Raw genomic sequence first — 72,089 nt, 5'->3', positions numbered from 1 at the left:
TAAGTAAACAAATTACATTACAGAGGGAGAGAATGCCATTGAGGGTATTTTTATTGCTGTCAAATGTCAAAACGGGTCAAATTTGACCCCAACAGTATGTAAGGGTTAAAAAAAATCTGTCATGCGTGGAGGCTGTCGCAAAGTGAAGTGGCACATGTGCGGACATGATGGACTGTCACGCCGCAAAGTAGATCCTCATTATAGCGTTTCCCCGAGGGCCGGCGGCGGCTAGCGCGGCCTCGCCGCAACAACGAGGCATGCGATTTCCTGCCGGAGACAAGATGGCAGCGGCGTCCAAAAGTGTCAGCATCAGTGCGCCGCTGATTGCCAGCCCCCACTCACCCACCCCCACTGCATCGCACGCGCCTGCCCCCCCTCCTTCGCCATCCTGCCGGCGGCACTGTTTAGCGAGTAGCGGCGTGCCAGGCTGCTACCATTAGCAACATGAAAGGTGCTCCGTGTATTTTTAAAATTGTTGACTTTCCGCGTAATGATAGCTCGCGCAATTAAGCGCTAGCTGCGGGCCAAGCTCGTCCTTCAAGAGGAAAAGATGCTCTCGCTCTTGTCTGTGTGTGCGTACTCCATTTTAATTGGTATAATACGTGTGTTTTCGTTGAATTAGTCATGATCTATTATGTCGTTAGCTGATTAAAAGGGAGAAATGACACATAATTAGATGTTTAAAAAGAACCACTTGATTAGAGCGCTCGCACTTTGTCAGCCAGTCGCAAAACAAGAATATAATAGCATTTGATGTCAAATATTCAGCTTGTTGACTGATTTTATGGATGTAAACACCAATCCCCCAACTCGGGCGATATAATGAGCTTTAGGTAACATTACGCCTTTAAAAAAAGAAACATTTTGATTGACATGTTGTTGAGGTACTATTTATTCAACAATATGTTCATTATTGGACTTTGTTGCAAGTTGTCATTTTGCCAAAACCCGTCCAAATGAAGTCAAACTTTTTTTTGTGTAGTTTTCCCAAATATTTTATAAGTCAAAACTAAACAAAGGAGAAAGTTCAACTGTGCCATCTTTTTCCACCGAATGATTCTCCAATAACGAGTGACCTGATGTCGTTCTTGTAGATACCGCCCCTCCCCTTGTCAAAATCGAGTATATCGAGTAAATATTGCTGGTCAGCCATGCATTCTGTATTGTCTCACGAATAGCTTAGTGACGGTGTCACTGGCAAGCAGGATGCGCCAGAGGGGGTGGGCGGGCGTGCGCTGGGCTAAATTGTGCTGGATGCGTTGTGACATTCACGTGTGCTAAATGTGACCACTTGAAGTCCCGTCAGCCACATTCTGTGAGCTCGCTGCTCTCTGCAATAAAAGCCTCCATGTAGGGCAGCCATCCCAGTGTGTGATGTCTCCCGCTCGTCTTCGCTTTTCAACACACGTCAACCGCCGGGGGCAAGCGAGGGTGAGGAGGGAGGGGGTCGTGTCACTGTGTGGGGTAAATAGGACAAGAGTAAACAACAATTCAAGCACATTTTACCGATAGACAATAATCATCTCGTCCTGGACACCGTGGGTCACAATCGTTGTACAGTCAAGCCTTCGTGAAGGTCTCGATGTCTGTTAAGATTTTATTTTCGGGGGGACATGTTTTCCTCATTCTTTCGATTAATAAAAATTAAATAATAAATAAATAATAACATAATAAATAAATACAGTTTTTTTCCATGTATAATGCGCCCCCATGTATAATACGCACCCTAAAAATAGCATGTTGATGCTGGAAAAAAGCCTGTACCCATGTATAATACGCACCCAAATTTTGACTCCTACTTACGTAAAATTATTTCAGAAAAACGATCATCTTTGGGAACAACCGGATGTTATTCTGCCGGTCAGTATCACTGCGCATGCGCTAGCAAACTCAATAGCGAAGAAATGTTTCGGATTTCGGTACATTGTGACAGCAAACGAGCAGGTGATCGAGCAAGCGTCTGATACGAGAGCATTGTGTTCGTATGGAGCGTGTTTGAAGTGAACAGTAGAGAAGAAAGCGCATCGGTAATGGCGGCCTCCGTATTATATCCGGATTAAAGAAAAATTAAATTAAATTTGTACCCATGTATAATGCGCACCCCAGATTTTAGGACAATAAATTAGTTAAATTTTGCGCATTATACATGCAAAAAAACGGTAATAATGAATAAATAATAAAAATACATAAATAATAATGAATAAATAAATACATCAATTTGAACAAAAATAAAAAGTGTATCATAACTTTTAGAAGATGTTTAATTAAAGATGCTACATTGCAGCTGTAGTTTATGTATTTATGTATTTATTTATTTATTTATTTATTTATTTATTTATTTATTTATTTATTTATTTATTTATTTATTTATTTATTTATTTATTTATTTATTTATTTATTTATTTATTTATTTATTTTACTGTTAGATAGCAATCGGAAGGCTCTCATGCCTTGTAACTTGTAATTTATTCATTTATTTATTTATTCTTCTGTTGGATAGCAATCGGGTGGGCCTCATGACTTGTAACAGTAATAAAGATTTTGTTCTGGCTCTTATCCTCCACATTTGTCAGTCTGGATCAATAAAAGCGATCAAATTAGCCCCCCTGCCCAGAAAAAGCTTAGCCTGCCTGACAAGTGACGCGCCAGGTCAAAGTTCAAGTCGCGTCGGGGCAGAGTGCCGCCAATTTTCTCATCCTGGACGCCTCTCACTATCGACAAACGCATGAGAGCACTGTCAATGCGGCATCGGCGTCGTGACTTCCCACCGACAGACAAATAGAGAACACCCTGCTGAAGATGCGGGCCCAGAGTGCGCAACCCCACCTCTTCCCAGTGCACTGCTTCTCAAAATGGGGTCCCACAATTTCTATTGAAGTTGAACAATTGAACTGAAAATGTAAATACTATATTATTGACGCTTGAAGTTAGAATGGTTTTAATTGTTAAAGAACTATGGAAGGAGGAGCTACTTATGTCTTTATTTTAAAAATATGAACATTTGGTCAGTGGGAATCATGCTCAAACATTGCTGAATGAGCGAAACAGTTTGAGATTGGTAGTTACGTTTAATTGGCATTGGCATTATTACACCGTAAGAAATCTCTGGATCCAAACAGTTTAAGAACCTCTGCACTAGTCTACCACCTAAAAAAAGAGAAAAATCCAAATCGCAGAAGATCCAAACAAAGGCGTCGCCCCCCCCCCCCCTCTCCTTCTTTCTTGCTTCCTCTTCCTCCTCCCGTTGTGATCCGCAGAGTCAACATTGATTATGATAACCATTAAATTCCCGCCCGCTCTCTGCCGTGCCATGGGTGCGAATATTGGACATGATGGGAACACAGGCGCGCCTGGGAAGTGGTGCGTGTGTGCCAACATGGCGCACCTTTCATATTCCAATTTGCAGACAAACTTCACATCCCGCTTTTTTCCCCTAATCCAGTTCCTTGTTTAAAATGGGAATGCGTCACAGAAACACGACGCACATGTCTCTGTTGTTATTTCTTTGCTGCTGTCATGGCAACAAGACTCCAAGAAGTGTTCACAGTCACTTATTTCTCGATAGCTGCCACTTTTGTTTTCTTAGTAGAGTGTCTGAATTGTTTGGATTTACAAATGAATGAACTTTTTTTCAATGTAAAAAATGACTTTTGTAGAGCCTATTTTAGCCTCTAAGTGTGCTAATGCTCATTAATCATAACTTTTTTGCCCCTTTTTTTTTTAGTTGAACAATTAGCATTAGCATTTGCATCTGATTTGTTGCTAATTGTGCAAATTGTTGCTGTGTGCCGACCCCTGGTGGGGAGTTGCTTTTAAAAATAGAAAATTGAAGTTGCTCATTTCCAAATTATCCTGTGGCTGTAGCCCAGAATCTTGTTAGAAACCATCCCACCTACACAAGTCGCTCACCAACAGGCTCCGATTAGCTGCGTTTATCTCTAATTAATTACCTTTGCCTAATTAGCCGCTCCGTTTCCAGTGGACATGGAGTCAAGTCGCCACAATTATTAGCGTGCTCATCGGGCCTTTTAGGAGTAAAATTAATGCTGCGCTACGCTAGGGACGGAAAGAACGGGGGACGATTTAATTGTGCAGGTGTTGGCGGATGGTGGTGGCACTTCATCATTTGCCAGCTCGCCGGGATGATTAGCCGGGATTCGTGCAGAGGGAGCTATCTCGTTAGCGAGGCTTGTTATTGTTTTATTTATGACAACTCGACCTTCCTCCCCCGTTTGGCCCATTTTGTTCACGGACTCTCGTTGTTACCGCTTTTATCGCACACGCTAGCCTTTTAAAATCGGCCTCGAAAAAAAAAAAGAAAAAATCCAGCCAAGTGGACCAATGTGCTTGTTTTGCTCTGCCAGCAGTAATTACACAGAAAAAAAACCCAGAGTGATACAATCAGCTGTTTATCGTAGGATCACATGTTGTAATTTTGAGAGGTAATGTGTTAATGCTCACTAATGAATCTGTCCTTACACAGCTCTTTAGCTTTGCATAATTTAGCATAACTTAACATAACGTACTTGGACGGTAATGCGCACTAATAATTTGCTCTTTAATTTAGCTTCCCGTAGTTAAGCATAGCTTTGCGTAATTTAACAAAATGTACCTGCGACAGGAATAATGTAAAAGCTCCATGTAAATATCTATGGCGCTTACGAACATTTTGCATTATATTTATTGTCTATATGCCAAACGTACTATATTTACAGCATTTTTAATATCGGTGTTGTATTCAATACCTATAGAATAATCTTGAGTGTTTATTCCAGCTGTTTTTTTCCTGACCTCACATTGCATAGTCTTGGCAGTGTTTTTGGGAGAGGGGGTTGGGCCTTCACAGCTCGAGGTGGTCCAGCGTCCACCGAGGTGGAGGAGAAGGCGCCCGGGGGTGTCGGCGCGGTGGTGCAGTGGACATGCATATGGCTCACTGGCCGTCTCGTGGCACCTTTTGCCAAACGAGGCGCTCAAGGCCGCTGACCTGGAAACCAGCGAGCCCACTCACTTTGCCCCCCGACTGGGTTTTGTATGGCCGGGAGAGACCATCACGAAGCCCCCCCCCTCCCACCACCCAACCCCATTCGTCTCCCGCATAGCGCTTCCTTCCTTTCTCCTCCCACTTCCTCAGCTAGCCGGCGGCGTCGTTAGCATCTGAGCAGACATGTGCGAATGCTCACTCGGAATATGTCCCGGCATGACATGGCACATTTTGTCACGTTAAGCCAAGTGAACGCTTCAAACGCTTTGCTCCTAAGTGACTGTAATGGTCTTTGCGCGAAAAGAAGAGATGTGTCACTGGATATTAGCTTATCTTAGATTATTTTAGCATGAATAACGAATATCCTTGGACAGGTAACATGTTAATGCACATCATAAAATTCTGTAGTCACTTCAACTGAACCCGACTTATCATACATCTGTTTCCTGTCCTTACGCTAAAATAAGATAATTTCACAAAAATGCGATTAGCACGGCTTACTTGAGAGGTTTTGGACAAGACAAGACACCTCAGTGGCCATGAGTTTAGTTTAGTGTAACTTAGCTTGACACTGTTTAGGTTAGCATAAAAAAACGTAAATTGCAACTTACTTAGGGGGGGAGAAGGCCAAGGCCACCACGTAGCTCCGCCCCTGGTCACAATGTCTTTCGATGCCCAGTGGTGATCCAAGACTGACCCAAACCCACCATAACACCCGCTGACGTTATATAAAACCCGGATGTGAAGTGTGCTGCGTTGATTTATCCCGATGCGAAACTCATCGAAAAGCCCTCTGCCACTTAAAGGTCACCCCGAGAACATTCTCCCACTTTCTTGTCCCGACGTCGCCGCGATGCCACCACACTGCTGTCCTCAGCATCTCGGCGGGGCGGTTGCCTAATTGCCCCCGTAAATCACTGGCGGGTCCGTGTCGTCCCGCGTTTACTTTTTCTCGACAGTAATTTACTGCTTGCTCTTTTGCACACTTGTCACGCCGTGTTTTCTCTCGCTCACATTAGAGGCGGGCATGCAGGGGGAAAAAAGGAGGACGGTAATTAACGGTGCACCGCCGCCGGTTGCCACCGCTCCTTCATCACGCCATGATAATTGTGCTCCTTGTCTGTCACCGTAACCCCGCTCGCTCCCCACTCCCCCAACGCTTCCTCTATGGCGATTTGTCTATACGGGCCGGGCCGGGGGAAAAAAAAAGGCCTCGCCCCCCTCCTTCGTCGCCATCCTGGGCCTGCTCGCATCCAGGCCGGCTCGTTTGTATTCCATGTGGAAAGTTGTCAGGTATTAGCCAGATCCCGACAAAAGATTTATGATAAACGCCTTGAGTGCCTCCTTGGTCCGGCTCTTTTTTTTCCCCTGCCTTCTAGAGTGGGTGCGCCGTCAGATCCCGTCAAGCAAACTTTTTAAGCCATCTTCTTCATCCTTACTGTTCAGTACACCACCTCACTTCCCCCAAAATTTTAAATCTATAATAATATAGATTTGAAATTTCATAATCATGGAAACACTCTGAAAGGCAGCACCAGGTGTGTGCGCACCAGAATTTGGCCAATCTCTGAGTGAATGTATTTATGATGAAAGTGTGTGTGTGCGCGTGTGTTTTGTCTTTGGGAATGTTGGAGCATGTCAAGCGGCTATTTTTACCTGCTGCGTGCCAATGATTCACCGCCTGCCTTGTTATCCTGCTGCTTCACATGGCTTGGGTAGGGTGCGAGGGGGGTGCACCAAATCCATCAGCCACGTGCCGCACCCCCCGAGGTGAAGTCATCAATAACTTTGCTTCTGGAAATATTGCGGAGGACTCGCAAGGTTTTGCGCCTTTGACTGCTTGTGAAACCCTCCTCCACCCAACTTGCTGTCTTTTTGGGGGGGGAGGGAGGGGGGGGTTATAAAATATCTTTATCCCACTGTCACGGGACGGGCTAATGGGATGTGTGGTCAAGATTTGAGGATCCATCACTCTAGGGAGGGGGCTGAAGGAATTAGCATGGGCCCCATGCATCACCTGCCACAGCTGTCATGGCCGCTGTCTGGACCCGCTTCATTATAGCGCCGCCCCAGTGCTGCACTCGCCGCACCACCCCAACACCCCCTCCACCCCAAACACGTGTCAGGCGGCTAAATGAGGAAACTGCTTTTTTTGCCGTTCTGAGAAAGCCCTCCTTTCTCCCGCCCTAGATAATCTTGAAAACTATTAACGCTAATTAAGCGGCATTTGGCCCCTGTTGCACCGAAGGAAGAGCGTCCAACATACAAGTACTAAACGACAACACTGACAGCCCCTGACATCACTCACCAGGCCATGGCCCTTAAAAGCAACCCACAAAAAATACACTAAGTACAGTAATATCAATTTAGAACAGTTTATTTGTCAACAACATATAAAATATCACATGATCAGAGACAGCCAATCAGAATTGGTCATTCATAAACATCAGAAGCCAAGGCGGGAGGAAAAATATCCAAGTTTTTATGGCCAATTTTTTCCATGTAACTAGAATTGTGATGAGCAACATTTCCAAACTCAAATGTAATTAAATTACTGTGCCTATTTGCTCACGGGACAAAATAAACTTTATTTTATTAGATTTGGATGCCAATCACCTCCGTTGGTATTTGTGGCAGGCCCTTCTTTGCGTCTTTGGGAGCGGGCGAAGGTCACGGCCAAGCGGCGGGCCACAGCTGGCGACCGCTCCCCTCGCTCGCCCTCTTATTAGCAAACCAAAGGCGCCGGCAGGAAAAAGCCGCTCGCTCACCTGATTTCCTGGCCGACCGCTAATCACGCCAGCGTCGCCTCGCCGTGACTGACACTTTTCTTTTATAATTGGCCCCATCATCTGGCAGCCATCTAATAACCGCAAAATCCCCTCAGAGGGCGCGCCGCGCCGGGGATGACCTAGCTGCCTGATACGCCTGCATTCGCGCCCGCCCCCACTTCAGTTCCGCCGCCATCTGCAAGGGTCTACGCTAATCTCGGTGTGGATATTGCGCCATGGCGGAGCAGGATAATTACTGTTCATTTGCCAGCGAATCAAACCTTAGTTACTGTTACTGCAGTCCTGAGGGGGCGCTCCCCCCACTTTTGTCGAAACCCTTACGCCCACTGCCATTTTGTGAGTATGCTCAATATCACTGAGAGAAATGAAAACAATCATAGCCGTGAGAACTGTTAAACCAGTTTTCTTTGTATTTTATAAGTTATAGTTAGTTTATAGTTAGTGCACCCCCGCACACACACTCAAAAAGTCCAAACATTTTAAGATGGTAAACTTTTGGACTCGTCCAATATCCTTCAAACTTTTAAAGCCATACACCCCCTTCTGCCTCCTTACAAAGTTGGCGCACCCCCCCCCCAACCAAATCACCCTTTTTCCACACAGCCTCTCAAGAAGGCATTATATATATATATATATATGACTGATTTTGTTAAACCAGACGTCTTGGACCAATCAATTTTTTTGCCTACTTTTTAAGGCACATACGGCCTTCTATATTCCACCCGTTCTCGCCCCCCCCCTCCCCTGACACACACACGCTCTGAAAAATCAAAGCAAAGCTTGATTACTGTTCATTTGCCAGCAAATCAAAGCCTCGTAGCTGCTGCTGAGATACAGAAGGGGTGCACCCCCCCCCCACCTTTTTGCTTGCGCCTACTTTGGCAAGTACAAGAATCAATGACAGAAATGGAGACAAAGGGCCCGTAATCCAGCACTCGCTGTTCTGCTCCTTTTTCTGTTTCATGTCTTGACCCAAAAAGTGAAAATCTGTAATCGTTATCACAGACCCTTTTAATCTCCCGCACCCCTAGGGATGCACGCGCACAGTTTGGCGAGCTCCGGACTAATCTGTTTGTGAGGGAACTCTTATTTTATTTAATTCAGTCTTTCGCTTACTTTGTGATCCACAGACCGTGGTCTAGATTGTGACAGTGAGTGAAAATAACCTCCAAAAAAATCCAGATCTAGTGGAGAACTCTCATACACACACTCGAACTGCACACACTACAGTTCACACTTTATAATCTAATCACATCGTCCAATTTTAACACAGTTTAATTTAATCACAGAATCCACAAATAGTTGAATCCATTCTTTGCGCACCCCTTTTTATAACAGGATAGAGTCTTCACCCGCCTATATGACCCCAAAACATTACAACAAATAAGTGAATGGATCTATTCACTAGGCAAATTTTGAACCAATTAATTTTTTTTGCTAACAATGTGAGCACCCCCACCCCACCTGGAAAATTGCAGTCTTCCCCAAAGCCACCCACCCCCGTTTACAACCTGGTTTAGCGCACCCCCTTCCAGCGCTTGCCTTGCCTTGTGTGTGGGTAAACACGGCGAGCATCTTCAAACAAGCACGGGACTCAGTGACAGAAACGGAGACAAAAGAGCGTGACGGGCCCGTAATCCCGCACTCATTGTTCCGGTGCTCTCGCGTTTCATGTCTTGTGGGTAAATATCCCGCACGGGATGCGGGGAGGGGGCTGCCAGCCCGCCGTCGCATTGTCTCTCCTCCGGCAGAAGAAAGCCGTTTTGTGTTTTTGCCGTCTAAACAGCGTAACCCTGACAGAAGAATGAGCCGGCGTCTTGACAGCTTCTGTCAGCAATTAGCAGCTAAAGCGGCTAAATCTCCCCCCAAACAAGCGCTTTCCACGCGTCGACGGCGTGGCGCTACAAAGCTGACGATGCCACACGGGGGGCCCTGGCGGAATAAAACTCCCGCTTCCTTCGCCGGGAAGTTTGTCTGCGACATTTGTTTTAATGACACCGTCGTGTTGTTGTTTTATCGCCGTCGACCGCAACCGGGTCGTCACCCGGTCGTTAGCGGCAACTGATTTAACGTTGGCACCTGGTAAATTAACATCCCCGTGATCCGACTCGCCGGTTTATTAGGCCGAGATATTTATTTCCCGCTTAATGTTGCGTTTGCTGACGCTTAAGTACAGGAACTGCATTATTGTGTAAAAAAAGGGGGCTTTGCTAGCAGTTGCCCCTTTCACACAATTATCCTGTCAAAGTTCACACGGCAATTCTTGTACACCTCAGATATATTCTCTGATTATGTCTTTCCAAAACATTTTAAGGTATGCAACCTTTGCCCCAAGTTGACAGTTAGCGCGCCGCCCTTCCCGGGCACTTTTTTCTTGTTGGTCGTCTAGCAGAAAGCGGCGCCCTGGGCTTGGAGTGCCCTCATCTCATTTAAAGCTATGGACTCAATCAATAGAGGCAACAATGTCTGCTCGCTCTTTTGGCTTCCTTCTCGCTCTTTAAGCACCCCCCCACTACCCTCCAGGTAGGCCGCTCCAGCCGAGGTGCAGCCACCCCCCCGCCACCCCGTACCATCGTGTATATCCTCCATGTTGCCTCGCCCTCAGCAAGGCCAAATGCTAGTTGCTAACAAACTCAACAACAAAAATACAGAATTCGCTAAAATGCAACATCTGCGACTTGAGCGGGATGAATACATCTCAAGATATGTTTTAACGAACATTGTTTGTAACATGTTTGCTTCCTTGAGTGTCTTTCTGAATTTCCAAACAGATCTGTTGTAAATATGTGCTTGTCATGCTAAAGTAGTTGGCTAAAGTTTGTTAGCAACAGCATAGCCTCTGCTGCCCGCACGTGCCTCATACAGGAAGTAAGTGCGGCCTTCAAAGGATGACGTGGTCAATGTTCATGTGTGCGCTTCACATTTTTAAAATGTGTTTATATTCTTGAATATAATTTGGCCGGTGTCGTTATCATATGCATCGAGATTATTTTGAGATGAGTGCAAAGAAATGCAAATAACCTTGTTTGGGAAAACGTTCTACTTTTTCATAACCTTCAAAAGTGGGTCAGTTGCCATGACGATACTCAACATCATCCACAGTATTGATGCCGTGTGTTGTAATAAGTGTGTTTCTTTGAGGTGTGAAGGATGTTGATGTGGGGGGTAAAGCTTGTGAGGTCAAATCTTTGGCTTCATGGACCCCGAGGAGGGAAATTGATTGTTAGGAGGCTTTGGTGGGGGAGCAGCAAGCATTTGACTCCTGCAGGGAAGGAAAGAGAGCCTTGCTTGACATCACTTCCCACAATCCTCCTCTGCTCCACCAGGCCAATAACACCAATTAACCTATTAGGAGACATCTTTCAGAGCTGCATCTTTCAATGCGCTCACACACACACACACCGCATAACAACAACACGCACACACTCAGGAACTTTGACTGCTCTCCTTCCCTGACATTTGTACAAGTAGCCTAGCTATGATTAGGATAGCAGATTGGAAAAGTAAATCTTCAACGTCTGCTAGAAAGCTTTTTTCGTTGTTTTTTTTTTGCCGGTTAATGCCTACCGGATAACATCTCTGACTTTGTGACATTTTGCGCGATTGTGCGCCTCCCTGCGTGTTTGTGGCGCGCGTTGGCTACAATACAAACAAATGACGGGCCGACCGCGCTGAAAAACATCAAAGTGTTCAAAAATGGACCCCCGGGGTGTTCTTTGTCCGCGGCTGCCGGCGTTATTGGACCCCGGTTGTCACAAAGTGGCCCCTCAGGTCATTACTCGCCACCATCGCGGCGGCCATGTTGAGGAGCGAAAGGACGCACTGGACGCACATCAGACATTCGGGCCCCCGAACCCCCTCCGTCACCGCCCCCAGCCCATCGACACGAATCCCTGGCGCAGAAACACTTGAAGCAATTGATTTTTCATTTTGATGCATAAATTCTCTTTATTCACCTTGGGTTGGATTCTGCAATGCCAATCACAAGCTTTTTAGTGGCAAAACATCAAAGAAAAAAAACGACAATAGTGGAAAATACAAAACTTTTATGTTAGTTCACAACAAACAACTAACTAGGACAAAAGAAGTACGGCATAGAAAGTTAGGCGAGTGGACTAGCATACACATACGTAGCTATATATGCAATATACCAACTATTAAATATTTGAACATTTCTGACATTTTTCCTATGAAACTATGAAAATGTTTTTGTTGTAAGATTATCTTTTGTGTAAATGTCTGACTTTTTGTTTGTTTTTCCACCTCCCTGTGAAATTCAATTTTTACGTATAAAAAGTATATTTTCCAGTATTTAAATTCTGCCTTTTGTAAAATTCTTTTTTTTTTCTTTTTAATCAAAGCATTTCTTAATGTGTGCCAATTCCTTGTCAAATTTCAGCCTTTGCCTCTTTTACAGGTTTGACTTTTTCTTTGTACAGTCCAATTTTTTTCCCCTTCAAAATTCAAACTTCTCTGACTTTCCTCTTAATTCCTTCGCATGCGGTGCGTTCCCACCGGAAAACACGAACGACTTTGCGCATGTCGTAAATTGCCGTCGCTGGCGCTGAAATAAATGTGACAATGATTGTCTGCGGGGAAACCTTTCAAAGAAGGATCTTGATGGTAAGTCACTGCGCTCGGCACTCTATCACCAGCGAGGCCGGTGGATGCTTCCGAAACGCGGGCATATTTACGAGCACGCAACAGATGGCGAGCGCGCCTCGCTTCCCGCCGGAATGGGCCTTTTGGTGGCCGTATAAAGATGATGAAGCGGCCGCCGTAACGGGCCTCGGGACGCCGCGCCGCGGCAGAAAACGTCCAAATGAGCCTCCCAAGATTGATGAACGGCGAGAAACGACAACACTAATTTAGGCGAAAGCAAACAAGGCCCGAGAGCCCCTCGCGCCGCCCGCTCTTCTGGCTCCATCCGTCCCCCGACGGCATCGGCCATTAACCGGGCAGCCGCTTGGCAATATGCTGCAGTCAGCGCCAGCAGGCGGGTGGAACAATAAAGGGACGCGACGGCAGCGAGCGTTGAGCCGGCACTCGAGTTTCCCGACCTTTATTGCGCCAAGGCACATCGTTTCCATTAGAAAAATCTCTTGGCCCAAAACCAAATAAATAGCACAAAATCTACTGTACAAATGCTGACATTAGGAAAAGTTCATCTGAATTTTGAAAGATATTTGAAAATTGACCTTTTTCCCTGTGAAATTTCACATTTTTGTTTTGAAAATGTAAATTTTTTTGGGTACTTTTTTTATTTATTTGGTTTTATTTGTTTCCCCTTCTTTAGCTTAGCTTTTTTCCCTCATATTTTTATGAGCCGGCCAAGATGAGCTGAATATCCTTTCCAGAGCTGATATGAAGCGACTTTACCAGGGTGTAACGTGAGCTTTAGCGCCACCCAGCTGCGAATTGCGCCAAAGAGTCTTCCATTGTCCCGGAGGCCGAGGTGCGCCTCTTCCGGTCGGCTGGCCGACTTGATGAGGTTTAAATGAAGCGAAGTGGCGGGCGGGGCGGAAAGCGAGGAAGCGGCAGTGAAGCTACATTTGCTAAACGTGCTAAGCTTCAATCCCGTCCAACATACAAAGTTTGCTAATGAGAGATTCAATCAAGCGTGCGGGGAAAGCTGGATTAATCCCCCCCCGGGCATACCCTGTCCCTCTGCGAGACCCCCCCCCCCTCCTCGCAGAAAAGTGAATTGAACTTTGAAGGTGCAGACGCTAATCTAAATGCTAAGTGAGACACCTTTCTTTAGCAGCACGCTAATCATGCTAATCATGGCTTTGTTCTCCTCGCGCCTCGACGGCACGTCAACCTTCAATGTCGACATTTCAGGACTGACCAAGCGAACGCTGATCAAACCTTCATTTCAAATCTTCACCGTTGCTTGAAACGCATTTAAAACCCCAACCGAGCGTTCTCCTTGACCGGGCCGTGATTCCATTTTCAAATGTCTCATAGGACGAATACAGCATGTGTTGTCGCCGCGGCGCAGGTGTCAAACTCGGGTCCTCGAGGGCCGCGTGTCTTTGACATTTCCTTCCTCCAACACACCTGATTCAAATGATCAGGATCATTTTCAGGCTACTGCGGAGCTTGCTGATGAGCCGATTGTTTGAATCGGGTGTGTCGGATCAGGGAAACATCTCCAACGTGCAGCATAGCGGCCCTCGATGATACGAGTTTGACACCTATGCTAGCAGTTTATTGTTCTGGCTCTCTCGCCCTCTCTTTATCTTATGATCTGCCTCTCTATCTCTTCATTGCTCTTTCTATCCGTCCCATCTCTGTCTCTCTATCTACAAACAAATTTTCGAGCACACGGGCTGTAATTTTGTTTTGTGTTTGCTTTCCAACATGACAACAAAACCAAAGCGTTTGCGCTCACAGCACGTGTTTTTGTTTTTGTCTGTTTTCAGGGAAAGCGCAAATATTTGTTTTGTGCTCCAAATGCGTCACGTTGACGTTTATCACATTAAGACACATTTCAGGCTTTTTGCGTCTAAATAAAGAAACGCGGGCGGTGACGGGTGGCGCCCACCCGTGGGCTGGCTCGTCATTTGCATTTATTGGGTAAACGTCGCCTTGTCGTGTCACGCCGCCGTCACGTCTGCTCCCTTTTTCTAGGGGCCGTGTTCCCTGCTAACCTTCGCATACACCTTTCTTTTTTTCTTTCTCTTCTTTCCCGCCGCTAAACAAAAAACAGACAGAAGACGCTTCCCAGCAAAACAAAGTATGCTTTGCTCCCCTACAGGCGCCTGCGTCCCTATTGCCTGTTTCATTTAAAAATTTGATTCTTTGTTTATGAATCATTTTGCTGTATCAGGACTCGCAAGTTTTTCCTCTGAAATTATGATTTTAGTTTTTTTTTTATTACAATTTCAATCTTATTTTGCTTGAATTTTGTTCTTGTAATCTGATCATTTCACAGCTGCAATATTGTAACTGTGCAACTTTAACCTACAACTTAGATTCATTTCTGATTTTATGACAATAAAATGGCGTGAGGGGCATTTTGTGAACGACACTTTTGTCCTCAAAACCACTTTCCAACTCAACGTCGCTCTTTTACTTTTATGACTCAATACGGCAACCAATCAGTGGGGCCGCTAAGTCAGCCAAAGACCCTTCATTATAAACTCAAGTCACCGTAAGAGGATGAGCGGACAATTTGAAAATAACGACTCAACAACTTTTGAATCTGTTCCAAAGAGTGGTCATTTGATCAGCAATGGCCGTCCATTGTGTTCCCTTCGAATGACGTAGGCAAAAAAAAAAGGAGGTCAGCTCGCGCCCGCGGGATGCAGGCCAGCTGCTTCCTGACCACCTGACCACCACATGGACCCTCCCCCTTCGGAACCCCCCCACGCTCCTCCACGTCCTTTTCCTACAGTATCTCATTAGGGGGCGAACAAGCACATCGCGTAGCCTGAGGAGACTGGACGTCCTCTTGCTTAGCCCCCCCTCCCTTTACATGCCCTTAAACTCACTGTTTTTTATGATGAAAACACTGTCTTGTTTTCTACAGCAAACTGTATTTGTATTATGAAAACAATCATTAATTTAATTTGTAAGTCACTTAAACCTATTTTATTGTTGTTTGATCTATTTTTGTTTCTCTTTTCCGACTCTGACAGAGTGTAATTCTTGCATTGTGCGCAATTGTCATGAGACGTGTCCCTAATAAAGTGCCTCAATAGAACTGTCGTGTGTGTTGTTTGTGAATGACAGCAGCTCATGTAAGCGAGCTGTGTCATCCCAATTAGCCCAAACAATTAGAGCGACTTTGAGTGTCATCATGGTGTTCTCATTTCAGGCTGATGATGATTTAAAAAAAAAAAAAGGAAGAAATCAGTGTGTGGCGCCTGGAGGCCGCCAGCGTGTGATTAGAACCTGTCAGCTGCTCAAGTGAACGCGAGCGACCATGCGTGTCGTGCGACATGACCCGCTGTGCTCAAACCTTGTCAACGCATTAACCTGAATTCCCCCAAGTCGTTACAAACGCCGCCGCCACCGCAGCCTGCAGGATGGGGAAAATAAAAACATCTGACATCAATTTAATCATGTAATTAAATCGACAACAAAAGAATCTGTCCATAATGTGGCCTTCAGAGACGAGTGGCCCGACTTACGAGTCTTTCGAGATTTGAGCTGTCGTTTGGTAATTTTGTGTAAAACAAAAGTCCACACACAAAAAAAATGCTAAGATACTTAATGGCACTCCCAGTTAGGATTTCTGGCAAACTAAATATAAAACAACCCAATTAGACATTGCATAATTTGTTTGTTAGCTTCATGCTAACGCACAACGATAACGTCCATACAAGGGCCGATGAATCACATCGGTCTCTGTGTTATGTAACCGATATTTGAATACAAAGAGTGGAGCAACAAATCTAGACTGAAAATATGACTATACTCACATGCATACATTCTTTGTCTTCCGTAAAGAGCAACCAATATTACTGCAGCTTAAGACAATTTTAAGTCTTGTACGTGAGTGTCCCTGTCTCTGTTGTACTGATCGCAGGCAGCCAGGCAGTTTTTTTTTTTTTTTTTACTCTAATTTAACTCTGTTTTTTTCTATTGTCAGCCAATTATTTATAATGGTGTACATTTTTAATACTCTATCATATATATCCTCTTTCTTTAAAAATAAAAACAAAAAAAAGGTGGGTTTTTTTGTCTTCTTATGTTTCAGATATGATCCCAAGGGCTTTGGCGTCCAAATAAAAATAAGCAGTGTGTGACAAACTGTGCGTATTAAAACAAATGCGCTTGCCTGCTGCTGGAAGCTGTCCAATAAGAGGAGAACAGATGACATCACAGGGTGAGTCATGAGACAGCTGATCATTAAACACACACCACACGCTCGCATCAATAAAAATAAAGAGTAGTGACAGGAGGGGAACAATAGTTGTTGCAGGAGGCCAAAAGGTTGTCTTTCCCGTATTCATGTCCAAATGTATCGATTTCTTGACGACTTCATTACCCAGCGCTCAATCCCCAAACGCTCATTTTGAGAGGTCACGTTAAGTTTGAAGGGCCCCTTTGTTGCTTAATTTTTGGGGGGCATCCTGTTCAGAGGTTTTGATGCCAGGGCGCCAAAATCAGTTGCAGGCTCAAGCCCTGATTGCCTGTTGAGGTGTGTGTGCATTGAAATGCGTCTTTGCTTGTCTGGCTGCAATCACCGCCAAGGTGAATAATTGATGTAGGGGTGAAAGCATCGGTGGTGGCCAGGGAGCGGGCCCCCCAACTCTCCCAGATACCCTCTGCCCCCTTTGTGGGTCATGTGACGCCTCCTGGAAGTGCAAAGGCGTGTAGCGTCTTGTTCCCGCCGCCTGACACCGCGTCTCCCTCGGTGTCACGGCCCCTGTCTCACCCGTGTAACGCCGCCATCCGCACCATGCTGACACTGGCCAACAACATAATGGAAACATATTGATTGCCACCCTCACACACACACAAAAACAGACTTTTCACACACACACACATATTTCTCTCTCTCTGTCACACACTTTAATCGCAGCCTGTTTCTGACACACATGGAAAACGTCATGTCACACAAACACGCACAGACATACGTCACACAGTTGTCATACACAAACCCACACACACACACTCGCGCACTGGCTGGTGTCACAGCGTGTAAGCAACAGGCCCGAAAGGACGTGTGCTGATCAATGCTCATCATTCCTGCATCAGTGGCACTCAATGCCACCAGTGCAACATCCATCCAGTCGCAACGCCGCTGCCCGGTCCTGCAGCACGGACAACATTTAAATATCTACAAATTGAATGGCTGTTGTTCATTTCGCTCTTAAGTCCTTAGGATGGATGTGTTGTGCTTCACATTTACTTCTATATGCTTCATCTATCCACACAATCAATGACATCATCCAGATACGGGCCCTCATCATCATTTTTGGTGACCAAGAAAGCACGGAAACATTTGTGTCCTTATTGTTTTTTAAACACACAAATACACAAATCTGTTTCCAAGAGCAGAAATATCAATACAAGTGTACATAATGAAGCGGCTGCAGTGTTATTTTTTTTCTGCCCCCAGTAAGGAAAGCAATTCCTCAATTTGTCATTGTTTTTGCTTTCTTTGGTTGTTTTTGTGTAAACATTCTCCGAAATGTTCCATTCCTAGCCCATGTTAAGCCTCCAGCAAAATTTGGACAAACAAACAAGTCCACCACAACAGCACTTTGACACACTGCGAACTTAAACCCAAAGAAGTACAAAAACTTTTCTCGCAATGTTTGAATATCTCCTATCCCCCTACCAATTGATAACAAAAAAGGTCACAAAATTTTATTAAAAACTCTTAATTGTTACCTCATTGAAGTTTTGGAAATTAATTAACAAAGGACAGTTTGTTAAGATGACGACAACGACATCATCATCAACATCAGGAGACAAATGAATGGCAGTGCTACTTGTATTTGATGTCTATTAGTTTGGGGAGCGGGACCCCCACAGCAGATGGCGAGTGTGGTTCTGGCCGCAAAACATTTTTTCATGTCGCCCCTCTTTATCCATCTACCTCCCTCTCTCCCCCCCACGCTCTCCAGCCAGCGGAATAATGAAAAGCCCGACTGTGGTCATGGCTAACTCAATCTCATTATAATCTCCCCTTTATTTTATTCATTGGGCCCCCTGGGAGGCTGTCTGCCAGCGATGTGCCTTTCAACCTCCGGAGAGGAGATCTTTGGAGAGCGTAATGAAGTCACAGAGTGGCACAATTATTTCCCAAAGACGCAGCGTTAATGTACTCGACAATTCCCCCAGGAAAGGACGCGTGATGACAATTGCTTTGTACGCCTTTGATCGCTGCTTTAAATACTGGCCGGGATCAACTGCGGGCTGAGGGACCCAACCCCCCAAAACTCCCCCCTGCCAATATGATGTGTGACCGTCGCTAGTGCACACACACTCTGACTCACTGGTACCAGCCAGCTTGGCAACAAATTGTCTTTTAATTGCAGAAAAAAATGGCAATAGGTCGGCAGTGAAACGTGCCACTTCATTAGGTACACAAACGAATCATGTCCAAGTGCATTTTATGGATGTTTTTTAACTCTCTGCATTCCCATAGGCATTTGTGCAATTAATTACACTGGTCAACAAATGTTTACATTTTTAATCAGAAATGCAAGCAAACTTTTGTAGATGAGTGGCTTTCCCAGATTCTTATAATAATAATAATAATAATAATAATAATAATAATAATAATAATAATAATAATAATAATAATAATAATAATAATAATAATAATATTTTTTATGAATTAAATGAAACATCTGATATCAATTACAACGCACCATAAAAATCAAAAGCTTTTAGGTCAGGGGTACCCAAACTTTTTCAGCTCGCGAGCTACTTTTGAAATGACCAAGTCACAAAGATCTACTATATATATATATGTTGTTTGTACACACGTCAAGTGCGGAAAAAAAAAAACTTTTAATATCACGCGATCGACCAATAGTGGCTTGTCGATCGCGATTGACGTATTGAGCACCCCTGTTTTAGGTCAAGCTCAAAAATGAAAACCTGGTGCGCTATAAATAAAGGAAAGACTTTCTCTGTCATGACTTTTTGTGGATCTACTCCTCCTTGTGGCCTTTAAACTCTCCAGAAGAAAACTTTGGACACGAAAAAAAAAATCGCCTTCCTGATTTTCAGTTCAGAACATTCTTCGGATTATGCCGAGCGGCATGCCTCGTACCGGAGCGTGGAGCCGAGAGCACGGTAATTATATTATGAAGCACAACTGTGAGTCCCGGTGTGCCTTCGACACTCCCCAAGCGGAATCGCGGAAATTGAACGCAATACCGCCGTCTTCAGGGTGTTGTGTTTTCACAAGCACGCACACACATTTGCACATTGGCGAGGCCTATCACAGGAAAGAGCGCGCTTGCTAATAAGTCTTTCGACTTCAGCGCGTTGCGCTCGCGCAAACACGCACTTGTCAAGGTGTACTCAAAGAAACATAAATAGTTTCCTCCTATGATGTCATCATCCGTACACCCGCTGAAGTTTATGGTTGCAGCAAGTTACTCAGGTGATGAAGCCCTGAAGTTATCTGAGGTAAATAATAACTGGTTGAAAAATGTAATTTCGACAAACCGCTTCAGGATGTCAAATTAAATGCTCTGATGATGGAGTTTTAGATATTTAGATTATTTAATCCTGTAGGGGATGCCAATACAAGCCACCGATACTAAGAAAATCTGGCATTGAGTAAATCCTCCTCGGCAGAAGTTGGCGTTATACTGCGGCAGGTCGCCACATCGGCCAATCATATCTGTTTCACAAAGGGAAGTTGTCTCGTTGAGTTAAAAGAATTATTTTTTTGTTCCGATTTGCTGAAACTGTTTTTATCTGTTCCATGCTTTTTATACGCACGCCAGTGCCATAATTTTTGCTCTCTGTATGAATGAAAGTTTTATTCCGTCTCGTCACGGTGAATATTGATGGCGGTAGAGAGAAGACGTTGCCATCAAAGGTGCGCCGCCCACGCTGCGGGAATCTACCGAGCGAGTCACGATACTGCATTCGCATATCTACGGAAATGTTTCCTTGCCCGGAGGTGAAGCCGCCCGCCGCGTTGCTCTTCGGGGTCAGCCACTCGTCTACCAAGCCCAAGTGAATCTTTGCACGTGTTTGGCCTGGGCGCTAGTGTCGCCCTTGTCCAGTTTTGGTCCACTTCTTAAATTGAAGACTTAATGAGCTGCTATGCTTTCAAAAGATGGCAGAGAATTGCTAAAGCAATTCAATTCTGTTTCATAGCTCATCAAAAGTAAATGAAAATCATCAAAGATGAAACGCACCACTTTGAGAGTCGTCGCAGCAAATCGGATATTCTGCCACGCCGCCAGCACCTCCCCGTCGAGATCTCGTTTGTGTCGTCAAAGCTCGCTAATGTGGGCCCCGTTTGGACTTGCAGGCTTCTAGCAGGCGTCAGATTGAAGCTCGCCGGGTGGCGGGAGGCACTTCGAGACCCTGAGGCCTTCTCGTGCGGGACATCGTCGGCTGCCTTTGTTCAGGACACAGCGCACCTCTGAGCCGGGGTGTGAAGCAGGTCCATTAACAGGTTCTCCTGAAGGCTGCACGGGGAACAGCGGGGCGCATCCATAGAGTGGACCGGGCCCCTTTGAAAGGCTTCTGCTGCGGTTGTTGTCATGTTGTGGTGGCTGCTGAATCGCAACCCGTGACTGTCAGACATCTTTGTCCCCAACATCACACCCGGCGCCTCTTGACACCGGCTTGTTTGTCACTAAAAACAGACGAAAATGCTTTTGTTTGGCCCATTTTGAAGTCTTGGCCTCCAACAGTGCGACCGGTTCCTACCGAGTTGCATGTTTGCACTGAAAGGCTGGAATTTGTGTCCCAAATCTACATGACTGGAATATTTTGTTGTCATTGCTAACAAAAAGTGTTTACGGCGCCGTATTGTTTACTTTTGACTTCCTGTCCGTTGTTCCATTTCGCTCGCAATGGTGGAAAACAAAAAGCTATTTGTCCACACAGCAGCGAGAGGCGCGCGTGTTTATTCACACTCTTCTCCTCGTACCGCCGCCGCGGGAAAGGAGCCAGGGATTATTGGGGGTGGCGAATTGTGATTTAACAAGCGCCTCTTTTCTCCCGCCACCTGTGTTCACAACAAACCTCACCGTTAGCCCGCCGCGGCCCCCGAGCGAGAACGCTTAATTACGCCGGCCTTCCTCCGGGACGCGGCCTCGCCCGGGCCCGTTGTTCTCCACGGCGGCGCTAAAACGGAGCAAATTTCCACGGCAACAAAGAACACCTCGGAAAGGGCCGATTGTTAGTCACATGACAACAAATTGGCAGTGGGGGGAAGGGAAGGAATCAAGTACAGCTACCTTGTTACTGCACTACTCTTGTGACCATTTTTGACAACATGGGCACACTTTGGTGCCGCATTTAAAGGGAATGAAAGGCGCTACTCTGATGATAATTAGTCGGCCGTGGCCACTCCCACAGTGGCGCTGCCGTCCCACTCCCAAATTAAAAAGAGGGAAAGCTACTTTGAAAAAAACACTTGTTAGTAACCAAGCTACTTTGAAGAATAAATTTGTTAGTAACCATAGAAAAGTTGCATTTTATAGAAATTGCTGCACTTTGACCTTAAAACACAAAATGTTATCTGGAGAAAAAAAAGATACATTTGTACTTCTCACTTTTGTTATCTGTACTTTTTCTATCTCTGTAAATTGGCAGATTTGCAATCACGCACACAGTTGACTTCCTCTCACGTAGTCAACCAGGGACAATTGATAAGGTACATAACAGAACTACATAAAAGAGCAATGTTGTGTATGTCCATTTGTGTTTTGGGAACTTTCTAGTCAGTTCAGTCTAGTCTGAAATGACATCTACTTTGATTTTTCCAATAATAGTCCCATTTTTTTAATTCACATTTGGTGACTCCACAATTTTGTGCCACATGACGGGGTACTGTGGTACAGTCGCCCCAACTTGACCGTTCAAGTCAAGTGGTCCGCGGCCCTCTAGTGATCCGTAGCGGTATTATAGGTGGTCCAGGAAATAATTGTTATATTTTTAAAAATAAAATTGATTCATTATTTAGACTTCATTCATTTTCCAGCTAATTTTGTGAATCATTTACCAAATTTTAGCAAATATAGCTGACATCCCCAAAACAGATAGCCTGTATAGGTCTAGCCTACTTTGGTGCAAAATAAAATAATATTCCGCCAAAGCAGTAGTCCCCGAGTTGCTTCTTGGTTTGTCCCTTGGACAAAACCATTTGAAAACGTCTAGTATGCCTGATCAAGTGGCCGACCGATCGAGCGCTCCTGCCCGCCGCCGCGGGGAGTCGCTTCGCTAACGAAGTGGTAAATTCAGTGTTAATGAGTGGCTTCACTGTTGCCACCTCCTCGGAGGTAAAAAGCTCTCACGCTCTCGTCTTCCCCCACCTCTTCCTCTTCCATCTGTCGTCGTGTTAGCCGAGAACAGACGCTCCCCATTTACAGCAAAAACGTCGCCCGCGTGCACCCTCCTTGCGCGACGGGGTGGCAAAGGCATCAAAATATCCGAGCGCGTGCCTCATTAGCGGCGCACGTCTATATATAACCGGCTGATTTTTTTATTGATCTATTTGCTTGTATTTGCTTGACTTAGTGGATGTTAAAAGGCTGCCTTTGCCTTGCCTGCAGATATTTACAGGGATTAGCAGCCCTAATACACTTAAGCTGTATGCGCAGATCAATCTGCAAGCAGTTTTTACTCACCCGCTTTGATTACCGCATCATGTTGTGCGCTTGACAAGCAACAAAACAAACTGCACTTATCTACTAAAGACTATTTTTACTTGTATTATTTATAATTCTTGCTCTGTTCTCCAGTCTGCCTTGCGGAGATAAAAGCAACAAAGTTGTTCCGCGCTTCTGCGAGTGTGCCTGGCTGATGAGGTCAATTTGTTCAATTAATGACAAAACTTGACGTGGCAATGTTTTAAGAGTTTGCGTATGCCACACCAAGCGACTTCAAGGTTCAGGACTTGGTCTTTGCCGTTGTGGTACTTCTCAAATCAGGGCTGGTGTTGTTGGAAAGTAGTCCGGATCCAACTCGGTTTCAGCCACGTATGACCTTTTAGGTTATTTCTAATACTATAATGATCTTATGAGCCCGCAAAACACACCAGAATTTAGGTTTAGGAGTTTCCTGATATTGCAGGAGCAAGTATGTACTTCCTGACACCGTAGTAGTTTGGTAGTCCACTTTAAAAGCTCAACCAATCAGAAGTCAGGGTAGGATTTGGTTTCGTCTCTGGTTTTGTTTTTTCCCCAGACATAATTATTGGTAGACCACTAAATTCTTAGTTTTAGGTTTTACCAGGATTTTCTTTGTCTATTACTGAAACTTGATTTTTATATAAGGTCAAAGGTTGATACTTTTGCATGGATCACACTACCAGAGAGACAGTAAAAATGTAATCTACATATTTTTACCACCTGCGGACCACTGCAAAATTTAGTTCAGCACAAATGTCCAAGTGAATTTCTTTTGAGGGGTCCGGCTGGCGGTCCAGTGGAAGCGGTGGCTTCGGTCAGCTGAAGCATTCCGGCTGCCGGAGCTGTCCGAGCGTATCAGGTGCCCGGCTCGGTTTTCCAAGGTGGAAGGTTGTAGGATCAAGACCCCCCACTGCCGTCCCCCCACCGCTACCCCCTCCCTTCTGCGCCAGCAGGTAATTTGACGCAAAAGCATTTGTTTGACACTCCTCCTTCACGTCAAGGTGAGAACATTCCCTGTTTGGCTGGCGTTCAAGCATCAGATTAGCGATGCATCACACTCTTAAATCCGTCCTCCTCCTGCGACGAGATTCGTAAAAAAAAGAAAAAAAAGAAAGAAAGCCAGAAAGCCTCTTAAATCTGTGCGGTGGAAAATAAAGAGACGCCGCCGCGCCTTCCCCCCGCCTGGATGATGTTCTCTTTTATCCCGCTGAAATCCCGTCGCCCAAAGGTCATTTCCATAATAATGCTCTCTCTCGTCCCTAATGGGATTCCGCCTGTGATTATGTATGCCGGCGTCTTGGCGATGCGGCCCGTCTTCGCCCGTCGCACAGATGTAATTACAGCGGGCCTTTGATAGCTAAACAATGTAATTTACTGCTTGACTGCGAGTACACACTCACATTACTCGGCCCGGCAGCGCATGTCACTTAGCTTGCCGGCAAGCAGACGGCGCTCGTCGGGCCGGCAAATTGAACAGCGGCGCCTCTTCTTTCGCCGACGCCATCGACGGAATCAACCGAGTAGAAGGGGGAAAACATCAGACCTTTCCCTCCCCGTTTGCTAGCCGCTATTGTTTAATTGATTCCAATTCGGACAACTTTATTGATCCTGGTGCGGGCAGTTCATTTGCAGCGTCCGGGTCCAAATGCGCATTCAGCTTCAATTTATTAGGACAAGGTCAGAGAAGACGTCTTAGATACTTTGAGCAGCGGGACACAAACCTGAACTGTTTCCAACTACAAAAAAACGTATGTTTGTTAAGAACCATGTCCCCCAGATCACAGTTGCATCTTCCAGATCAGTAGCTCGTTGAAGTTGGGAAATATTCCAAATTATTGAAAAAAATTATTTTGGGGTAACAGCACACATCAAAGCTAACGTGATATAGCATCTTGGTCATAAAATGACGGGAGAAAACTGACCCCAAAACAGTGGAAGCAAAGCCTTGAGTTACTAGTATGCTACAAGCAGCATTTAATGAGCATTTATTTAAGTCGCTGTGCTAATAATAACGTTTAATAATGATAAAGAGCACGTGGGTGGCTGCATGTTTATCATAGACAAGAGGTGATGTACACATTGGGAAAGGGAAATATGCCATTTGGAAGCGGCCATGTTTGTTTTCCGTATCCGACTGGTCTCCATCTGCTCGGCCCCGCCCTCCGTGAGAGCCGCATGGCCAAAGCGCTCACATGCCCCGGCGAGAACATTTCTTCTTCTTCGTCGTCTTCTTGTCTTATTTGAAAGGAGAAAAAAAAGAATTTAAAAGTAAGAGAAATCCTCCTCTGTCAGACGCGGGCGCCTTAATCCGTTTAATTTGGAAAGGTATTGTTTGGAGCTTTAGCGCTGATGTGCGCTAATCCGTCCCGCCGCAAACGAGGCCGTGTCAGCACATTTAATCTGAGAATCGCAGGTTGAGGCTCTGTTTGATGTTTCCACCTGCGATTGAACATGCCTGCCGTCTTAACCCGACTGTCACTCGCCCGCCCGTCGCCCGTGTTCCCGCTTCACCTTTTTTCATCAGCGAGACCACTTCACAGCCTTTTGGCTCTTTGGCACTCCCCCTCTCATTCTCACTCCCTCTCTCCTTACCAAACCTTTTATTATCTTTTTCTGGACGAAACTATACTTTCCCTGCTCGATAGCAAGATGAGCTTGTGGAATTTTAATGTGATTGAGTCGAAATGAAAGTTTCGACTGAAGTAGCTGCCAGATAGCAGCTATCTGCTAAATGTAACAGTGTCATGCTAGTTTTGTACACCTTGTACCATCTGTAAAACTGGTTGTGTTTAGTGCATGTGGTTCTCTCCCTTTTTCTCCTTGCAAGCAATACACAGAATATGTGCCACAACACATGGAGCTCTGCGAGCTGTCAAAAAGTCACGCGGAAATGCGAGGGTCTATCTATTTAACACCATCCCTCGCGAGCCGTGACAGCGGCGGGATTCCCCGGTGGCATTCCCGGGGTTTCGCCATGGCATGATTATCCCGTCGCTCTCGTCAACGGGCCCGCCCTTTCAACCCCAGATCAATGTGCCCGGGCCCGGCCATCAGAGCCGCTCATTAACGCAGGGGAAGAGAGCGCCACTCAATCAGCGCCAGACCCAAATAAATCAAAGGTTCGGTCACAGAAGAAAAGGAGCTAATATTTCCTCAACAAGCCCGGAGAGACGCCGTGGTGGGATGCAAATTGCCTCCCAGGGGAGGCGCGCGCACCAGAGGAGCTGGAAGTAGCCGGGAGGCGGCAGGAAGCTAATGAGTGTAATGCTAAATGTATACAAAGGGAAGGGCGCGCAGCCTCGCTATTCACGCCAATTAATAGCATCTTATCAACGGAGGGGCTACTGGGATAAGGGGCGCGGCCGGTATTATTCAGCAAAGGGGGCCGGGCGGCGTTCATTGGCCCCGAGGGAGGGCGGCCAAGCCGAGCTGAGCCTGGCCTGCGGAGTTAAGGAGGTTTTAAAAAGTGCTCACTTGACACATCAAAACAAATCACAGCCCAATCAAAGGGGCCGCTTCAGGGGAGGAGGCGAGTGGGGGGCATCGGTTAGTGGGGTTGGGGGGGTGCCCCTGGAGCGAAAGGCTACCCGGATACATTCGAGACGCATGAATAATTATTGTTTTAAGAAACAGTAAGTGTGAAGGAGGAGAATGCCTTTCATTGCAATTAACATTTCGCCATTAGCATTTTTATCCATTAGCGCCATTAGCATAGTTAGCGTTTTGACACAAGGCTAACGGGCTCGTTAGCCTGCTTGACATAGTTGAACGTGGGCACACATTTTGTATCCTCATTTATAGACTGTATATTTGTGTGTAAATATATATATATACGTATAGTCAAACAAATAAATAGTATTTGTTGTTTTAGACAGCAGGTATATCGAACGTAGCATCCAGGGAATGTCGTGTTTTAAGATTTCTGCCACCTCGCCGAGTATCTGCAACAGAAATAGACACAATAGATGGACGGGTAGCCGGCGTATGAGTAAACAAAGGCGAGGTGTCAAACTGAGAAATTCAGCACACTTTAAAGACATGTATGAATACTAATAGGAGGCGTCAATATGTTTGTGATGCATTTTGATGATGATGATGCGCCTGCAGGATCTCTGCCATGACGACGATGATTAATGAAGCTCTGTGTGTGTCTGTCCATCAATTATTCAGGTGATGTTTGGTCCATCCCAGCATTAGTAACGCTTTAGCCACCTTAGCATCAGTGGTCACATTGTGCCCCTTAGTGGAGGAAACACACATCACCACCACCACGCTGGACACTTTATATGATTTTATTTATTTATTTAATAATTGTCTTACAATTATTTTGTGTTCATATTCAAGCTTTGAATACATATAAATAACTAATATTTTTTTGTTATGCAAACAAACTGTGAAAAGTAGGTTCAAAATGTTTTTAAATGGTAAATCATTAAACCGATTTTAAAATATCCCTTGTTGTTTATTCTGATATAAATTACATTCTTGGCAATATAAATAGTCAGTGTTCTTTGATGTTTATAAAAATACGCAAAGAGGTCTCGAATGTCTACGATATATTCATTAAAGCAGCAAAAACGTTACATCAATTCATGTTTATCCTTTGTGTAATAGCATAATTGCCTAGATCATTTATTTAGCAATTACAGAAAACAAAAACAACAATAAGAAGTAGAAGATATCTTCTTAGGCTATAAGATGTAACAGTGGCGTAGCCAAGCCGAGGCAATGTTATCCATTCACCGTATGCCTCCCAGACCCGGATGTTGTTTTAGCGATCAGCGAACGGCGTGGGTGATGTTCGATTTTTTTTCCTGTGGGCGCGCGCCCCTACTGGAAGAATTCCTGGCTACGCCACTGAGATGTAATGATATTCACAAAACTAATCATATTACTGTATGCTGTTAACTAGACGCAGCATGTTAGCATTGAGGCGCTTCCAAGCTAACACAATGTCAGCTGTTGATTGTTCGCTATGGTGCAACCCACCGAGTGTTGCTTTTCCATGTGACATCGCAGGTTTAATTTGGCCAACAGTCGCACGCCGTCGCAGTTTGTCGCCATTTTCGCAACTTTAGGTGCGAGGCGGAAGCAATAAATGGGTGCTAACACATTTTGGGTTGTTGTTACGATGGTATCGCTTAGAACTCGCCGTACTAAAGTGAAGCCGCCACTCCTGTCGGGTTGCACAGTTGTCAATAAAGATAATTGAGCAAATGCATTTTTTGTTAAATTTGCATGTGATTCCTGAAGCTGAACTGGGGGAAATTTGGCAATTTGTTTTGTAGAAATCTGAAAATTGGAGGATATGAATCTTTTGGAGTTTAAATTGTTTGCAAAATGTGAAAGCCGAGACAAAAAAATGCTGGGGATAATATTGTAGGCTACTCCCGCTCTTGAGGATTCACACAATTAGTGACGACTTGTGGAAACAAGTAATCACCAAACAGTCCTCCATGTCATCATTTTAACAGCTCGTTGCTATGCGGCGGCTGCTCCACATACCCGACCTTGTTGCTGACATAAAATCGATGCGCGGATGACGAGGCTCGGCCGGCCGCCTTTATTTAGTCGATTGCTTGACTCGCCGACTCTCAGCGGGCCGGTCGGCATTGCTCTTAAACCTGCACAAGGCCGATAAACCGCCGCTGACTTGTTGTCACAACATCCGCTGCTGCTTGTCACCTGATGGCTACTATGCAGCTTTTGTGTGTGCTATGTTGCCAGCATGTGTGCTTTGTGTATCGCCCTGATAAGACCATGAGAATTCTACGATATTTTCAATCTTACCATGGTTTACCTATGTGACCAGGGTGGACCCAATTTGATGGGTGCTATGCTCCAAGATGTCATAATGGGTGCATGACATTTGCTATGTGGTCTGAATGTATGCTATGTGTCTGTCTTACTTATTATATAGCCATATTGTGTACAATGTGTTTGTGTGGCAAGGAGGTGTGTGAGGTTGAGCGTAGTGTCGTTTCGGTGTGCTATGTGACTGTGATGTGGCCATAATGGGCGCTATGTGGCCATGATAGGTGCCGTGGCCATGCCAAATGTGTATTGTGCCCACTAAGTACTTCATATGCGTGTTCAAAATGTGTACTACACAGCCACAATGTGTACGATGTTTGCTGTGTCTCATTGTTTGATGTTGACAAATCGTGTACAATACAATTACATCTTCATAATGCGCATCCCTTTGTACTCGGGCGTACTGTGCATGTGTGTGTGCATGTCTTAGCAGCAGAGAATGGGTTAAGCGTGTCCATCGTGCTGCGTGTATGTGAAATTGGTTTTAATGAAAGTGTTGAAAATGTGCCGCTCGTCTATTTTTAATGCAGAGAGTCGCTGGTGTGCTGCTAAAGCAACCGACTTTGACCCTCATTTAAATTGTACAACGCACAATGCATTATTCATAGCAGACATCTTGTTTTGGGGGGTTTGTTTTGTGAAACTTAGCAGAAAGGCATGTTAGCATAGAATCATATTTCGCTTACCTTGTTTGGTAATTAGCCATTCATCAGATGCTACCTGAGTATTGAGTGTGCTGTGGGGAAGAAAAAAAAAAACGTGTGCATGTTTGTGCGTGCGTGGCAGCATTTGTTAATTGGCTGCTAATTGGCATATTCATAAAGAAATGAAATATTGATGGAGCTAAGCAAAGCGCTAACACGTCTTTGACTGAACACCACTTCAATTATCAGCCAGAAGTGAAGCCAAATCTTCTCCAAACGATTTGAATATTCATGCACTGACTGGGCAAATATGACTTATTTATACGCGTTGAATTATTAAGTGGGCGGAATGCGGATACTTAATGATTAATAGTGATATATTGAGAAACTGTAAGACATAAATATTTGTGCATAAATATTTATCCGCTGGTGCACCGACGCCTCTTATCTCCGTTTGCTTTGTGTGCTGAGTCTGCACGCGTGCTATTCTTTAGCATTAGCTTACAACAGATTTGTGGGTTAGTCAATGGGTGCATCACTGGACACGTGATTGGATTCTGGGTACAGTACTCAGGACATTGGTTCTGGGTATAAATCAGGGTGCATTACTCAGCCCTCAGAACCTTGCTGTCCTGAGGATGCCCAAAAGGTATTGTGAGTATAGCACCGGTTGCACAACTCGGTACATAATTTGGTCTTGGATGTATCTCAGAGTGTAACAAAGGTTCCCACGGCAGGTTCATTGATCATTACGCTGTCATGCTTATAAACATATCTTATTGTACATTCACTCATATGCTGATATAATGCATTAGATTCACTTGATTGTGTGTGGGTCAGTGTCAAATGTCAGCTGCCTTTGCCTGCAATGGAAGTATATGGCCGCAAGGTGGCAGAGTAAATCTGCCTGTGCTTAGCCCCTTTTAATGACCTGCTGTGAAATCACTGCTCACAAATTGCATTTTGATATGCAAAACGCTTTTTAAATGCATATGATATGCTATTTAAAAAAGTCCTTAATACGGGTAAATATGGCACATTAAGTCTTCTAATATTCTTAAGAGATTAGCAGTGTGTGCGTGTGCATGTGTGTGTGTGCGATCAAATATTAATTCTCCTAAAGTTGCTCTTTTAAGAGCACTTCTTTGATGTGGATGTAATTTTTCATCAGCGAAGCAGATCTGCTGCTGGGAGAGCAGCGGGACATGTTTCTTTGATGAGTTGCTGACGACGCTTAGCTCGTTTCAAGATAATTACAGACTAAGGACATCGTGCCCACTATCTTATCACAACACGAGGCATCAACTCGGCATCAAGTTTCTTATATGTCCAACATTGTGTAGGTGTGTGGCACGTGTCCTTTAGTAAAGTCAATTTCTTCTATCGGCTAGGTGTCCATGTATGTGTCTGTTATTATTAGTAGCATGTATCCGTGGTGAGTCGGCCCAGTTTGAAGGCTCTCAAGTGCGCACAGTCTGGAATGTATCATGAGCCGCTTGTTGCTAAAAGCCTTGTTGCCTTTATTCGTCTTTTTAGCCATGTGGCTCCAAGTGATAACGCTATTAAAAATGTCGGCCATGACACTTTAGGGGATTGTTGCGCTCTGTAAAACACACGCGGACGGCAAAGACCTCTTTCAAGGCACTTTTTAGTTTCAGTGTGATAATGGAAGGCTGGGGTGGCCCCCCCACCCCCTTCCATCTACGTTAGTTTGTGAGGAAGACAAATAAAGATGAGTTTGTAGCCTTCAAAGCTCAGAGAAGTTTCTAGAGAAAGAGAATAGCCGATGACAAGGCATCACGGTGAGGTAGAGCCCCCCCAGAGCCCCCCTTGCTTGCCTCCCTGCGCGCCTTGTTACACTACACTCAGTAAACAAGGCTCTGGCTAACGACTTAATTGATTGACAGTCCTTCAGCTTTCAAGCTGACACACTTTATTTGCTTGAGTTTGGGAAACTGAAGGCCGGCGGGTACACAGGGGATGGGGAGAGGATTGAAGGGGGCCGCTGATGGGACGCCATTAATAAGCCCCCCGCCCGATGCCCCAAAAGCCGCTCGTCTCATCCAGAAAATAAGAAGACTTCATCCAGTGAAGCCCCCAGTCAATCTCAACTTGTCTCTGAACGTGGGCTCATTCAATTCTGTGTTACGTTAGCATGTAGCATTAGCGACCGAAACATCAATGAGCTGAGGCAATTAGCTGCTAAGCCCGCCCTCAGGACTTTTTGGTCAATAGCGGCTGCTTTTCACCGCTCAACTTTTATGTCAAGGTTTCAAAAAGAAGTTTAGATTATAAAAGTACTGTAGTGTAAAAGTATACATTTTTAAATCCAATCTTCAAGGGTGACTTCAGAGGTACTTTTGTATTCAAATGGGAGAGACGTTTTAGTCAATCAGACTTGAATGAGGAATATTAACCTTCAAATGCTGCTGTCCAAAGCATTGTCAAGGGACATTGAAACAGACTTGTAGAAGACATTTCTTGTCAATCACACTAGATGAATGATGGGCACTTTCCTTTAAATGCTGTAATTAAAAAGAATAATAACCGTGCCTCCATCTGCATTTTATTTTGAGGTTGTAACACCATCTGGCACAATTTACACATTTAACTGGACAAGCGAGAAGTCATTGAGACGTTTAGACTATGCGCTTGATAACAGCGCCCTCATCTGGCAGTATTTTGCACTCCAGGGTACTGCAGTACAAGATTTGAATTTATATCGACAATAAGTGATCATATTGTGAAAATATCAAGTGGACTTACTTGTATGATACGTTTCTTGTCATTCAAACAATTTGATCCTTGTCTGACCAACTTTGTGAAATCCTCATCATCGTGTTAGAAAGTTGTAATTTGGGATCTTGATCGCAGTGAAACAAAATTACCCAAATTATTTTTTTTTCCAATGAGATGATTAAAGTAGAATAGTATGTGAAATTTCAAGTCAAACAAACTTGATGAAGGATGTCCACAACCTGTTAATTGCTCTTCTATGGGATATCATGTTGACCCGAATTGAGGGTCCAGTCATCGAGTATTAACATGTGATGGCCGCTAGGGGGTACTATAGATGAGTAATTCTTCACCACTGCTCTTGAAGAATTCGCTTGAGTCGATATTAAATCTGCACTTTGTCTCTCACTGATTAAAGAAGCGTCATTAAACATGAAACATTTGATTGATTGAAGACTTTTTACGACTGTGGATTATTTTTTTTGTCTCGTGCAAGGCAGATGTTATCATGAATAACCTTTCAAAGAAGCAGTGAGCGGTGCACTCAACTCACCACACACGTACACACACTCACTACTTTGACAGATAGATGGAAAAAAAAAAGGCTTCAAACTGTCAAAGACAATTACACGTTTCAAATTTAAAGCAACCACTTAATTGATAAAAGTCCATTTAGCTTAATGCAAACAAACAATGCAAAATGCTATCAATGGGCTAACGAATTGCATTGTTGTCATAGTCTTGTAACTTTTTAAGCAACAAATATTTAAACACAACCAGTGGAGCAACACATGTAAACAAACGATAGCGTTCTTTATCCTCTGCAAAAAAAAAAAAGATAACTATTACTGTGACTTGCTGGAGTGTTACGTTTTCCCCTCGTGGCCAAGGTGCACAGTACAAACCAGGAGCAGCACACTCAACATTGAATCCTAACAAGCAATATGGCATGAAGACCTTAGTGTAGATTTATTAACACGCTGGATGACTTTGACTCAAGCATGTTTATGAGCTTGATTTGCGGTATAGGAAGCGAAATGTAGCATAAGGATTCTTACAAAAGCGTCTGAGGTATTCCGTCGGCATGCGCTTTTGCTTTTCAAACACTTAGAAAAAGGAAGTCCGACTTTGAATATGACGCCGCTTTTGATTTAAGGCAGGAAACGCCTACGGGGACTTTTACAACAATGAAAGTCAGCTCATCTTTCCTGCTACTGACAGAAACTTCAAGCGAGACACTGTCTGAGTCCTTTTAAAGGCTACAGAGGCCACGAACGACTGAGGCCCGCTGGAGACCAACTCTAACTCTGTGGAAATGACTTGTTACAATTTGGGGTTTCTGTTCAGTCATCAACCTTTGTCCCCATTCTCTGCTCTCGCTCGCAATTCCCCAAACTCACACTATTGGCAATTTACTGTCATCTGTCTGGAATGTGTTTCAAAATTTGATAGCAAATTGGACAGAATCCGGGGATCTTCTTTGAAGAACTCTTGGAAATGGTCCAAATGACCCTAAATTGCATTTTATACCAAAATGATAGATTCTTTCTTTTCAGATGTGGATTCTTAAAACGTTTTTGTGGGTCACCTCATGAGGAAGGAACATGCTTACCAAATTAGTTTTTGCTGAGTGAAGCTGATTTTTGTGGCTGCAAATTTTCTTGTTTTCTGGCATGCGCCGCTAAACATGAGAGACATGTCAAATTTCATGTTCATTGGAACTGGCTTCAACACCCCCCTCCACACACACACACACACACACACACGATTCAAAGACCACAAGAGCCAGCCAAAATACCAAAATAATACCAATTTAACCAAAATACAACTACTTCAAACCAAAATGGCCTGTTTTTTTATTGTTTTTTTTACATGTATCTTTCTTTTTTGTGGGTCTAGATATGCCTCCAAAATTTCATGTTGCCAAATGAATTTGACGGTACAATTTCCAAAAAAGAATTGTTCCATAATTGGTCGCTGTCGAACAAATTACGAAACACTTGCACATTTTTATCAGAGAAAAATGTGTTGTGTATGTGAGAGTCCTCCAAAAAGTGACATCTGTGGCCTAAAAATAATGACTGGCCCTAATAAATAATAATTTGCTATCATGAGCTGTCGTCGTGACAGAGCCGCTTCGGCTTTGACAGGCTTCGCCATCCGCTGGATGGGAGCCTCAACTCGAAGCCTCGCCTAATGAAACGCGAAGCGGCGGCGGGGCACTTTCATCTCCCACCCTGACACGGTGTAAATAAACACACTTTAAGTCTGACATGCATATGGATGAGATGGAAGATAATTTGATCCCTTTGAGCGCTTCCTTGTCAGCGTCAGCATTCCTTCCTCTTCTTCTTTTTTTAATGCGTTTGTGTGTTTTCCACAACAAAAGTTTCCTTCCCTCTTGTCTCGTTAGTGCCACATCACATCTCGCGTGACATTTACCGTGTTCCCTTTCAACGTGAATCTGCCATTTCACACGAAGGTATCACTCGGAGCACGGTCGGGCTCTTGCGATTCGAAGGAGGAATGAAAGCGCTGTGTCGCTGACAATTTCACATCACAGACGTATGGAAATGACCAAAGGCGAGTGACGGATGATCAGGCGTTTGTTGTCTGATGTTGTCTCAAAGCTGCTGCTGCTTCTTCTTCTTCTTGGTCCTTTACAACCCAAATCAGGAAGATCAGCAAACGCTGTCGAAAAGCACAAAGGATGTTTGCATCGTTGTTTAAAAGCCCAACATGACATTTTGACGACGGTTTTTTTTTTCGCATAAAAAAAATGTAATGCCGGGCCATGCATCTGGTGCCTGGGTGCTTACCGAATTCATTCTCTCGATACCCCAAGTGTCAAACCACCACTGCCTTGGTAGAAAATCTCTGGGACACCTGAGAATCCTTGGAAATTGCCAAAATGATCTGACAGTGGCTGCTTCACTCGTTACACATGGCTGTCCTCCACCTTTACGCAATGACAACTCAACATTTTTCAAATTTAGCATCGTCCGTCTTCTACTTTCATCTTTATTTCTGTAGTTGTCCCTGGAGGACAGTTGGTTCTGCAGCTGAGAGCAAAAACAGTCCAGTACAGAAAAGGACCGGGGAGGGACACTTAAAATACCAGGATGGAATAACACACTGTTCTTCCCACAAGAATAACATTTTCTTTCTAAAAAGAAAGGAAAAATTAGCGGTGGCGATGAAAAAATAGATAAATAACTTGATTTGACCTGGTAAACAACAACCAAAACTTTAATCTAGAAAAATATGACTTAATTGTCCCAGCAACTTGTATTCTGGGGGGGGCAACTTGATTTTATGAAATAAAACTTCTTTTATGATCATTACTTTTTTCCCCCTACTCAAAAATTACTTTTTTGGGGGGGGGGTGAATAAAAATACTTTACAATTTGATTCTAGAAAATACCTTCTTCTGTCCTTGCTGGATATTTTAAAGAATGCAAACCACCCCCAAAATTGCACTACAATCACTTGAGTTGACTCAACTGACAGATTTGAGTACACTCTGACGTCACCAGCGACCGCCCCCTGTGATGGGGGACTCCTCGCCCCCTCGCCGCGCCCCCCTCAGATAAGCCCATCTGTGCTGTAGGAAAGTCAGCAAAAAAGTGCGGAAAACTCCGGTGCGAAGGAAGGACTCCTGAGTTTTTGTTTTCTCCACCGCTATTCGTGTTCCCTCCCGCATGCCCGCAGAAGTCGCTTCATTCTCGGTCAAGTAGGGACCGTCGTACCCCGGTGAAGGAGAAGCTCCGTTCGCCGCCCGCGGAGCACTTTTCGCGGACGTTTCACTTCGTTGACTGGAGGTACGCTCCGTTGCTCTGTCAAAATGTCCACGGTGGAATTTGTTTGTGTGTAAAATGTGCTTATTTGTGAACAAGCAACTACCCAACGACGTCAAAAAGTGTCCAAAAAGTTCATTTTACGTCTTTATGTGTTATGAGTCAGACGAGTGCAATTTGGAGCTTGACAGTTTGTTGCCAAGTTATGCATCCTTCCTTATTAGTTAAGTAATTATGATATTTGTTATTTATGAGCAATTCCCTTTAAACTTAAGTTCTTTAACAGATGTCATTTGGGAACCCCATCATGCGTTGTCAAACTCACTGGCCACTTGATTAGGTACACTCACCCAATACAATGAGAATAAATGAGTGTGTAATTCTCACCAAAATACAACACGCTATGTAAAAACTGTGTACATTCATCCATGTCCAAAAAATATATATATTCACACTAATATACACGGATTACAATATGGAGAATTGTTGTTTTGATAGAACTTTTGCTTTAGGTGTCCTTGAGTAAAGTAGCAGAACTCAACGTAATTTGCCACATTTTTAGGTTGATTTATTACATCAGCCTGTACAGTAGATTTGAAATTATGAACAGTTCCCAAAAGCAGTTAGTCATCAGGTTTCCGCTAGAAAAGTTAAAATATGTCAAGAAAAGCTCACTAGAACATCCACAGGTGTGTGTTAATGCCCATTTAACACGAGTTTCAATGTGATCGCTTCATTCCGAACAGCCACACCCCCAGCTGTAAGAGGGTGTGCACACTTGTGCAACCACATTAAGTCTTTTTTTTCACCTGTGTAGTTCAGGGTAAAACATTTTGAAGTTATTTATCTTGGTTTGATTTGTATCTGTCTGTGTGTGGTGGGCGGTGAAGAGAAGTCAGGTGAGGTGATTTGAGTGTTGACCCAACAAGAAAAGCTCCAGAACCCAAAACAGAGCTTTTTTTTCTGCCCCCCTGTGTTTAAGCGTACAGTGTTAATGTTCAAACTGCGCCTAATGTTACAGCAGCATTAATATTGCAATCCTACTCTTTAGAAGTAAAACCTCTGTCTCTTTTTGATGATCACCCGCCTATGCTAGTTGACGGTGTTACCTTTGCTGCTGCAGCGCCGCCTCTCCGAGGTGAACCTCAGCAGCTCCACTGGGCTAGACGGAATGGTCAAGTGGGAAGATAAATCACGAGCAAGTGGCTCAAAACGTGTAATATTTGTCACGATCCTCCAAAATGACTTCTCAGGCTGCGCAGCTGGCGCGCGCTGAAAGCCTCTTTTGTCCCGCGACTGTTGGTCCAGCCGCAACGCGCCTCCACACTTGGACGCACCTTCCCGTTTTGGCGCACCCCCACGCTTTGCCGCTTCCCGACGCGGTTCGCCGCCTGACAGATAGCGGAGGGTCTGTTGCCACGTTCCCCCACGTGGCACCAAGATGTAAAATAAACTAGGCATGGTTCGATATGAGTTCAATTCTGGCGATATGATTACTTTGAGCAGAATAGAAAAGTCCCAGAACGTCATAGACTAATTAAAGTGATGCCGCACGTAGTGTGGTAATATTGACAAGCATATATTCTTTATCCTCTGTGAAGAACAAGTGGTATTAATGCAGCTCACTTAGAAGCTGGCACCGTTTCTGTGTATATTATACTGCCTCAGGTGGCCGAAGAGAGTAGCACAATGTCCAGCAAAAATGTGGCAAAAAAATTCATTGACCTTTAACCTAACCTAATAAAGTGTCTGTTTAGTGTGTACAGTAAATCAGATTATTGATTTATTTTTGGTCTGTTTTTCAGTAGATTTTTACTTGACAATGATATTTTCCTCTAAAGGGAAATTTTGTGCGGCTGGCGCACCAAAGGAGTGTTGAACTTGTCACAGAGGTGAGTGTTTGAAGCCTCTCCTCAGCGAGAGTGTGTTCATTACTGGTGGCATTTTCCCCCTCTGCTTTTGAAGTGTGCACGACCTTCAATTAACCTCCTCGGTTAATCCCCGCTCACCAATCTAGCACTTCCCCGGTCGCCTTCGGGGGGGCCTGAGTTCAACCAGCACCCCCCTCCTTCCTTCTCTCTTAGCGCTGCTTGACTTTCTCCTCTTTTGTTTGCAGGGCTGACTTCCTGCAAGCAGGCCTCTTGGAGAAGGGAGAGACGGAAAAAGAGGCTTTTCCGTCCACTTCCAAATATTGTCCGTGTATTGGAGGCGGCCAGCTCACGACAATGGCCAGGAGATGCGCCCTCGCCTCGCTGTTGCTTCTCACAACGTTGGACTTGGCATCTGCAGGTACGTCATGATCGAGTCATTATGCAAGAACAGTGACGTTTTCGAGGTTCGAGATCACTACGCCCTCGTACGTGACCGCACTGACAAAATAATGACATAATAGGAAAGCTCTCATTTGGTGCTGATGAGAAAATATGACTCAATGTGGTTTGAGATTTTTTACTTCCGTGATGCTGCAAAAATTTGAAAGTTTTTGGAGGTGAACGTGTTTGACCGAAACGTATTTCATGTTTTGACAGTGAGAGAGTGAAAAGGAAAAAAACGACACACGCAACACATCGTGGCTTTGTTTGCCCTTTATAACGATGACATCAATCTGTGGGATTTCCCACACTCTCTCCCGCCACGCCTTTGTAGATAGCGTATTTGTCAGTTGTGTAAAAGGGGATTTACATGCGAGAAAATGCTGACACGGCAGGGTCGAGGAGCACGGTCGGCGGGGCCGGCGTGCCTCGGCGCGATTTACGACCTCCCGATAAGACGAGGGATGGTCAAGCGGCGGACAAAGATGAACGCGAGGAGGTCAGAACGCTCCCAGTGGTCGTGAATAAAAAGCTCGCGATAATGATGTCAGACGTGGCCCGGACCCAAACCGCACTCAGTGGCTTTGAGGAATGTGCGCGTCGTGACCTTGGCTGTACAGAGAGAAGCTTTTTTTTCTGCTTGAATGAGAAGATCTGTGCCGCGCGCCGTCCATCCGCCGTCACCTCGACCTCATTACGGAGCTTCTTCTTCTAATCACAAGACGTCTTTGTCTCTGGACAGCGAAGGCTCCATCCGGTCGGGCTCAAACGCTTGATGGGTTTCGGGCCGCCTCTTGCGAATTTAATGCCAACATTACTTTGTCTTAACATCCTAATTGTGTATTTTTCATCTAATATGTTTTTTTCTGCCATTCTTTGTGTATTTTAACAAGAAAAGGTCAATTTTAAAAAGTCGCTTTTATCCAATACAGTGCGCTGGCTTCCTTTCATCTGCTTTCAACGCGGCAATTTGGCGTCTCGTAGGAACGCGTGGCGCGTCTGCGCAAGCGTTTCCCAACTGGCCGCCGGCCGCCTTGCGTAAGCTAGCCTTTTCTCTCGAAGCAACGCAATCCCCCGTCCCATAACTCTCACTATGGAGCACCTCTCCGCCACGGCACGACTCTTTGTTGATGGATATATTGTAAACTTTTGGCCAGACTTTGAGCTTTGCGGGAAAATGAAGTCGTGCGGGAAAGCCGCCAGATATTCAAGCCGGAGCCGCTCGGTGTGGGAATGGAGCCGAGCGTTTTCACTGATCCTTGAAGTCCTGCACAATATTGTGACCTGTGGACTTTTACGAGGAAAAGAAATTGATGCTAGATTATATGATTAAATGCGGTCGCTTCTCTTGCTTAGAATTTATAAACAGAAATAGAAATGAACACCAAATGAATAGAACAAATGCACAGAGGCCTTCAGCAGTCATAAAAAGTACATTTGTAATCATTTTAGCAACAGAAACCAGGTTTTCAATCTTGTTCTGACCTTCGGAGAGGCGAGAGCTTGGGACTGCGTCATTTCTGAGTAACAATTCTTGGCTCCAAGTAGAAGAAAAACAAAATATCCTCTTAGAGATTTAATCGCCAAATAAAACAAAAAAAGTGCCTTGTGGTCTTTTTTACGAGTTGTGTTTTTAATGATATCATCATGGTCACGTGACAGTAAGAGCACACGCACGACAACTCGCTCGCTTAATAGCTGCTGCAGGGAGGAAGGATTTTGACTCCAAAATGTTACATTAGTGATTTCTTTATCAGAATTTTAAGCAAACGTAGCATCAAGTCGAGTACAGAGAGAGCAACTTGGTCTTAGCTCTGTTTTCTATTACACGCTGGGCAAGATAGCTTCATTGAAATGGCATAACCTTAGCAAAAGCACTTTGCCTGTTGCGTTTGAAAGGATGCCAATGAATAGTTAACTATTTTCTAAATTGGCTAAACTCACTCGCACGATGGATAGAAATGAGGACTATCTCTGGAGGAAGTTGCTAGCCCAATTAGCTTAGCTGGCTAAGTCATGTAGTGCTGAGGGCTCCCGCTATTACCATGTTAACATTTTGAACAAAAAGTGGTTTGATTTATCTTGGCTATTGTAAAACTTCAAGTTGGAGAGTTTGTGAAGTGAAGACAAAGTAAGTCGTCCTCTTTAATATCACACCCGCCAACTCCCTCCCCTTGTTGCAGATTTTTTTCTCTCTTCTTCACGATGTTGAGAAACACAATGGAAAGCTCACAATCGCCAACAGCTGTCTCCCATTACTGACTCTGACTTCACTTATTTTTACGCCCGCTTACTGGAACCATAGACGGAGGGACAGAGCAAGCGAGAGTGAGAGAGGAAAGGGGGTGGGAGTCAGCGGAGGTCCGCAGATTTGCGTAAGCGAGCTCTTAAGAGGAAGGCCGGCGAGATACGAAGACAACCGGGAACAAGATAGCGGTTGATGTTGCAGGCAGAAGAGCGCAGCGGACGTGTCGTGTGATTCGCGACACCTCTCGCCACCTGGCTCATACGACAGAAATAAACACAACACCTTGAAATCATCTAGAGTTAAAAAAAAAAAATCCCAAGTGTCTATAACCTTGGAAACGCCTTTGTGACACTTGTACTCACTCACTTCACACCATAAAAAAAGCAAGACTGGCTTTTGACGGCTAAATAATCAGTTCAAGATATACGTAAGAACGAAGAAACGGCATGAGCGATTTGAACATTGAACGTCAGTTTACAAACTGGAATTTCATGAGTTTTATATCAGTCGTGTCTCCTCTCATAGTCATTTACGAGCCGTGATAAGTGCCAATTTGCATAATAGAAATAAACAGTGACGAGAAGAATGGGCAGACAAGTAGTCCAAGTGTTATGTGACACGAGGCAGCAGGGGGGCTGGCGTTGGGGCCTCCCTGTCAAGATAAAGTCTTGGCCTGAGCTTGACAATGTAAACAGCCCAAAGCGTTGCGCCTAGCGACGTCCCAACATCTGCTCGGCCCGCTGGAAGAAACGCCGTTGCCGCTGCCGTCGATTCGAGTGCGGCGACCCATCCCGCCTCCTCCTCCTCCCGCCCACGCCGCAACTCTCCGGTTACAGCGCTTGCACAATCTGAAGCCTCGCGGCGGTCCTCTCCAGATGAGCCTCGGCAACCGCTCGTGGTTTTGGCAGAGACCGGGAAAAGAATCAGACAGAAAGAAAGTTGTTTGCGCTCCAAAAAAGAAAAGAAAGCGGCACACTTTCACCAGACGGACGATCCCTTTGCGAGTTTGCGGTTGCGCAATTAAAGTCGTTAAAATCAGAAAGAGACTGAGGCTCTACTCGGATTTTGTTAGCAGGCCCGCTCAAGATCGTTGGTTGAGCCTTTTTTTTCAAGCAAAGTGGAATTCAGTATTTTTTTATTTTTAAGTAGCCCAAGAAAGCTGAAGCTACTAATGTCTTCTTTCCCATCTCCATTTTCTTTAACGGTTGACCTTTCATTTCATTTCACTCAAGTTGGGGACTCGCAGGCCTTTTATTGACATAAGCGTGAAGGCTTTTTGTCCCGCCCTTCTTTTCTTTCTCCTGGCGTGTTGGAAACGTGCCAATCTAAACACGTCACACACGTCTTTACTAGCGAGGAGGCGCGCGCTAGTCAAGACAAACGCCAAGACCTCAGCCTTCACACTTTTTTTATTTTTATTTTAACAATGCCGATTCCGGACCACTCTACGAAGTTTTATGATGGCACTTGACCTAGTGGAAGTGTTGCCCCGACAATTTCATTACCTCCGCCAGGGAGGCTAATGCAACTATAGCGCAGCATCAGCAGTTTCATGCATCATATGGGATGCCCTTTTTCTTGTTGGCTTCTTTGTGTAACTTTATTGTTTTTAATTGTTTGTGGACTTTTGTTAACTAACCTATTGCCAGCAAGATTACCACCAAGGTAGCCTAGCATAATACTTTCAGAAATGGAAATAGTCCCCAACATGATTGTCTCACCCGTTCGTAGTTTTTTTTAATGGTTTTTAAATCATTCTTTTCTTGCTAAATAATTTATTATTATTGTTTGTTCTCGGTAATTACTTCTTTACACTTAGACTGTAAGGGTAGCATAACAAAAGTAATTTTGAAAAGGTACCCCTTGTTTTCATATCACGATTCTTCTCCCAGGAACGTCGTTTGTATTGTGTGCTTTGCTTGTTTAGCAAGATGACAAGAACAGCACAGCATTTGTAGTTTTCCTCCTCTGCAGTGTGATTCACTCTTTCTGGTGGTGTCTTAGGAAGGACAAAAAGCGCCTCTCACCATCTGCGATGACGGATGGTGTTTTTGTGTGGCGTCACCCAAACAAAGTGGTCAGGCTCACTTGTGATTGACAAGCCAAGAAAGCGAATCGATGACCAACGTGAACATGACACTCTTTGTTTTGTAGCAACTGGCGTTAGCTTATTAGCAACAGTGATGTCGTCACCCCGCTGGGGAGAAGAAAAAAACCTAAGGACCACTTTGTCACTGTACGAGTCATCTAGGGAGGTTTGCTAGCTATAGCTCCGATGCTAAGTTAGTTAGCTGTTTGGTGGAAGGGCCCAAAGTTGTAGCTGTGGTTTGGTTAGTAGGTGCACATTTCCAATTAGATAGCAGATGCTAATGTGAGCTTTTTGTTAAGCCATTTCCCAATCTTTTCAGATGGCGCCAAAGCACTAAGAGAAGACGTTTGTGTTTTTATTGCGTAACTAAACCTCTCTGTTTTCTAAAAATGAGACACAGTCATGATGTCACACAAAAAAGAAAATCTTGTGCAGAAAAAGTTGAGAAAAACAAGATTTAGATGGTCATACGTGACTTTATTTACACATGAGGTCTGTCTTATTTGCCTTCAAATGTGTCACTCATTTTAGAAATTACGAGTTCCCTCATCGAGCAAGAGTGCACGCCTGCCCGCCTCGCTTCTTCCCCTCCCGGCTTCCGTTTCTCCTGTCTGCAGTTTGTTTTACGGCAGATAAATCCTCTTGGCGACGCGAACCTCCTTGCCCCCTTATAAAGGGCTTTGCTGGCTTCCTGGAGTAGCGGCTGCGGGTTCAGGGGTGAGTGAGCAAGGGATAGCAAGGGTTGCTGGTTATTGTGAGCTGGTTAAGAAAATACTTTTTTTAAACGGCAGGAAAGTGGGCAGGAGATGTTGCATTTTGCGTGGGAACGTTGCCCCGCGGTGCAACAGAAAAGGAGGCCAGAGGATCATTTTAATCCTTTGCGGGAAGTAGAGAGGAGATCTGTTGAACTTTGCAATAATAATTTATATTCACTGTAATTAAAGTGGCCTTATTAAGGATTTGCCCATTTGGACCTGCACTTTTGGGCCTTAACGTCTACTAGTAGTAGACTTAAACCTTCTTTTCATTCAGGAAAAAGAAATCTGTCCTAAAGTTTAGGGCTATGATGGTACTATACTATGCTGTGCTACATTTTGTTACATTGAAGCAAAACAATCAGGGCGCAGAGTTCAAGGCAAGTTTTTGCTTGCGCAGAGGGAGTGGGAGTGGACCAGCTTTTTGTGCATGTGTGTACGTGTGCGTTTGTGTTTGTTTATCTTGGGAAATGGCTTTGTGGGAATATCTGACTCGTCCCAAACTGGCACACACCAGCTGACATCACTTCCTGTTTCCAAATCTTGGCCGGGCGCCACCCTGTAGGAAGCGGCGAGTGTTTGGAGTCCCTCCTCGGTCCTCATATTCTGTGGCATCGAGTCAACGAAAAAATAAATCATCAGTACTCACAAAAAATAGATCTGTTATCTCATTTACTCTTGGGTGACGACACTTCTACTTTGCGACCACTACGCTGCTACTATACGACCGTTCCAAACTTGGCTCTATGCTATCATGACGAAGCTACTACTTAATTACCGCTGAGTTATTGTTAAGGGTCATTGGGTCCATGAAAAATCAAAGTCATTTTTTCATGGTTATCCTGATGCCGCAGCTCTCTATAAGCGGGCCTTCTAAACACGCCGACATGGGCTATTGAAGTGCGCTATGTGCCCTAATTAGGATCTCCAGCATCCACTTCCTGTGATCATGGCCGTATAAGCACGTGGTCCTGAATGTATAACAACAAAAGGATATCATTATCATATTTTGCTAAACATAATAATCCTTGTAATACTGCTTTGGTGTACACGTCTGTGTGTGTATTGCAAATCTCTCCATGTAGGCAGAACCACGCAAATAAACAATCACAGCACTGCAGAAAAAGACAGATGCCCACGGCCTGCGTTAAGGCGAAGAGAAAACATTAGCATTGTGTTCTCAACAAAAATGGAGGATGAGGAGAGATTAAAAAAAAAAAAGGCTAGTGAGTGGACTGAAGCACACGCTGGCTCACGCTGGGAGACTTGAACATTGAAACGGAGCCTCAAATCATTTCCAAATGTTGCAACCTCGGCGTGTTTTAGGTAAAGCGAGCGGGGCCTCTGTGAGCGCAATGTTGCTGGCTCAAACACAACATGTGAAAGAAAAAAAAAAAATCCACAATGTCCCCCACCTGACCACAGACCTCGGTTGTTTGTTGACTCGCTGAAAAATCCCAGCGCCTCATTTCTGCGCTAACCGCGATGTCTAAGTGGGTCACGTAAAGACGTCGCGGCACCTTTGCGGCCGATGAGGAGGAAGTGTCACGTCATGTCACATTCAGCGTGAGCCACTGTCACTCTCGGTTCTCACGCTGCAGTTGATACGTAAATAATCTCTTTGCTTATTTGGAGAGTGCATGTGTGTCATCACTTGGAAGTTATTTTTTGGGATTGCTTGTTTTTTGTAACATACGTTAGATTGCATTTAATGGGTGGGAGTGTCTGCTGTTTCTTTTAACAGTCTGCATATTTTTCTCGTGCTGGATGGCTTGATTGGCGGTTGGGTTTTTTTTGTCTTTACTTTTACCTTATGATTTTTTTCTTTTGTTTTCTTTTTAAATGTACTCCTTTTTTCGCCTTTCGATTTTTTTCTTTATTTCTGTTGTAATATTTCTATTCATTGTTTTTCCTTTTATTATTTTCAAATCATTCATTTATATCTATTTAATTTCATTTTTTTCTCTTGGTTAATGCAGTTTAGCACATATACTAGATCCATTTCATTATTCTGATCCACATTATGCAGTCTTGGTTTCAATTCAGCGCATTTTTATGGCCTTTTTTTTTTGCGGTGTGAACTCATTGGTGGTGCTTGTCAGGTCTCCAAGGTAACAGGTGGCGCTCGAAGCTCAGGTGCAGCAATGAGGAGAAAGTGACGCCTCGCTCGCCTCAAGGGAAAATATGACCAAACAGCGCACTTTGGCAATGTTGTGTGTTTATTGCACATTAAACTGCCTGTAAACGCTCAGACTGTGTGACGCTACATTGTGTGGACGAGAAAATATGGCTGGCTTATTTGTTATTTTTTACTTGACCACACTATTTGCTTCATTTCTGACACAGCCCGCCGCAAACTTAATTCTTTGTCTTTTCCGCCATCGCAGGGCCGCTGTTTCGCAGTCCATGCGAGTTGCTGCCAGTGGGCTTGGCCCACCCCGTGCAGGCCATGAGCAAGAGCTTCACAGTCCTGTCGGGCTGCGCCAGCCGAGGCACAAGCACCCTCCCGCAGGAAGTCCACGTGGTCAACCTGAGAGGCACCATCCCCCTGAGACTCGGCGGCGGCAGCACCCCCGCGGAGGTCGGCCCATTACGTAACTTTTGTTCTGTGTGTTGTTTCTTTTTTTACGATTGTGAAAACGCAAATCATTTGGTCACTCTTGTAGAGCAAGGACAGTCCATTTCTTTCCCCATAATTGAGTCCTCCAGTCAGCAGTCATCTTTGCTCCGTGATTGCGTGTGGAAGTGGTGTCTGGCAACGGCTTGGAGATGTCCTCGAGGTGCTTGCGGCTGAGGCCCGGCCCGTTTGGTGGGGAAAAAAAAAAACCTCGTCCGGGCCTCCGGAACACTAAAAACCGCAGCAGCGCGCGACAGAGTGCAGATGGGAATTTGCAAACGCACGCCACACATGCGAGCTTCAGCTGCGACGTGTGCGGCCTCACAGCCAAGACGCCACGGCCGTCAGCAGTTTTGCGCGATGGCCGTCAACTTTACGGTCAGCAAGGAAGAGCTGGAACGGAGCCAAGCGCACGTGACCGGCAGCTGGCCCGGCGCCGCTCATTAGGTGAGAGGCAACACTCCAGCTGCTGGACTTACTGCTCCACTCGCCGTGGCCCAAGAACAACAGCGGCCTCACGCTGGAAATGTGCTCGACGCTCGACGTTGGGTGACGTGCGCTAACTGCGCTCTGACCCGCTTGCAACCTCCACAAACGGCAACGTAGTAACGCACAAGCAGCTGTTTTCATTCTAGCCAATCCCATCACTCTTTTGATTTAGGTTCTCGTCCTTTCAGTACTCCAAAGGCCGTCTTGCTACATGATGCAATACAAAGTATTTTGAATTTCTTAGCATTTTATTCACTCTCATTCGCCATTTGAATATGGGTCATGTGATTTTCTTATTATCCTGCTAACATATTAGCATTTGATCTGTTCTTGGACCTGAATATACACAAGGCATTATTTTAAATCCCTGTCGAGGTGTCGTGTATATATCCTGCGTGTAGCATCCTTTGGCTGCTTTGCTAGCTCATCCTACTTAACAAATACGTCTTTATGTATTCCACATATTAATGTCAACAATCAATTGACCGCCTTCATGACTAAAAACATTCTTTTTTGTTATTTTTACACACAATGTGCGTGTGGGTAGTGACCAGACAGTTTTTGCATTGCGACCGCTAAAGGCTCTTTTTGTTTGCAGACTTTATGTCGACTATTTTGGTCCTTTTATAGACGCTTCAGCAGTGACCGGCTGGAATCAAATCTCTTCTATTTTCTCTGCCCATCGAGTGTTTTTCGCATTTGTCTGCGATCAAAGTAACAGAAGCTGGATTTGGCCACGTCTGAGGAGCGAGAGCTCCAGATTGTTAAGGACCGCTAAAGCCACTGATCACTGCTAGGGCGAAGTCAAACGTTGGCCGTTTCCTCCAATTACTTTTGAACCGAAAAGCTTGTAAACCATCTCAAATTCAAACACATTGAGGGTAAAATAGGTACATGTCTAGAAGGTTTGACTGTCTCCTTAGTTGGACGTGATGGACGATCATTTAAAATAATTTAATGTAGCTGTTTTGTGATTGTTGTGAGCGTCAGTCTTGGCTCTATCGCTGCTTTGATTTTAATAGATTGCTACGTCCTGTGTGTGTGTTCCGTTGTTGTGGCTTTTTAAAGGAGTTGTGAGCAAATGACTGATTTGAATCTGTCTTTGTATTTTAAGGCCATTTGAAGGTGTTTGCGGCTACAGCGTGTACAATCTGACACGTTCCCCCGCTGCTGTTTGTTTGCATTTGCAGCTAAGCGTGCTGATTAGCATCAGGCAGCAGGTTAGCGTCAAGAATGTGGGCGGAGTCAGCGATAACGCCCCTCTTGCTCCTCCAGCCACCCGGAAAGAACCAAGATCCAGACAGACAAGATTGGTTGTCGGCTGCAGCAGACATTTTTTGTTTTTTTGCAGTAGACTAAATATCGTGAACCCGCTCCGATACGCAAACTCACCTGCTTGAAATCTCTTTGCTGAAAAACCACAAGATGGCGCCAAATCATACTGCTCTTTCTCAGCCGCCATTTTTAATGTAGTGTTCTTTGGGGGCATTTTCAATTTGAAACTATTAACGAATGCGATTCTAGACATTTTGGGTTGGGTATCTGCTTTTCGATGACAACAAGCTACTTGATGATTTTACTGTCCACTTATTTTTTCCGCCTCCCTTCATTTGCCCTCTGGTGTCTTCTTAAATGTTGAAAAAAAATCAAGCATACTTTAAGCCTTAAATTCCTCCCTCCCACTCAATCATCAGTCGATAGTGGGGAAACTCCCTTTTCCCGCGGGCGGTCGCCACAACAATAAGTTGTGAAATTCCTGTTTTTACCAACAAAACAACATTAACAAACATGAATGACATTTTTACTGCAAATAGAGTCCGAAAAGCTCATGTCGTCCTCCTAAGGATTGTACTTCCTGTTTTTGTCCCCATTCCATTTGGCTTCTCATTGAGCAACTCCTTGTAAACAAAGAACTTTGATTTGGTTCTCATGTGACGAATGCGGTTTAACTTTATGTTAGATTCTCACACTAGCTGCCATGTGTGTGACACTTGTTTTACGCTTGTGCAGGATGCCTGTGTGAAACTGTACAGCTCGAGCTATTTTGCAAGGTCTCAGTGCCAAAGGGGTGTGAATTGTGTTTACAGAACGCTAGCACCACTGGCGGGATGCGGAGTGAGTTGATTATCCGGCTCACAGCTGTCGCCCCCCCCCCAAGAGGAATTTCAATTTGCGTAACGCGATCGGTCTAGACGCGACCCGGGGCACGACCCTCAAAGTCTCCCGCTCGTTTACGCCAATGCAAACCGATCGGGCAGCCGGAGTCTCCGTAGGCGGGAACTCGCATGTCTCGATAGCAGCGATGGCAGAAGCTCCCCAGCTGCTGACCACGTTTAGTTTGAGTTCAACTTTTTGTGGACAAAGGATTTTTAATTGGTGGGACTGCGATGTTGAGTAATGCGATTGCTTTTATCATTTTTCTTTTTTTATATTGCGCATTTTTTGCACAAGGTACACACTGTGCTTCACATCATTAAAAGAACAATGTTTAAAAGGCATTGGTGGTTTGCTACTTCCCGTTTTGGCCTCTCAGCTGGTGTTTAACAACTTTTGTGAATTAATAACTTTCCCATTTGCATCTTCAACTGAAACTCTTTCAGGAGGTCAGCAAAACAGCATCCATTACATTCTGCCGGCAACTCCAAAATGAAAACGTTCAAGGGACCCATGTCCATGTATCTTTTTTGGTAAACTCTCCCAGTGTTAACTGGCTAGCTTCCCATCAATGCGCTCGTAAGTTATAATCAAAAGTCGTACCAGGGGTTTTTTTTGTATGTGGTGGGGAGGGGGTATTTACGTATGTGCCTGTTAGCTGCCATTAGTGTTTGATGCAATCAAGCGGGTCTCCTCCTGGCACTTTGCGGTCGGTCATTTGTAGCTCCACTTGGAACACACAATGGCTCCTCTCAGCTCTTTTGTTGATGTCATTCAGGTGATTCACATCTCTGCCTTTTCTGTCTGCTCCTCCAAAACTTTTCATCTGCTCTCTCTTGCTTGGCGATGCTATCTGACGCTTGTTGTTTGCTTTTGTTGTTGCCCTCCGAGGACCAATGAGAGGGTTTTTCCACCGTCGGCAGTGGGTCGGGGAAAGGGAGGGAAGGAGGTTTCAAAACATGTACACGCACACACAAAAGCATCAAGTCTCTTATCTTGCTTGTTTGGAGCCTGTCTCGGTTTGCTTTAAAGATATTTTAGATGTTTATTTTCCCTCAATGGAACTTTTAGTGATAATTTGGGGGGCTTTTTGTGGCGCTAATTAGGCTTTAATTGCCTCATTTTTTGTGGTCATGTGACTCTAAGTATGTCATATATTTTTAGTAATGGTCATTGTAGTTGTAGTGGTAATCCTAGAACAAGTATTCGTCGACATACATAAATCTCTGGCCAGCAGAAGTTACGCAAATTGTGATGGCCTTTTGTTTTTCTCATCTTACAAGCAGACAGTGAAAAGCGCCTTTGAGTATCAAAACAAAACAAAGCAAAACATAAAAGCCGCAGTAGAGCAAACAAGCTGGCAGACAAACAACGGAGGAGACAAAAGCAAGCAAAGCAAATCCCATCTGATCATAATAAATAAACCTAATGAGCCTCTTTTGTGTGTAGGTGGAGCTGCACCTGAAGCCCATCCAGTCTCTGCTGCGCCACCAGAAGCCTCTCGTCTTGGTCCTCAACTCCCCGGTGGCCCTCATGTGGAAGGTGAAGATGGAGAGCCTCGCCCCGGGCGTCAGGCGCACCTTTCACGTGAGTTGAGCTTCCCCAAAGATGGCAACTTATCTCCTCCCATGCCTTGTAATCAATGTTGTTTTTTTTTTTGTTTGTTTTTTTGGCGAGAGCGGCCAGCTAGCTATCATCGGGTGTCAACGCCGAATAGGCAACGACGGACGAAATACAGTCGGTGGCCATCTTTGATAGGCGCACCGGGTCATCTCTGTCTTTTTAGCTTGTTTTACTCCAGGTTACATACTCAAGATGTTTATTTGAAATATTTTACAAGTGAATGCTGATGAGTCGCTCACGGTGGTGACTCACACGTTGTTCCGTGTTTGCCAGTGAAAAGTCAAACCAGATCCCAGATGCTTGAGGCTCTTTTTGGCTTTCTCGTGGCTCTGACGCCTCCTTCAAGAATCCCACACAAGCTCAGCCAGCAGCACTGTTACATTATTTAACCGTTTAATGCGGTCTGCGGGGGAAATTTGATAAAAGCTAATCACGCGTATGTGCATTTATAACACCGTTTAAACATGCACGCTATTTGACAATTTCCCGCTCGTGTGCATGGATTGCCGATCAGTTAAATACAAATTCGGCCAAAATTAAAAATACAAAAGATAACCGTTGTGTCACTTCAAGTTAAATACAACCGAACTTGTGATATTAAATACAGTGCATGGAATAAAAATAAAAAAAAGGAAATAAGCCACTGGAACATTATGCTCACTTTGAACATTTAATTTAGTGTTTTTTGTTGGACCACTAGAGGGAGCTCTCATACATGTCGTACTAATCGTAACTCAAGTGAATCGTATCTCAACTGGAAAATCTGAAAAGAAAATTAAAGAATGAGGATCAAATGTCGACGAACATACAAATTGGCATATTTGTGAGTAGCAAACCACAAATAGACAAGATTTCACTCGAACAGAATGTTCGCGACATAGCGTCTTCCCACACATTGTAGTACAGAGCCCCTTGGGGTGTCACAAAAGAGTTTTGACGGTGAGCGCATGGAGCAACACGCTCAGCAAAAGAGACAGTTTTTGGACCAGGAGTTTTTCCTGGACGGCCACAAGTCGCCGCTTGCTGTCCAGTTCGGCGGACGCTCGCTCGACCGCCTTTGGAAACGCTTCACAGGCCAAAGTTGTTGCAGTTGGCTGACTTTCTGTGTTTTTCACTTCCTGAAAAACAGGCCAAAGTGAGCTTTTTGTTGTAAAACATGTCCTCTCCACCACTGGCCGTCCATCAGCAAGCACTGACACGAGGCCAGCCATTGTTTCTCTCTAGGGACGCGTCGGCCTTGTTGACTTTTGGGGCCGAGTCTTGTTACGTTCAGGCGGGAGGAGGTTAAGATTTTTTACGAGTCTTGATGGAATAAACTCTTTTTTTTTCACTGCTTGCTAGCACTGCTCATTGTTTGTCGGCCAAGACGTGCGGTTTGTTTCGGCTCTTGGATTTGTCGTCGCTGTGATGGAAACAGAGCAATGTTTTATTGGAGACAGCATTAGTTAATGCTGAAACACATGGCTTTGTTTTCTGTCTGCAGTCGGATTCAATTAGCGTGTTCGCCTTTAGCATCGTGTCCCAATTGTAGTTGCCAACCATAATGTGGAATAAGTGTTTTTGTTACCTTCAAAGATCATTTCAAAACAATTGATCAAAGACTCTTAAGTTGTCTTTGCCAGCAACAGATATGTGTTTTGCGTCTTCAAAAATATTGACAAAAACATCTCATTAGGTGTATGAAACATAATTTGGACAATTGGAAATTTGTTGTTTATATTTGTAGATGTGTGTGAAATTAAACTCCTTCAAACAACTCCTTCAAACACTCGAAATTGTTTGTGTCTTTGATATTTACAAAATATTGTCACCGATGATCTTCACATGGGTTCGATTAGTCCAAGACCAAAATTCAGACCCGGCACCTTCTGTGAGGCAGGAGTGCTTTTTCACCACTTTTTCATTGTGCTGCCATTTTGAATAGTCGTAGTCATGATTGCTTCTCTAAACATACTGCAGTATATTATAGTACAGCCCATTTATGAACCTTACTCTAGTGGAACTAACTGGAGGTTTGCCGCCGTGCTTCCCAGCATTGCGGGTCCCTTCGGTCCCTCGGCTAGGCGTGCAGCGGGCCAGAGCGCGAAAGTAAGGAAATGTGTTCAAGCGCTTCCCTGGCTTCGCTGCGTCAGATTCCTGAGGTTGGAAAGCTTGCGGCAAATATGGCGGTCAGCCCGCCCCCCCACCCTCCACTTTAATTCCAACTAATTACAGCCTCATTGCCGCAAATTAACTGATAAACTCTGAATGTCTTAGCGCAGACAGCCCAGACGCACGTTTTGAATTTCCATTGTACTCCACCTCATGTGTTTTTAATCATTACAAGACGGCAGATTTTGAAGGCCAAACGTACGTATTTTACAAACGTCAAGAACAATTGTTGAATGAAGCTAATTTACGGGATTTTGCACATATCAAAGACAATCTAACATTCTTGCATCATTCTCCCAAATATGAGAGAATTTATTTTGTCTGGTTTGTCTATTTTGTTAGCAACGAAAGCTATTTAATCGTACGTGGATATAGTGCATATTTTTTAGTTTGACTCACCTAACCAAAGTGGTTTCTGCATTTGCGCAACCTGATGACTTGGAAATATCACTATATGTGTTTTGAATGTATGTATTTTCTGAATACAAGGTCAAGTAAAAAAAAGTCAATGAGACCGCCCGCACGCCAACAAAGACATCTTATTCTCAGTGTGTTTTTGGCCCGGAATGTGACGCTGGCTGGCTAGCCGCGAGATGAAAAGGACGCAGCGGCCGCTTGGAGAGTGATGTTTGAACAAATGAACGATGTTTATCTCTGCGAAATGAAGCGCGTCCGGACCCGCCGCAGATTGAATCTTCCTATCACTCTCTGAACCTTACTTTTTTTTTACTCTTGGTGTGACTTTTTTTTTTAACATTGCATCCAAAAAAGCATTCACAGTGCTTTTTTTAAGACCCCTTGTGTTCATATCGACTAGATGAAGTACAGGTATATATTTGCGGTAACACTCCATGTTTCCCTTCCTCTTCCAGGTCCCAGAGGGCTCGGAGGTTCGCTTCCAGCCGGGAAACTTCTCACTCTCCTGTCAGGTCCAAAAGGAGCACCTGCTTCCCCACGGCAACGAGCACCTCCTCAGCTGGGCCCAGAAGCTGTACGGGGCCGTCACCTCCTTCTCCGAGCTCAGGATGACTCAAGATATCTACATCAAAGTCGGAGAAGGTGAAATTGCCTACATTCCGCAGCACATGCCTGCGGGGTTCCCGAAGTTCTTTTTTTGAGGTCGTGGCATGCAATGTGAAGTTCGGTAGGAATATCTATCCTGAGAAGACCCTCCAAAAAGTCAATGGAACCCATGCCCGAAAGACGCAGAAAGTTCTATTTTGGTTTGAAGCGGCCATTTTCAGGGGGTCCGCCCAAATACACTTTCACTTAGCGGCATAAACTTCTGTAGGTCATTAGAAGAAGAAGTCTCTTTAAGCCAAGCCTGAAAAGAGACGAGATTGTTTACCATTTTGGGTTGAAGCAGCTTCTTTGGGGTCTGCTGCTACAAATTTTAAAGCACTTATACTAAACAGATGAGCAACGCTACGTTGTAAATAATTCTACTTTTCATCATTGCCGTTAGAGGTCACCGTAAGGTTTGTTTTGTTTTGTTCGTTTGTTTTTGCTTCAATATGGACGTTTTGGACTCATTTTAGTCACAAGACCCAACATGAAATTCACACAAAGTTGATTTTGCCAAATAAGGAGGCGTTTGTCTCCCTCCGCGAAGGAGGAGTCAAACTCTTCACGTTTTCTTCAGCAAACAAGGTTTGTTGTCTTTAACGCTTCACGTCAACCAAAAGTCGGCCCCTCCAGCTCAGATGACAACCTGGAGAAGAATAAATATGGACCAGATGCTAACCTTGCTTTTGACCTGAAAAGGCCCCTGAGGACCCCTGTCTAAGCACCATTTCGTTTCTCAGATCCTCTCTTTTCCAACACGTGCAAGATCGACAATAAATTCCTGTCCCTGAACTACCTTGGCGGCTACATGGAGGCTCAAGCCTCCAAAGGTTGCGTCCTCTCCACAGCCCAGCACGACCAGGAGGTCCACATTGTGGAGCTACAGGCGCCCAACTCCAGCAGGTCAGCGCATCAGACACGTCCACTCCACATCCTGGATGCGACACTCGAGTTTGACAGCAGACTTCTTGATGGAGCGCCCTGTGGTCGTCTAGTGCGTTCCAGGTGGAGGTGATTGTGGAACTGCGCCCGCTTGAAGACGACGCTACGCTCCACCGCGACGTTGTCCTGCTGCTCAAGTGTGCCAAGTCGGTCAACTGGGTCATCAAGTCCCACAACGTGGTGGGCAAGCTCACTGTTGTGGTAAGAAGCAAACCAACCCCATCTTCAGCTCATGACCGCACTCACTCGACATAGCTCCTATAACAGAACGTAAGAAACATTTTCCCTCCCACGTAGGCTTCTGACAGCATCACCATCAGCAGTTCCGGCACAGAGAGGCTGATGCAGGTGTCCAAATCCCCCAAGCAGCACTTGCCATCCGGGCCACAGGCGCTGATCCAGTGGGCCGAGGAGCACGGCTACGGCCCGGTCACCACCTACACTAACACGCCCGTGGCCAACACCTTTGACGTGTGGCTCAAAGAGCAAGGTAACACTTTGGGTCCTAATATGTCAACGCTTCCGAGGAGCACGCAGCAGGTGGCACCGACGTGATGGAACTTGTCTTCCAGACGTGTCTGACCACGCGGAGAGCATGCTACCCCCAGAGCTGTCCATCCTACGCGACACCGGGCCACCCATGGGTGGACGCGGTGGTGGGGCCTCTCCGCGCCGCTCCGGCCCGCCCTTCCCATTCTTTCCGCCCGTGTCGGAGGGTCTGGCCCACCTCCCGCTGCCCTCGCTGCTGGACGAGCTTCCCTGGGAGAAGACGGAGCCCGAGGAGCACCGGGCCGTCCTCAGCGTGGGGCTCGCCGTGCAGTGCCTTGACACCAAGATGGTGGTCAGCATCAGCAAGGAGAGCCTCCAAGTGAGTCCACAACTTCACGGGACTCTTTATTAGGTACAACTCCCGAGAACAAAATGTAATTGTTGTTGTTACGCAATCAGGCCAACGGTTTTGCGCACGCCAACCTGACGCTTCAAGACTCCCGATGCAAAGCGACAGTCAACGCCACCCACTACACACTGGAGACTCCGCCGAACGGGTGCCAGACTACCGTGTACCCCCTGCTGGGAACGTCCAATGCACTCCACATCAACACTGTGAGTCCACCACCCTGAAAATTTTGCAGTATTTTTGCTTCCAAGAAACTCATCTTGAGATGTGTCATGAACTCTGGTGTGTTTGTGGGCCTCGACCTCTGTTATCTGCGTTACGGTGGAACGCATCCGGGATGTTTGCTCATCCTGCTCGCCGTCCACCGGTCTGCAATTTTAACAACCTGGGCGTACGTCCAAACCCCGCTTTGGTGCAATGCGGGGATAAACTTTGAACTCTACTCGAATCGAGATGAATTGTCGCGGAGTGGCTCCCGCATGACCTCCTGTGGGGGCGTTCAGGGCGACAGGAAACTGGTGAATTCCTCAACGCGTATCGTGTGTAGCGCTCGTTTATCATCAGCCGTCCATTATCCGTAGCGCTTGTCCCCACTCGCTCAGTTTATTTGTATTTCATTATTGTTTTGGACTGATTGAAGGCAAAAACGTAAAGGAGGCCAAGATAGATTCTCATTTTTGTTGTTGTCGTCAGGTCCTGATAAGTCACGGCGAGTCAAAGGACGGAAGTGGCGGGCCCCTGGAGTTCGAGGACCAGGAATCTGGAGAGGTCTTCTTCCCCAGGGAGGCTGTGGACCTGGAAAGGATGCCGCCCAGAGATCAGCTGTCAATCATAACGGTAACAAATGTTCAATGTGATTTTTGGGTCATTTTTAAATGTGTCCTGAGGACATGAAAAATATTTGTTTTTTCATGCTCCCCCTCTTGGCACAAATGTCACAATGTGCCAAATTTCCCATCAGGGGCTTCAAGAATGTTGCTGGATCAGCAAAATCTGATTTGATGTTCATATTGTCTTTCAATCTCCCTCCTCCCTCCTAGTTCAACTGCACGTACCGACAAGAAAGCAGGAAAACCCTGAACCCGCCGCCCAAGAAGCTCCCAGCAAGCGGTGGGGCCCGGCCCGTGAACATGGCGTTCAGCATGGACCTGTATGATGCGCCGCCATTCAACCAGCCGTCCCGACAGGCCTTCAACATCGTCTCCCAGAACCAGCCAATTTTCGTGGAGGTTTGTGCTCGTCTCTTAAAGGCTCACTTTGTCCAAAAACACAAAACATCAACTGATGTTGTGATGTTTATTTCAAGTCAAGTCAAATGTTTGCTCGCAAAGTACAGACATCTGGAATCTTACACAACTAAGTGTGTGGTTATTTCCCACCGCCGCTCATTGGTTCACCTCCTGGTATCCCCGCAAATATTTACTGACTTGGAAAAGGTCAAGGGAGGTGGCACGCCGCGGCCTTTGAAGCGCTTATTCATGACGCTATCGGCGGGAGCCAACAAAAGAGCTCTTGTGTGTTTGCCGCCAGCTTCTTTGCCGTCAGAAGTGGCAGCGTGCTGAGAGTTGACCCCGGCACGCAAGGTGCACTCGCAGGAAAAGGGCCTCTTTTGTTTCTTCAGCTTTTTTCATGAGTTTACCGGACGGAGCCTTTGTCAGCCTTCCAGAAAATGGAAGTCATTAGCTACCTAGATATGTCCATAAGATTTGGCTCTAAGACGCAACAAGTGTTTTTTTTTTTTGCAAAACCTTTTAAATTGATATATGATATAATGAGAATAAGTGAAAGGAGAAAATGTTTGATCTTCTCTTCCTTGTCTTTCAGATCACGTCGATATCAGCCGACGCGAGCGTGGGCTTCAACATCCTGTCGTGCTTCATTTCGCCTGACGCCAACCCCAAAATGGAGTCGTCCTACACGCTCATCGAGACCGTTTGCCCCACAGACGAGTCGCTGCGCTTCCGTCAACACGCACAGAATGACAAGAAGAGTTTCAGCTTCACCTTCAAGTCCAACTTGAACGTGTCACGGCTCTTCCTGCACTGCAAGATGGCGCCGTGCGCCCACGCCGATCCGCACCTTGCACCGGTACGCACCCCGATGCCCCCTGCAGGCAAAACCTATTAAAACGCTACTTAGTCATCAGTGGAATATTTTTCAGCACTTTCCGAGTGGCCCGAAGTACAATTTTTTGTCGTTGTGCTTTCTCCTGTCTGGTTAGTGCGTGGATGCGAGCCGGCTGTGTGAGTTGCCGCGTGTGGAAGACATCATAAACATGATGATGAACGCCAAGACCAGCAGCAAAGCTCTCTTCCTGCTGGACGGGGACCGCCCGCCCCACAATACAGGTCAGGACACTAACGTGACATGATCGTATTACCAAGATGCTCCATCTCCAGCAGTTTTGTTTTTCCCGCCACCTAATTACTCTTAAATAACTTTAATCTACTTGTACTTTCTTCTTGTCTTTACACTACAGTGCTTTCCTTTACTTTGCTTTACTTAAGGTTATTTAAGTCTGCTTTTGTCCATTTTAATTGGTTGCGTGACTGTCCTCTTACTTCATTACTTTTACAGACTTTTAGTTTACTGTGCTCTACCCTGTTTGACTTTATTCCATGCTACTCTATTCTACTTTTGCTTTACTATGTCATATTTTTACTTCACACTGCCTTTAGTTTCTTAAGGTTGTTAGGTACTTCACTCATTGTTTTGCTGGACTTTGATTTCAAGCTACTTTACATTAATTTTACTTTACTTTGCCTGACTTCAATATTGTCGTGTGTGTGTGTGTGTGTGTGTGTGTGTGTGGTGTGGTGTGTGTGTGTGTGTGTGTGATAAGCAAAGTGTAGTCAGAAGTGAAGTCACAACAATGAGCATCGCCTCCCGTACATCTGCTCCTCATTACGTGTCATCATCTGTCTGTTTACATCAACCGTTTGTACACAAGTGTGTGTGCGCGTGTGTGTACGCGTGTGTGTGCGTGCGTGCGTGTGTGTGCGTGTGTGTGCGTGTGTGTGTGTGTGTGTGTGTAGCTGAGGCCTAGCTCTTGGCTGCTGGCTCACGATGAGGGAGGGCTGGAAAAAGGCACTAAGCTCCAGTTGTTTTCACTTAGCAGCTTTAGCTTGCCCCCCAACCCTGTTTAATCACAACCCACTCCACTCCTTATGTGTGTTTGTGTGTGCATGTGTGTGTGTGTGTGTGTGTTAATTCTTGAAGAACACTCCTTATTTAGCCAGTCATCCCAGTCTGTCAAGAGATAATTTGCCCCCCAAACCCCATCCCTCCCAAGGTAACAGCCGTCACCTTTTGGAGGTGTCTGTGTGATGATGTCACGAGCGCCCCACCACAACCACCCCCCGTTTGAGGCATCATCACAACGCAACGCTGCTTTTGTCTTCCTTTGCTTTGCTCGACTTTTACTCGTTTGGTCTGCTTTACTACTCTACCTTCACTTTACCCTGCTGTGTTCTGTTGCCATCTTGGATATCATTCTAAACCAGTAAGGTTCTTGTGCTTTCACTTGAATACAATACTCCAAAATTGTTGTTTAAAATTGCAGTGACGAGTATCGATGTGAGCTTCGGGACCACCACATTCCAATATAAAGTCTTGCTCCATTGTTGACTGTAGGAAACATTGTAATTCTGCGATGTATTAGTCGTCAAGGTTTCCATTAAGGAAGTCTTTTAGCGTGAGCAGAATCCTGGAGGAACGTCACGTACCAACATTGCTCGATTTACGGCGTTTTTATTATTTCCACCTCCTCCCAGCGATCGTGCCAGTGTTGACGGTGACGTTCGATTCCTGGGGAAGACACGACAGGAAAATGCAGTAGTTAGTGTGTTGCTAAGCTAGCTGGAAAAAGGGTCTGCGTTGGGGCTCTCTTTACCTTGCAAGGATTTAGTTTCCAGGGAGTGCAGAGGGACATCTGACTTCAGCGTAGCCCTCACTTCCTGGTTCTCCTCCAATCACCAGATGATGATAACGTGCCTTCGGGGAATTGTGGAATGTAGAAATTTTCCCAACAACATAATGAATATTTATGTAGGAGCAGAGTTTGTCAGCAAAGTTTGATGAGTCGCCAAAAAACAAAACAAGCAAATGGAGTTTCTGCAAACTTGTTGCGGTCCGTTGATCGCTGCAACATTCGTGTTTCTGAGACTCGCATGCATTCCAATTTTGCATGGTACAGATAACACAGGGTTGCTATTGATGCAAGCAATGAGGGCGTCCTCCACCGATGACCTGTCATCTAGCTGGCCTCGTGAAAAAAACAAGATCTAAGAATAGAGGCCATTGTGCTCTGGCCAAGCTTGGACGTGCGCCAGGCGACATCACGGCCAACCCGGCGAGGTTCATCGCTCAAGACCCCAAAGGCACATTCCAAAGAAAAGCTTCATCAGCACTGTTAGAAGAACACATTGTTGACCAACATGGTTCATGTTTGCGGGGTTTTATATACGTGCATTTTTAATAGAAAGAAATATAGTTCAGTTTTTACTGTATTATAGGTGTGCGTGTGTGTGAGTGTGTGCGTGCGTGTGTGTGTGTGTGTGTATATATGTAGTATGATTCTATGTGTTTGTATTTATTTAATAAATATTCCTGTGTTTTGTTTTTGTACTTATGATATATTTTTTTACCATGTTGTGTATTTATTTAAAATTGATTCATTTGTGTTTCCCAGATCCACCTCCACACGCAGGCCCAGATGATCCCACAAATAAAAGTATGTTGTTTTCCGGGGCATTGAATCGGAACATGTCACAAACACGTGTACATGTACAAACACCCGGTGACGAAAGCCCAAGTCCGTGATCATTCCATTATTGTTTCCAGACACGGCGGCGCACCTGCTCGACACGCCTACCGTGGTTGGAATTGCCTTTGCCGCCTTCGCCATCGGCGCTCTGCTAACTGGAGCGCTTTGGTTCATCTACTCGCACACAGGTGAGTGCTTTTAAGGAACACAGAAGCTCGCGGCAGGAATGCGAGGAGTGGTAGAAATGCGGCCAAACATCCTGCGGCGCACAATAACACGGACCGTGGCGGCTTCCCGTTTCACGGCAGCGAGGTCCCGCTCGTCTTTCCTGCCTTTGATTGTTGTCGAGGATATTCTCTGCGTGGAAATTCCCCCGGTCGGATTGCGTGAGGCTATCGCAGGAAAAAAAGTCACAATCTCGCCGCTTCACACCAAGATGTTGTTCTTCCTGCCTCACCCCTGAGACCCGCAACCAAGAAGTGACAGGTTATACCTTTGATAGCTTAGTCGTGCATAGCATTAAGGTCTCGGGCAGACTTGACAAAAACAAAACAAAATGACTTGTCCTGACCAGTCCTCCTCTGCTCTCTTTCTCTCAATTCAGCAGGAGAGGTTTTTAAATAATGAAAGTTAGCTTCCATAAATGAGGAACGGTGATCCGGTGGACAAGGTGCAGGTGCAAGAAGAAGACAACGTTTTTCATCCATCTTGCATGAAATAACCTTACAAGGCAATATTGATCCCATCTAAAAATATCCTCCTGGCTTTTTGAATGTTTAAGCACCAAAACAGAGCGAGTGAGCGTCCCGTCCCCCCCTTGAGACATGAACGCAATTTTTTTTGTTAACCCGTCACAGCTGGATACCATAAAAGGTCTTCAGCCTTCAATATGCTGAATGTTTGACACTTTGCTTGTTAAGACCTTAACAATTTTTTTTTATTGCACTTTTTGTCAAGCTTTGTCTGGCCAGAAGTCCAAACACGCGCAGTGATCTCATGAAAACGTTTACCTTTTAATAGCGGCACCACTGGATGCCATTCATTGGCTGACGCTCACAAGTTGACGTCGGTGCTTTGGACAAGATGAGGAACACCTGCAATCCTAGATCAGCATCGCTCATGATGATACATAACAACACTCACTCTTTAGATAGAAAATAGGTGCAGTGCGGTTGCTCGGTTTGAAATCTAATGAAAACTACTTTTGATTTTGTTTTGTTTTTTCCTATTATTTCGTACAAAATTCAAATTTGGATCGATCAGTCAATTTTGTGTTTTCATCGTTGCTTCCAGGCGGAACTGCTGCAGCAGCTGCAACAGAAGAGATGACCAAGGAGGTCCGAAATTGTCCACCTGCCTCAGAGAACAGTAGCGCCGGCCACAGCATCGGCAGCACACAGAGCACACCCTGCTCCAGTAGCAGCACGGCGTAGCGGATGGAACCAACCCAGGCCGGAGCCTTCCAGCCTTTCTGCCTGGGTCCAAAAAACTAAAGAACTCAGGGTACTGTGGCACCCGGGAAGGCGGGACTTGTGGCCTTCTCCAAAAAAAAAAATTAAACAAATTTCACCCCACACCATGAAACAATTGAAACTTAGTCTTCAGGAAAAATACGTGTTGTTAAATTGCAAAGTTAATGACAATTCTGAGTACAGTATTCGACCTGAAAATTTTAATTCTCATAACAAATAGGCACTTTAAAAAACTCTCACATGGGAAATCTTTCTGAGTAAGCCCCAATTGAAACTTAGTGTACGTACAAGAAAAATCTGTGTTGCTAAATTGCAAAGTGAGCCCGCCAGCTTGTAGCATGAACAGGATGTTTTTAGCAAGCTGATCAGAATATAATAGGGACAAAAGAACCACTACTGGTCTTAAAAATGGTTTTCAACGTGATATGTCAAGAAAGCGATCGGTTTTGAATGTAAACAGAAGTTTGAAAATGTCAAATAATGTGAAAGACGTGAAGATATACTGATAAGAAAAAAACAGTTTTATACATCTTTTTTTTTTTTATTTCTCATTCGCCGTATTGTAAACAAGTGTCTTCGATACAGCAGTAAAAAGATAAGCTAGGCTAGCTAGATTTATGTTCATTTTTTTTATCTGTTGAACTGGTGTTGTTCATAGATTTCCTTTTTTTTCCGGACTGAGACAAATAGGTGGACAGCATGCTGTCGGATCATTAGCATTGTTAGCAGATTAGCATTCCCCAAAGAGTTTCCACTGTGTAAAGCTCAGCTAACAGTCCCCCAGAACCGATCTTCGCGTCTGTTTCTTGGAAAGAAAGCGAGGCCAAATTTTTATGTGGGCTTTTTCTGTCCATTTTTTTCAATAAGATTATTCTTGTCTTTTTCTCCAAAATGTGACAAAATGTTTGATACCACTCCAAGTCAGATTGTAAGCATTCTGAGCTTCTCCACTAAAAAAAGATAAACACTCCCTTCAATTCAATGTACATCTTAATAGATGGACTAAGTCCATCTGTTTTTCTCATGCTGAACTCGCGCAACATTTTCACACAACGTTTTAAAGATGGTGCCAATCTTGTCTCATTCTGGGAAAAAAACAAAATGAGGAAAACATTTTGCAAGTTTTCTATAGATTTTTTTGTATTTTTCTTTAAAATGGGACAAACAGATTAGCCATTCAATGTTGAATATTTAGTATTGTTTATTAGCATCGCACTCTATGCATCCACTACTTTTAATCGAACATTTCAGTTCACATTGCTGACCCATTCAAACTGTTTCTCCGATGCTAAGCTAAACTAAGCTAACTGTCCCCACCCAGCTTTTTAAAGAGTGGTACCAATCTTATATTCTTGTTCTGGGAAAAAAAAACAAAAATGAGACTAAAATATCAGAAGTGTCCTTTTTTTATATATAGTTTTTTTATAATGTACGTGTGTGTAAATACGGTATTGTAAATAGTTGTTAAAAAGGTTGACTATGACGTGTACGTGTTGGTGATGTAGCAATTCACATCCCGTTACTTAATGTCCTTTTTCCTGAATGGAGGGATAGCTTTATTCTGTCACTCGCATGAAAACCCTGTTCTGAAAATTTGCCAATGCTATATGGTCTACTTTTGCTTGGCCAGCTGCAATGCGAAACTAAGTTAAGCCAAAAAAAAAAAACACTGCCTCACATTGTTAATTTAGCCAGTGGTTGCAGAGTTTAATTGATGATTAGATTGAAATCATAACTATTCTTTGATGAGTTTTCCAGACAAAAACCTGACACAAAGTAACAAATCTTGGGTTTTGTTTTTTTAATAATTTTGTTTTGTCTGATGATTCTTTTGATACAGTGAGCAAATTTGCAAGTATAAAACCAGACATGACTTTTAAGTAAAAGCTAAGTACCACCTCGGAGTTTTACGAATGTTTGCACCAATTTTTTTTGTTCATATACTTGTCATATGTAAACATGTATAAAGAGGGAAGAGAGTCTAGTACATATATATTTGTGTAAAAAAATATATTTTGGAATATATTTAACCAGAGGAATTTTACGATGCTATTTTTGAAGTACTGTGAATTGCCCGTCGTCACATTTTATGAGGGAGTTTTGTTACTTTTTACATCGTCATTCAATGTAACCGTGATGCAAATTGTATAAAACTTTTTAATCTGTTTTGCTTTTCTATATTTTCATGTTCAGACTGTTATAAAGACAAAAATAAATGTACCAAGATAATCTACTTCAATGGCTTAGTAATTAATACGAGTGTGTGTCTGTGTGTGTGTGTGTGTCTGTGTGTGCGTGTGTGTGCGCATGTGTGTGCGCGCACGTGAGTGAGTGTGCGTGTGCGCGTGCCTGGGTGCACACACTAAGGTTAGCTAAGCTAGTCAGTTCACCAATGATGTTCCTGCTATGCTTTGGATATTTTAGGTATTTTAAAAAGCAGGACAAAAAATATAAAAATAGCTAAACAAAAAATAATCAGAAGCAATCTTGTTAGGAGGAGGTGGAAGAAAATGCATGTTTTTTCCACTTTCAGTTTGCAGTAAAAAATCAAAAGGGGACTTTTAATGTTGTTGTGATGTGATTGGGAAAATATGTTGCGTACATGATTGCGGTGTTTTGGACAGACCGGGTGGGGGATCTGCAGATCTTGAGGTTGTGGATTGTTAGGGAGTTGGTGAGTTTGCGGTTGAGAACAATGAGCTGTTAAAATGACGTCTTTGGAGCTCGGACTGTTGCGAGCCCATAGTATTAGGCTGCAGGCCATGTGGAGCTGGTTGGGTTTCAAAATGGGGGGCTGTTGAGGGGGGGCACCCCCTAACTTGCATGCTCCGTCTTGTCAATGCTGGGCTTGGTAATAACACATTTTGACAATCTGGAATTCTGCTGACCCATTTCAGGTTGTTTATGGTCATAAAATGTCCATATTGCAGTGTTATCACTTTCACCAACTGTACACTTTTGAAGCGTCCTAACACTTTCTCTGATGATACAGTATCATGTTGATTAATTCAAGCTAAATAAATTAAAAAATCATTTCAAAATTGATAATGAATTATTTTCTTTCTGTTTCAGAAGTCAAACTTTTCACACTCTTAGCTTCTGCAGGAACAAAAAATAATGACAATATCCGGAGAGATCCTCCTGTTCCTAATTATTTGTCCATTTTACATCGCAAAATGCACAAAAGTCAGGTTGGTGTTGTTTTAAGGAAATATTATAAATTATGACATGGGGGGGGCTTCCAAAAACATGTCAACAAATCCCACCAAATGGCTAATTGTTGCACGTTCAACTTTTCCACTGATGCACAGTCAAAAATACATGAAGAAAATCACGACATTACAGCCAGCGAGAGGCTCGGGAGCGGGCCAAGACTTCATTAGGGTTTGTTTTTCCACACCAGCCGCAGAGTGCACCAAACTAAATACGAGAGGCCAAGCTCACTCCTCCTAAACGCATCCAGATGTCGGCTCACCATCCGAGAGAACGCTCTCCGATTGGTCGCCTGGAAGCAGCAGCTGATCAGGGAACATCGTCATCCACAAAAACACATGTGAGATTTATAGCCTAAGGACACACTGAAAGGTGAGCACTCCAGAAAAACACAACTGGAATGGCAGCTAACACTTGGGCTAAGCTATACTGCAGAGTACAAAAAACACAACAGGAATAATGCTAAATTACATTATATATGCTAAATAAAATTCATGCTAAAAACAAATAGAATAGCCAAACTGCTCGTGGTTTTTTTTTTTTTTTTTTTAAAGGTATAGTATTGAACTGTTTTGCAGTAGGGTGGCTCGGTGGTACACTGGATAGCATGACCGCCTCACAGATAAGAGGGTGCAGGTTCGATTCCACCTCCGGCCCTCCCTGTGTGGAGTTTACATCTTCTCCCTGGGCCCGTGTGGGTTTTCTCCACACCATATCCCAAAAACATGCTTGGTAGGCCGATTGGGCCCTCCAGAGTGCGAATGATTTTTTGTCTCTGTGTGCCCTGCAATTGGGTGGCAACAGTTCAGGGTGTCCCCCGCCTACTGCCTGATGACTGCTGGGATAAGCTCCAGCACGCCCGCAACCCCTGTGGGAAGAAGCGGGGATAATGGATGGACGGATGCTTTGCAGTATGAGGCGCAAATGCAGAATTTTCCTCGCAAACTGCGATGTTTAACCCTTATTTTGAGCTATAGCACCACCTACTGGCCTGGCATGCACACTACACTACACATTTTTTCAGAGTTTTTTTGTGCAACTCTCTTTTTCACTATAAAAGGAACTTTGCCATTTTACAAGATGCTTGTCATAAATTATAAACATATGCTCGCGGTTGAGTCTGCTTTCTGCTCTGGATGTTATCTACACGAAGTAAAGCTACTGGAAAACTCTGCTTTGCTCATCATGCCGACAAGGACGCCGTTTGCTCACATCTGGCAACAGAATGAACTCCAAAAAACGAGCCCAATGAGCACAAATGGTCCTTATGGTTTCCCGTTGTCAAGGACAACAACAACGCCGGGATGGTTTTTCCACATTGTGCTTGTGCGCCAACAAGGGGAAAACATCAGAGTTTCATTTTTTTGTTTGTTTTTAAGTCAAGTAGTCCCACTCTTCACCTCATCCTCACCCTTCTCCCTGAGGGGCACCGCTGAGCCTCTCAACACCGTCGCCAAGGCGACCACAACCCACTTTCATGCTTGTCTTTCCATTTAAAAAACAGACACGCTTCCCCTTTTAAGAATACCTGAACTGCCCTCCAATGGTTTCTTCTGCACCTTTCACTCGTGGTTGGAGTAGACGCATGAGCAAATTTGTCTTTGAAAAACCCTTGGAAATTGACAAAAGGACCCCAAAGTTTTGTGGCATTCTCCATCCACAATTGCAAGAGATCTAAATCTTTCCAATATAATTGTATATTTGAACATGAGAAACAAATTTGGTAGCAATGCGACAAAATCTCTGGGATAAGTACATTTTTATGGACTCTTGGAAATGGCCAAAATGAAATGCTAATTTTGTCACTGTACTTCGCCCATGCCAAAACTCCGATTTCCACTATTTAGCATTGTCAATCTGTACACAAAATTGTATTTTGGTAGACATAAGACAACATCTATAAGAACATGTAGGACCTATGGAAATAACAATGGGTTTTGCTGCCACTGACCAAAAATCTCACCATTGTGTAAATTTAATTATAGCATTAAAGTTTTCAGCAATCAAACTCATTAACGTGACGTTGACCAAATGTGACAATTTTTACCATTTTAAAGAAAGTTAGCCAAACAATTAGCTGCTATAATAATAATTGGAGGACAGAACACAGAACAGAACGTGTGGTGACCTTGCTAGCCGCCACGACCACGATATTTTCCAGACCAGTTGACACAAGACAGACATGTTTGACTCCATTTTGTTTGGGTCTGCTGGCTAATGTATGATCCAGATGTATTCCCCCCACCCCACCTCCCAAGCCGCAAATCCACCTCCACACCCTCCTCGCTTCCCTCGTCACCGGACTCTTCGGATGGAAGCCTCGTAGAAGTGTCTCGTTCAATAACCGCATTTGTGGCCCTCATTACTCAATTCCATTTTACATATGTGCCTCTGTATGATGACTACTGGCATTCTGATGCTAACTTTTAGCGACTGGAACCATTCATCCATCTTCTGTACCGCTTGTCCCCACGGGGGTCGCCCTTTATTAACTATATTTTTGGTGTAATTTTTTATTCATCAGGCAGTCTGTGGGTAATTCCAGAATTGGATGACATTTTGCGTCCCAACTGCATTGAGATTTACCAAACACTTGTGGAAATAACAGTTTTCCTATCAAGTCAAGTCAAGTTTATTTGTATAGCCCTAAATCACAAGCAGTCTCAAAGGGCTTCACATAGACAAAAATTGACAATTATTCTCAAAGCATCCCCTGATCTTAAGCTCCCAAAAGGGCAAGGAAAAACTATTACAAAACTACCGGGGGGAAATAAGAAACCTTGAGAAGGGACCACAGATGGAAGGATCCCCCTTTCAGGATCACCGGGTTGAAATGGATGGGCACAAATGATACAATATGAAAATCAATGAAATAAAAAGTGGATGTCCATGTCAGAGCGAAGGGCTGCCGAAGGAGCCCTCAATTGTCCTGGCAGTGTCTTCGAGGAGGTTGAGCTATGACATAAATTAATTGTATCTGGAGTAAAATTGGTTCCTACATTTTATTTTATTTACTATATAATTAATAAAACTATCGCAGAAACACTGCCTGAAATGGCTTATTTCTTTTGTCTCTTGTCAGAATCTGCGCAACCACAATGCCACCATCTTGTGGACATACTGACTTATTGTGACTTCTGCACACAAAAGTGCAAACTATGGCCAAATTAGACAGTCCACTCGATTAGATGCAAGTATTTGACATTTCCGGGTCCCAGCAAAAACGAAGGCACTTCAATTTAAAATTATCAATATTTCCCAACTAAAAATATGATGAAAACGAAATTTAAAATGGATGTAGGTAACTGTGTTTTTTATGAAAGTGAAATGGAAGATTAAGACCACTTTTTCATTTGGTGTGATTCTAGGCAAAGGTTTTGGCTTGACCTTCAACATAGAGCTTGTTCAAAAACTTTACTGTGTGTTACTCTTAGTATCTGATGTTAGATATGTTTTTTTTCATAATAGTAAATTTGACTTTTTTATTAACTATTTTGTTGGCTAAAGAATATATACACAAATGCCGTTTCTTTAAAATAAAACAAAACAAAACTAAATAGTCTTCATTATAAGAATGATCTGAAATCCTACAACATTTCGTGAAAACTTATTAACACCAAGAATGATGTAAAACTGACTTCATTTATTAAAAAGGCTTTTTGTAAGATGTTTGCTGTAATGTGTATTTTTTATTTTATTTTTTTCAGTATCATCTTGCGTTATTTTGTTTTTATCTGTCTGTAGTAGTTGATATGTGCAATGGTTAAATACATGTTTGAATATTTTTAAAAAACTGCCAGTTTGCAAATTCTTTTTTTTTTTTTAACTACAGACGCATGGTGTGACGTCATAGAGAGGGGACATTTATATGCTAATCGCGGTTATGCTAACGGTACGGTCTAGTCATTAAGAATGTCGGGACTTGATTAGTTTTTAGTAAGCATTTTCTACTCATGTTTGGGTAACTACTTATTAAAATAAGGCCACGAGAAAGGGCTAACTATTTTCAGCCACGTTAGCTAGTTGAGTTGATACTTGATATGATGTTACGTATCGTAATTAATCGTTATACAAACACAACAGCAAAACGTCCGCAGAAACAAGTTGAACATCATTGTGAGTTTCAGTCATTTGTCGGCACTGTAAACGTCAGTAGTGCTTTAAATGTGATATAATATGAATAAATCGGATTTGGGTGATATGTAGAACAGCCATGTTGGTTGGGGTCAAGTTTTGATTGCGTCACAAGGAGACGCCATATTTGTTTACGTCAAGAATGGCGCAGTTCCAAAGTTTAGAGACCTGCTTAAAAAAAACAATCAACAGGTCAGTATTTTTTTTCTTTTCTTCATCAAGCGGTATTTTGGCCGCGATAGTACCGTGGGCTCATTTTCGTGTGTTTCTTGGTCGGAAGTGAACACGTGTGTAGTTCAATGTCTGGTGGAATGCAAAGCTCGTGCACGTTTTTTTTTTTTCTTTACAAGTTGGTGTACCTTTATTGAATTATTTATTGGTTTATGTAACGAGTTTGCAGTAATTTGACAGCTTGTAGACGTGACCCGTGACACCTCCCGTATGATTCGGTCAAACAGCGTCGGAACTCCGCCTTCGAGCCTTCAGCCTTCTACCCGCTTTTGTACTTTCACGTGCCAAGAGTGACAGCCTTTCCAGATGTCTGGCTCTCCAATGTACCACTCTATTCTTAAACTGTTTCCACCAAATGCATTTCAACGTTTCATCCTATTGCTATGTTAAAAATAGTGCGTGACACAGTGGCTTCGAATTGTTTTTAGTTTTGTTTCATAACATTAAATTCGGATGCTGAAAAGTAAAGTAGCAGACGCGTGGTGTACAATTTGGACCAATTAGAAGTGGCAGCCTATAAATCGTCACCGTTTCCTTAGTTCAGCGGCCAACCGAGAGGAGTCCCGTGACGTGTAAAGTCAACGCGGGCTCGGTAAGCTTGACTTAGATTTTGAGAACTTTTCATTTACACTTGTTTACCTTGGTGAAAGTCTACATTACAAAAAAAAAAATCGACGAAGCCGTCCACCTCTAATTGCCAGCTTTCATTTGCATCAACCAGAGGTGAGTGATAGTCACCCGCTTCCACAGGTGTTAGATAAATACACAAAAAGTAACGTATATTGTGCACATTAAACGGTGAAATAAATCTAGTAGCAAGTCAACCTGGCAGCGTTATTGTTTTTTTTCTTCTTCGCAGACGTGTTGTGGAAATGATCACAAACGGAAGGCTGACATATCTAAGGCGACAATAAAGTCATGCCGCCGTTTTGAGGCCAAGGGCTCAAGTTTGAAGTCAAAATTTCGCGCAGATTTTCCGACTGTATGGCTAAATAAAGACATTGGATGGAGTGGTATCGGAACTAAAGGTAAATGTCAAAGGGGCGAGTGGAGGTTGCTTTCCCTCAACGATTTTGGCCTACGAGCTAGCAGCTAATCAATCGGTCAAGTTTTATTAATAACTTGTATTAAATGTATGTGTAAAATTGACTCATTCTATTCTAAATCATTCAGTCCATTAAAGTTTAAAGGGTTCAAAATATTCAACATGTCAAACTAAAATCTCGTTTTAATATCAAATAGTGTCATATTTTCAAGTGGTTTATGGTCCTTTTTAATTTGATGTCCATTAAGTCACTTCAAAAGCCTTTGATGACAAAATAATACTCGTAATTATAGCATTTGCTTTGTGTGTAAGATAATAATAAATTGGTCCAGTTCATCAACATAAAAACCACATAGGCCAGCGACATGAGAAGGAAGAATGCCTAGGGGGCTAATTTTCCTCAAGCATCTGCCTTCTTCTATCATCCAGCAATCGCGTGGTTGTTAAAGACTGAACTTCTCATTCCAGTTGTGCATGTGATGTGAATGACTCATCGCAGCGGAGGTGCATGCAAGACCTTTTAATGACCTTTGGCCAGCACCATGTCTGGTGTGGAAGTCTGTCTCGGCAACCCGCCTCCGCCTGAGGTGGTCAACCCAAAGCGACCAGGACGCACCACCAACCAGCTGCAGTACCTGGAGAAGACGGTGGTCAAAGCTTTGTGGCGACACCAGTTCTCTTGGCCCTTCCGCCAGCCCGTAGATGCCATAGAGCTGCATCTTCCTGTGAGTTTGACCTCATTGCGACTTTTTTCCTCCAAGTTCCCGTTCGTCAAGTTGTGCTGACATGCTCTCCTCTCTTGCTGTTTCATCTCCAGGATTATTACACAATTATCAAGAATCCAATGGATATAGGCACCATAAAGAAGCGACTTCAGAACAAGTATTACTGGAAAGCGATGGAGTGCATCCAAGATTTTAACACCATGTTCACTAACTGCTATATGTACAACAAGGTGAGAAAGCGTTACTACCACACACCTAAAAGAGTAAAAAAAAAAAAAAAGTAACTGACCTACCCCATAAAACTGGAATCTATTATTCATTCATTTTTATTTCTTAACCACAAACTGGTTGTCAAAACACAGTAATCTTTCATTTATTGCAGCGGTTACATTGCTGGCCAATCCCAAGAAAGTCCTCAAAGTAGTAACCAAGCAATATTTATACGTATTTTCAAGTTTAAAAAAAAAACAAAAACTCATCTGTAGTAAATTCAGTTGATGGGACATGATTTGGAAAGGCGCACACCTTAAGGTCACACTGTTGGCAACTGCTTTTAAGTGCACAAACAGAGCATGACGCAAAAGGATTTTATTTTTAACTAAATTTGCAGAAATATCTATTTTTTTAACCTTGTCATCATTTGGGTGTTTGCAGATTTTTGAGGATTAAAATGAAGTTGTGAATATTTTACCGGATTGACTATGTTTGGTTTTGATTGTTAGTGTCCATGTATTCCCGTCCTCAGCCCCAAGATGACATTGTTTTCATGGCCCAGACGCTGGAAAAGCTTTTTCTGCTTGAAGTCGCTAAAATGCCAACAGACGAATGTGAAGTCCTGCAAGACGCCACAAAAGAAGCAAGCAAAGGAAAGAAAAGCAATGCTGGTAAATTACGAGACAGACAATTTACTCTGGGTCTCTTTCACGTGGGGGACACAGACTCAAGACTTTGACATAGAACCCAGCAAGGTTTGCTGCGTGCTTTTACGCAGCAACATGGCATGAGACCATAAAATAATTTGATGCGAGGCAATGTCTGCAGAGGACAAGTCGCAGAACGCAACAAGATGAAAATCCTGTGATAACGTATTGGCGCTGCTTATTG

The 72,089-nt window shown here is 44.2% G+C and overlaps 2 protein-coding genes across 5 annotated transcripts in view; both read left to right on the top strand.

The window, feature by feature from the left end:
* Nucleotides 1-35,839: 35,839 nt before the first annotated feature.
* Nucleotides 35,840-63,870, top strand: tgfbr3 (transforming growth factor, beta receptor III). 4 transcript variants are annotated; one of them, XM_061296815.1, is made up of 18 exons: nt 35,840-36,081; nt 37,899-37,949; nt 38,174-38,346; nt 45,849-46,042; nt 50,171-50,308; nt 53,368-53,554; nt 54,301-54,463; nt 54,556-54,703; nt 54,800-54,992; nt 55,075-55,370; nt 55,451-55,606; nt 56,094-56,237; nt 56,441-56,629; nt 57,225-57,488; nt 57,622-57,748; nt 60,091-60,132; nt 60,243-60,353; nt 61,459-63,870. In XM_061296815.1, exons 3-18 carry the CDS (start codon nt 38,283-38,285, stop codon nt 61,596-61,598), a joined length of 2,556 nt encoding a protein of 851 aa, XP_061152799.1. In that variant the 5' UTR covers nt 35,840-36,081; nt 37,899-37,949; nt 38,174-38,282; the 3' UTR covers nt 61,599-63,870. The 4 variants fall into 4 exon arrangements, with proteins under 4 accessions (XP_061152799.1, XP_061152798.1, XP_061152800.1 ...); XM_061296814.1 differs by lacking the exon at nt 37,899-37,949; XM_061296816.1 differs by lacking the exons at nt 35,840-36,081; nt 37,899-37,949; nt 38,174-38,346 and adding an exon at nt 42,348-43,423.
* A 6,932-nt stretch (nt 63,871-70,802) lies between these two features.
* brdt (bromodomain, testis-specific) overlaps nt 70,803-72,089 on the top strand; it is a 5,691-nt gene continuing 4,404 nt past the window's right edge. Inside the window, exons 1-3 of the mRNA XM_061297860.1 lie at nt 70,803-70,985; nt 71,078-71,215; nt 71,731-71,869. Of these exons, the coding sequence (XP_061153844.1) occupies nt 70,803-70,985; nt 71,078-71,215; nt 71,731-71,869 (460 nt within the window). The remainder of the gene's footprint in view (nt 70,986-71,077; nt 71,216-71,730; nt 71,870-72,089) is intronic.

The sequence above is a fragment of the Syngnathus typhle genome, linkage group LG14, assembly GCF_033458585.1.
Source record: "Syngnathus typhle isolate RoL2023-S1 ecotype Sweden linkage group LG14, RoL_Styp_1.0, whole genome shotgun sequence".
Taxonomy (NCBI): Eukaryota; Metazoa; Chordata; class Actinopteri; order Syngnathiformes; family Syngnathidae; genus Syngnathus; species Syngnathus typhle.
This window is presented reverse-complemented; position numbering and strand designations above follow the sequence as displayed.

Excerpts from the sequence above, each read along its gene's own strand:
- tgfbr3 (XM_061296814.1), top strand. The coding sequence starts at position 38,283 with ATGGCCAGGAGATGCGCCCTCGCCTCGCTGTTGCTTCTCACAACGTTG. Across the intron at positions 38,347-45,848 it reads GTTGGACTTGGCATCTGCAG|GGCCGCTGTTTCGCAGTCCA; the intron begins GTACGTCATGAT and ends CCGCCATCGCAG. Across the intron at positions 53,555-54,300 it reads CTACATCAAAGTCGGAGAAG|ATCCTCTCTTTTCCAACACG; the intron begins GTGAAATTGCCT and ends TTCGTTTCTCAG.